The sequence below is a fragment of the Oncorhynchus mykiss genome, chromosome 3 (genome assembly GCF_013265735.2).
Source record: "Oncorhynchus mykiss isolate Arlee chromosome 3, USDA_OmykA_1.1, whole genome shotgun sequence".
NCBI lineage: Eukaryota > Metazoa > Chordata > Actinopteri > Salmoniformes > Salmonidae > Oncorhynchus > Oncorhynchus mykiss.
Genome location: NC_048567.1, coordinates 64,845,936 through 64,915,294, shown reverse-complemented (window position 1 = coordinate 64,915,294; position 69,359 = coordinate 64,845,936). Strand labels below are relative to the sequence as shown.

At 43.5% G+C, this 69,359-nt stretch overlaps 5 protein-coding genes across 13 annotated transcripts; 3 read left to right on the top strand and 2 right to left on the bottom strand.

The window, feature by feature from the left end:
* Window positions 1–898: 898 nt before the first annotated feature.
* Window positions 899–6,649, bottom strand: insig2 (insulin induced gene 2). Of its 3 annotated transcripts, none has more exons than XM_021597675.2 (7): window positions 6,467–6,649; window positions 5,341–5,606; window positions 5,136–5,229; window positions 4,091–4,215; window positions 3,316–3,482; window positions 2,635–2,734; window positions 899–2,490 (listed from the first exon to the last, which is right to left on the bottom strand). In XM_021597675.2, the coding sequence occupies exons 2-7, from the start codon at window positions 5,512–5,514 to the stop codon at window positions 2,449–2,451; spliced, it is 702 nt and encodes a 233-aa protein (XP_021453350.1). In that variant the 5' UTR covers window positions 5,515–5,606; window positions 6,467–6,649; the 3' UTR covers window positions 899–2,448. The 3 variants fall into 3 exon arrangements, with proteins under 3 accessions (XP_021453350.1, XP_036830818.1, XP_021453349.1); XM_036974923.1 differs by having other exon boundaries at window positions 899–2,399; window positions 6,491–6,649; XM_021597674.2 differs by having other exon boundaries at window positions 6,491–6,648.
* A 12,662-nt stretch (window positions 6,650–19,311) lies between these two features.
* LOC118944694 (coiled-coil domain-containing protein 93-like) lies at window positions 19,312–30,957 on the top strand. The gene is made up of 19 exons (XM_036965063.1): window positions 19,312–19,566; window positions 19,746–19,859; window positions 20,041–20,066; window positions 20,163–20,274; window positions 20,370–20,468; window positions 20,611–20,658; window positions 24,333–24,433; window positions 25,140–25,176; window positions 25,398–25,499; window positions 25,593–25,631; window positions 25,738–25,824; window positions 25,950–26,063; window positions 26,191–26,327; window positions 26,448–26,529; window positions 28,335–28,403; window positions 28,508–28,579; window positions 28,722–28,830; window positions 28,909–28,991; window positions 30,916–30,957. Exons 1-19 carry the CDS (start codon window positions 19,483–19,485, stop codon window positions 30,955–30,957), a joined length of 1,557 nt encoding a protein of 518 aa, XP_036820958.1. The 5' UTR covers window positions 19,312–19,482.
* LOC110520386 lies at window positions 24,308–53,269 on the top strand. 3 transcript variants are annotated; one of them, XM_021597666.2, is made up of 25 exons: window positions 24,308–24,433; window positions 25,398–25,641; window positions 25,738–25,824; window positions 25,950–26,063; window positions 26,191–26,327; window positions 26,448–26,529; window positions 28,329–28,403; window positions 28,508–28,579; window positions 28,722–28,807; window positions 28,909–28,991; window positions 30,916–30,953; window positions 31,067–31,148; window positions 31,298–31,402; window positions 38,295–38,440; window positions 44,335–44,416; window positions 44,630–44,765; window positions 44,894–45,096; window positions 45,216–45,352; window positions 47,463–47,604; window positions 47,736–48,017; window positions 48,201–49,475; window positions 49,649–50,424; window positions 50,584–51,000; window positions 51,234–52,201; window positions 52,539–53,269. In XM_021597666.2, exons 12-24 carry the CDS (start codon window positions 31,071–31,073, stop codon window positions 52,198–52,200), a joined length of 4,746 nt encoding a protein of 1,581 aa, XP_021453341.2. In that variant the 5' UTR covers window positions 24,308–24,433; window positions 25,398–25,641; window positions 25,738–25,824; window positions 25,950–26,063; window positions 26,191–26,327; window positions 26,448–26,529; window positions 28,329–28,403; window positions 28,508–28,579; window positions 28,722–28,807; window positions 28,909–28,991; window positions 30,916–30,953; window positions 31,067–31,070; the 3' UTR covers window position 52,201; window positions 52,539–53,269. The 3 variants fall into 3 exon arrangements, with proteins under 3 accessions (XP_021453341.2, XP_036830813.1, XP_021453342.2); XM_036974918.1 differs by having other exon boundaries at window positions 28,722–28,991; window positions 51,234–52,192; window positions 52,539–52,761; XM_021597667.2 differs by lacking the exons at window positions 24,308–24,433; window positions 25,398–25,641; window positions 25,738–25,824; ... (8 more) ...; window positions 31,067–31,148; window positions 31,298–31,402 and adding an exon at window positions 32,260–32,431.
* Window positions 53,270–53,320: 51 nt separating this feature from the next.
* On the bottom strand, window positions 53,321–60,555 carry zgc:152951 (Thioredoxin_like and DUF547 domain-containing protein). 5 transcript variants are annotated; one of them, XM_036974919.1, is made up of 11 exons: window positions 60,429–60,553; window positions 58,253–58,492; window positions 57,927–58,056; window positions 57,052–57,204; window positions 56,769–56,948; window positions 56,207–56,280; window positions 55,920–56,117; window positions 55,697–55,834; window positions 55,453–55,542; window positions 55,223–55,366; window positions 53,321–55,140 (listed from the first exon to the last, which is right to left on the bottom strand). In XM_036974919.1, exons 1-11 carry the CDS (start codon window positions 60,459–60,461, stop codon window positions 55,012–55,014), a joined length of 1,509 nt encoding a protein of 502 aa, XP_036830814.1. In that variant the 5' UTR covers window positions 60,462–60,553; the 3' UTR covers window positions 53,321–55,011. The 5 variants fall into 5 exon arrangements, with proteins under 5 accessions (XP_036830814.1, XP_021453346.2, XP_036830815.1 ...); XM_021597671.2 differs by lacking the exon at window positions 60,429–60,553 and adding an exon at window positions 60,167–60,396; XM_036974920.1 differs by lacking the exon at window positions 60,429–60,553 and adding an exon at window positions 60,047–60,065.
* Window positions 59,444–62,792, top strand: LOC110520388 (uncharacterized protein C3orf38 homolog). Its single transcript, XM_021597673.2, has 4 exons — window positions 59,444–59,693; window positions 61,102–61,277; window positions 61,377–61,615; window positions 61,766–62,792. The coding sequence occupies exons 1-4, from the start codon at window positions 59,567–59,569 to the stop codon at window positions 62,130–62,132; spliced, it is 909 nt and encodes a 302-aa protein (XP_021453348.1). The 5' UTR covers window positions 59,444–59,566; the 3' UTR covers window positions 62,133–62,792.
* Window positions 62,793–69,359: the final 6,567 nt, after the last annotated feature.

Here is a 69,359-nt window from a genome sequence, read left to right as displayed (position 1 = left end):
GTGTGTGAAAACACCTCAGTGGGCAAGGTCAAACTCCTACCATTGTTTTCATGTGATGAGCAAATGCAGTGACCACAGTTAACCACAGACTTGCTTTGAGGTGTGTTGGACACAACTGTACCTTACCGTTCAGTGCAATAGGGTACAACTGGGTTCAATACCAGCTACACTGGTGTCAGAAGTGGGGATAGCTAACACAGCTCAAGGTGGACATTTCAAAGGAACGTGTTACCCACAATCCACGACCACGCTAAGGAGCCTGCGGAATGGTTGGCTGGTTGGGAAAAGAACCCATCTCAGTTTTTCCTTGCAGTGTATCCGAGTGCTCTCAACCTTGCCTCTGGACCCTCAGTCTCTAAGAAGAGATAATTACTTGTCAGGAATAAATAGAGATTAATGAATTCATTAGCAGAAGGGAGTTTAGCTCATCACAGCACCACTTTCTGCTATGACACATCACGCCTATTGTTTTAGCTAGTTAGTTTTGAACAATAACATTCACACAGTAAATTGCCTCATACAGGACTGTAAAACCAAAGAAAAAAAAGCATCCACAAATCCTGGAATTTAGCAACCACGCAAACAAAGGAGTCAACTTCAGATTATTCATCTTAATTATGTGTCTATGGAAGCCTGTTATTGTGGGAGGCAGGTGAAGACAGGCGACATTAATCCACATTAGTAGAATACACCAGTTAGATAGGCCAAATCTGCCATAACAGGCACTGCACATTTGGACTGCAGCACTGGTATATTCATGCCAAACACATTCATTTAACCATGTAGAGTAGCTTAAGCATCATGACCAATAGGCTCTCTATATAACAACAAAATGTACAATGTCTAGAACAAAAAATCCCAAAATCTTTCAGAGCCGTGTGCGTGATCAAGGAGAAACAACATAAACCTGTCGTCAACAAAAGGCATGTTCTTTATTGAACCAAAGAGATTGCACAAGTTCCAGATTTTCTGTTTGGTGAGAGGATGAAAATGTCCCAGTTCAACCAGTTATATCCTCTACTTCCTGAAGAGATGGATGAAATAAAACTAGTTCATCTTATTTCTAGAAAAATGCACCATAGCTATCACGCTGACATGCTAGGATATCCAAGTTAGTCATTTTAATATTGATTGTTGGTTCTTAATTTTCTTTCCTCTGTAGTCATTGGCAGTTTGTTTGCCTTATCATGCACAGTGAAATTACAAACAATATTTTACAAAAACACTGTTGAGACACTAACACATTTTCAGCATCCTCTAATTCAACCATCATGGTAAATTTGTTAGTTTTTCTAAAGTAAAAAAATAACATATGAATAAAATTCCTTCACTTAGCAGTCTCACAACAACTTCTAGATATAGAAAGCCATCCCTTTTTCATGGTCTCTATTTCCAATAAGACCATCTTAACGATGAGAAGTGAGGTTCCTAAATCAAGTCCAACTGCATCTAGGAATGTAAACACTGTATTATATCTAATTTTTCTATTTAAAAAAATGCAGATCTGGCATTAGATGCCTGACCCAAGAACCCACTGATGATGTGGATACTTGTGTGCACCTGGAGGTTGGAGAATGAAATGGGAAGCCTGGTCTCTGATTGGATCTCATCAGGGTTTGGTTTAATTCAATTTTGAATTTAGGAAATTAACCAAAATTAAGTTAATGAAGTGAAATTTGCCCACAAACTTCTATGAGCGTTTTATTACAAAATGAAATGAATGAAAAGCAGGGTCTGGTAAGGCTGGATGAAATGCCAAACTGGACCCAGGATGCTGGTTGCCTTGATATAACGCTGGGATGGCACAAATAAGTGCAACACTGAACACTTCACCCCTTCATGACTGCCAGCAAACAGAGACATTACTGGCCTAAAAAAATAATTGTACATTGTAAAAGCATGGAATAAATGTCTCTACATATATGGGCTATATACACTGCAGCTTCTACCAGTAGATAAAGGATAGAAAGAATGGATGAAGAAAGAAAATAATTCAGATGGTCCTGTTTGGCACGATGGAGCCAAAGGTTTCACACCACTGGTGCCGAAAGTGCCCTGAACAACAGCAGAGCTACACTAATATTGGTGCCCGTTGAGTTGCAATCACAGATTGCGTTGTAGATGGGGCCTACCTACCACACACACACATCGGTAGTTGTTATTCCTCTCCTTAGACATCCATTGAATGCTTATAATAAAGCGAGCTGGTGTCTGTCCCCCTAGGCCCAGAAAGGGCACATAAGAACCAACCAAAACACTATTTTCCACGGTAAAGCACTCAGCAAAGCAGAAGCACATCATTTGTTGCTTGTGGATGACTGCTCCGCCTCCAAGGTTGACCAATCTCCATCAACGCTGCATACAGATGTCCTTTACCATCCCCTTTTGGCTTTTTGTTGCTACGAAAATGTAATTTTGTGCAAAAGTTTGATATAGCCAGAATTTCTCTCAGTCTTGATGAGTCTTTTCTGACATAAGTTTGCATTCGTACTGGAAAAGAAAACCCAGGAGACAAGGGATAATGTAATGTGGCAGTTGAATATTCAGTAGAAAGCTCTGGTTGGAATGCATGCATGCATGTAGGCCATTTATAAACCTAACCCTTTTTCATTCAGCATAATAAAGTTTCCTCACCAGGGCTAGCTGTCGTCCTATGTTCCCCATGGTTATCACACCAGCGAAGAAGATGCAAGGTAACCAGGAGCGAATGTACAGAAAATCTGGAGAGGTATACCTGAAACAAAACAATAGAACAGGTATTAAACGTAGGACAATCCACAAATGAGCATGAAAATCTACAGAAATCCCTCCTGTATCTTGAAAAATATTATAAACTGGGTGTTTCGAGCCCTGAATGCCGATTGGGTCAAAGCCGTTGTATATTTAAGCAATAAGGCCCGAGGGGGTGTGGTATATGGCCAATATACCACGGCTAGAGATGTTCTTAGGAATGACACAACGTAATATGAGCAGTAAAAATAAAATGTTTTGTCATACCTGTGGTATACCCAATCAGCATTCAGGGCTCGAACCACCCAGCATATAATAGAACATATACCACGGTTATGACAAAATATATTTTTACTGCTCTAATTAGGTTGGAACCAGTTTATAATAGCAATAAGGCATCTTGGGTGCTTGTGGTATATAGCCAATATACCACGGCTATGGACTGTTTCCAGGTACTCCCCGTTGCCTCGTACAGAAGAACAGCCCTTAGCCATGGTATATTGGCCATATACCACACCCCCTCGCACCTTATTGCTTAATTATTATACATGTATGTCCTGTAAACTGTATTGTATTAGTACTCACTGAAAGACTCCGTTGTAGACCAGGAGCTGAGTGGATAGAGTGGCCAGCAGGGCGATGACCACCCCCAGGCCAAAGCCGGATCGAGACCGGTCAAATGTCCACCAGAGGCCGATGGACAGGGCCGCCAGCGTCAGGGACAGCTGCACGTTGTTCGCAAAGTCCACTTTCTGAGAGGGGTTAAGGACAGCTGATTATGTAGTAGGATAGTCCACACAGGAACCATGGGCTCTACTCAGTAAAGTTCTTTCTTGTAAACGGGCTTGTTTATTCACATTTAAAAGCCCATCATTTTAGCTGGGCATTTAGTCACTGACCTTATTGTTTTACACATTACATTTGAGTCTTTCAGCAGATGCTCTTACAGCTTACAGAAGCAATTAGGGTAAAGTGCCTTGCCCATGGGCACATCGACAGATTCATTTTGTTTTATTGTAAAGTGTGTTGTGATAATAAATACAATTTAAATCTGCAAATTAGATTTGCAAATGTCAACAAGGAATGCTTTTGCCCCATGGTTTACAGGTTTTTACATATCTTTTAATTATTCACATCAAATTCAGTGAGAGACAGGCAGGTAGGTAGGAATAGAGCAGGATACTCAACTCTTACCCTACATGGTCTGGAGCCTGCTGGGTTTCTGTTCTACCTGACAATTAATTGCTTACACCTGGTGTCCCAGTCTAAATCAGTCCCTGATTATAGAGGGGAACAATGAAAAAATGCAGTGGAACTGGCTTCCAGGTCGAGAATTGAGTTTGAGGGGCATAGAGGATACAGCACTGGCATGGTTGATGCCCACGAACACGGCCACACAGCGCATCACACTGGACCACTCCCGCTTGAACTTGTGGGGCTCGCCGAGCCGACAGTCAATGCATGGATACAACAGACCGATTATTGCTGAGAGAGAGGGGTAGACGGGGATAAAGGTAAGGGATTGAGGGTGCAGAAATAGGGAGAGGGGATCAGAGATCAACAATCAGCTTTATTGCTGCAGTAGCACGGCCGGTGCCGTACATTCCTGTTAGTATGGTTGTGGAGAGAAAGGCTGCCATGCCAGCCCACCACATAGCATCAACACTATTCTGATGACACACCAAGCATTTAAAAAAACAAAAAAAACAAACACTGTTGTTGAGGTTGGCCTCCTTTTAAAGCTATTGTTTAAATATTACACAAGAACTACAATCTGCTGTGCAAATGTAGGTAACTATATACAGTAAACTGCTCAATAAAACCCGATAGCTACTGCATGATGCAAACAGCCCAGTGCGCAGTAACAGTGGAAACCGGCATCTCCCCCAGGCTGAGCAGTCGAGCGCAGCAGTCTCAGTCTCAGGGGGATACAGGCCTGCGGCTGTTGTGCTTTTCTACTGATCCACTAGGAATCAGCAGCTACATCTACTCTCTGTGCTGTAGACCCAGGGGACAACAATTCAATAATGATAGTAGTCAAGTCTGGCAGCAAAAACCTGTGTGTGTGTCCCTTCTAGCGCTGACTTTGCTGATAGCTACTTTGAGGAAAAGTGTACTTACTATGCCTGTGATGTGGTTGTCCCACCTAGCTATCTTTTTTTTTTACCTTTATTTAACTAGGCAAGTCAGTTAAGAACAACTTCTTAGGAACAGTGGGTTAACTGCCTGTTCAGGGGCAGAACGACAGATTTGTACCTTGTCAGCTCGGGGATTTGAACTTGCAACCTTTCAGTTACTAGTCCAACACTCTAACCACTAGGCTCTTAAGATGAATGCACTAGCTGTAAGTTACACTTGATAAGAGCGTCTGCTAAATGACTAAAATGTAAATGTGTGTGTTCTACCTGAGGCGGTCCCACAGCAGGGCGGCACCCACCAGGCTGATGAGAAGATGCTACTAATGACATCAGGCGGGAACAGAGTGACGTTCCTCTGTACCTGCAGTGAGAGAAAACAAATATTAGCTACTTTAGTACTCTTAGTCATATCTTCCCCTTAAAATGTTTCCCCATTCAAGATATGTATCATTAAAATACAAACATAGCTCACCTGCAGCAGGTTGAGCACCAGAGCCAGGAAAACTCCTATAGAGAACAGCATGAACCCACGGATCACCAGGGTGGTGCTTCTGTTGGTGATCACTGCAATGTATGGTCCTCTGGAAGGATCGGTTTGCCCGGACCCAGACCGCTGCTGGTCGCTGACTACTGTGGAGTCGGCCATGGCGGCTGGGGCAATCGTGGACACCAGGACAGAAGGGGAAACGCTAACTCTATCCTCCAGTGATCGCGCTGTCCACTGACATCACCAATACCCTAAAATACAGGAACATGTTTAGGTATTCAGATGTGGCTACATGATTATCCAACAAAACAACCACAGCCCAGAGGTGTGAAGTCAGTGGACAAACACAGATGTGTGTCTAGTTCAGGGATGGGCAACTCCAGTCCTGAAGGGCCTGATTGGTGTCACACTTTTGCCCCAGCTAACACACCTGACTCAAACAATCAACTAATCATGATCTTCAGCTGTGTTTGCTAGGAATGGGCAAAAAGTGACACCACTCCAGACATCCCTGGTCTAGTTAGTCAATGTTCATGTCTCAGCATACAAACACTAGTCAAATAATTAAGAGTAGCTAGCTATGCCTAATGTTGATTTCTTTGTCTCAAGAAGAGACAACTCTTCAGTCATTTCATCAAACCACGTTATGCTCAGCCTCAGCAAATGAATGCATCACATTTGCCAGATGGCTCGCTACTTTTGACCTAGTTAGCTACCTACAGTGACGTTTTATCTACTTCGAGATTGGAAGCTGATATAACAGCAACCTGTGGCAGTATTGGCACTGCCAGAGCAACGCAACGTTATCTAACTAGCTAGCGAAGGTCATTGAAACCAGCTAAATTAGCTAACGTTAGAAGATAGCCTGCTAGCATAATATCAAGCTAGCATAATAGCCAACATTAATACTTTGAATACACTGTTGGATACAAACAATAGTTACCAAACGTTAGCTAACTATATAATGTAGTATTAAATAAAACTAATTTGATAGTTTTTGTATATATGCTAGCAACCGTTGATTGCTGATGATCAGCAAACACATCTTGTTTATTAGCCTAGCTAGCTAGCACACTTCGTCAGCTGATATTTACAGTAACACGCTATTTACCTTGAATTAAATACTAAATATTACCTTCCATGTTTATAAAGTATTTTTCAAAAATGGTAAAAGACACATTTTGCTTCTTTTTTTAGGTAGTAGCAGGAGTTTGAGAACTAGCTTCGAGGGGGGAAAAAACTCGCCTTCTCGCTAATTTCGGATGAACTGTTTTGGCACTGGCTACGTGGCCAACCAATCGGCTTCTAAAACCCTGACGTAATCTCATTGCGCAAAACCAACATTTTGCCCAGGTAGAATAAATGCAAAGTTGTCTTTGATATTAAACATTAGAAAATGCACAGAAGTGGTTAAAATACATTAATTTATAAACATATTGATAAAATGGCTGAGTTGTTTGGCAATTGGTTGTCAACAGGTATAATTGGATTCTTATTTACAACGACGGCCTAGGAACAACGGGTTAACTGCCTTGTTCAGGAGTAGAACAACAGATTTTTAATTTGTCAGATCAGGAATTCAATCTTGCAACCTTTCAGTTACTAGTTCAACGCTCTAACCACTAGGCTACCTGCCACCCCGTTATATAAGAATGTCTTTAATGTGGATCACATCTGTCATTAGTGTAGGCCTATTGTAATTTTTGGTCTATCCATTGGATGAAATCCAGAGTTGCTCTAAACATAACAATAAAACCAAATAGGCTGAGAAAGTGTCAATGGTCTGTAAGACTTTGAGAAGGCAAAAGTCTGAATACTGAATACCAAATCAAGTGGGAATGGGGATTATCTGTGATCTACTCCACACTGTGACTGCCTCACCTCCATAGCATAAGCCTATTAGAGCACATGCTGGAGCAAAAGGAATGTCTTGACTGAACAGTGGTAAGAGACTTAAGGGAAGAAATTCAGCCATCATGAATGAAAGATGACAGGAGAGAGAATGGGATCACATTTTTGTTTGAATATACAGTGAGAAGCAGGACAGGGATATTGTGCAGCTGTACTTTTGAGGGACACAAAAGCCTTTTGAATTATTTGGCACAGAGATAGTTGAACTATTAAGGGATATTTCCATTTCTTCTGACATACAGTAGGATGAACTGTCACTAAACTACTTCCCAACACACCAGTGAAAACACCTTAGTCTCCATTTACACTGGATGGCTAGGACCTAAAATCACATAGCGGAGGAGAAGAAGAATAGTGGTGGTGAATTCATTTAGAACTGTTATCACCTTGGGTTTTTTGGATTCAATCAGGACACTGCAAATCCCATCTACTACAGCAGTACCAACAATCCCCGGGGAGATGTCCTTAACCCTAATAATCAGAGTGATAGAGGGAGCCTGCTAGGTACAGGCAGGATACAGAAGGGGTTTCAATTAGTTGTCAAGGGCTATTTGGAGGCCCCCTGGCGCTAAGAGAAAATGGTCAGGGACCCAATTCATCATCCTGACTGGCTCAATGTTAAGGGCCTTTTCATTACCAGCACCGTGTTTCCCAGTCAGACACAACCCTGGTATGTATGTGACTGATGGGGAAGGTGCAGGGTGAGGTGTGCTCTAGTTAAAGTCAACCCCTATTGGCCTGTTACAGGTCTCAGCTCACACATAATAGGTCCCCTGACCTTTCTGTTGTCTCTAATTAACCCCTAAACCCCTCCCCTCTCTGACTCGCCCACCAATCCCCAGACAGGGATAATAGATGCTTTTTGCTGTGCCACTGGAACTCTCCGCCTCTCAGAGGTGTTATTTAAAACTAAAAACCACTGAGGGCAACAAAGGAAAATGGCTGAGTATGTGTTTCACTGGGGCTGCCTGTACATCATGACCAATAAATACCTGTAACATTTTTTATGCCGTTGCGTGTCATTTCTGTTGGGGACAACGGTGGTAGTCTTCAATCACTTATAAAGCTGTTGTCTAAATGCCATAGAGAATTAAGAATAGTTTTCTAACATAAACTCATAATACTAATGAAATGCCTTATTTGAAATTCCACCAACGCACATCTGTTTGCACGTTCTAGTGTGCCCCCTTGTCCGCAGGGCTCACAGGGTGTATCAGCAGGGCTTGACATATTTATTGTCTCTCTCTGCGTGACTGACATGCTGTGAATCTGCATGAACATCTGTAATGTGTTGTGTTTACAGCAGCAGAGGATGGCCAAGCAGAAGATAAGCCAAGAATTAATAAAGAACCATGCAAGTACCTCCCTCAGAAAGTATATTGGCATTTAATGCAACAATAAAATACCAACCGTCATATTCATGGTATTGCTCAATGAGTGATAATGGAAAGTCAAATGGCCCATAATTGCATGATTAGACATTCCATGTAGTATTTAAGGAGCACAGCATTCAGGCACACAGGGACGCACACTTATGTCTATAATTCAAAATAAATTAGAAAGAAACACTGTATGGACAATAATATATATGCTGGAGCTTTAGAAACAGAGGGTAGTCTACTAGTTCATCATTGTCTATGAAAATTCTTCAGCGTTTGAGGTAAAATGCTAATGTAATTTAGCTGGCCACACGGAAGCACCAATACCAGCATGTGTGTGGCATCTTGAATGATAATGACAAAGCACGCCATATCCCTTGTGAGCAAGTCTGTGGAACGCTGATTACAGATTGGCCAGTGTGTCCACACCCCCAAGAGGACCAGGATTCTAATGCTAATCACTGTTGGCTCCCATTGAAATGTATTTTCCCATGTAGCTCTAAAGCAGGGAAGTAAAATGGAATACACCAGTTACACCATTGTACAGAGCGCTGCATGTTTTGCCATTTTTAGCCCAACTGCATTTTATACCCCACTTGCTCACTGTCAATCTTAACCTATTGCACCATCTACTGGCACCATCATAGAACTAGCCTGGTCAACCTATCAAGTCAAAATGACAAGCTCAGATGTGCTTTATGGAACCCATTGTTTCTAACGGGAGGAAAGAGAAGACAATATATGAGGATGTTTATTCACCCCTCCAGTATATTTATCAGTCATCATACAGGTATAATCAGTGCACTCTCAATTTGAGATAAATCCATGATTATCGAAAACTTCAACAAGCATTTCTCAACGGCTGGCCATGCCTTCCGCCTGGCTACTCCAACCTCGTCCAACAGCTCCCCCCCCCCCCCGCAGCTACTCGCCCAAGCCTCTCCAGGTTCTCCTTTACCCAAATCCAGATAGCAGATGTTCTGAAAGAGCTGCAAAACCTGGACCCGTACAAATCAGCTGGGCTTGACAATCTGGACCCTCTATTCCTGAAACTATCCGCCGCCATTGTCGCAACCCCTATTACCAGCCTGTTCAACCTCTCTTTCATATCGTCTGAGATCCCCAAGGATTGGAAAGCTGCCGCAGTCATCCCCCTCTTCAAAGGGGCGACACCCTGGACCCAAACTGTTACAGACCAATATCCATCCTGCCCTGCCTATCTAAGGTCTTCGAAAGCCAAGTCAACAAACAGATCACTGACCATCTTGAATCCCACCGTACCTTCTCCGCTGTGCAATCTGGTTTCCGAGCCGGTCACGGGTGTACCTCAGCCACGCTCAAGGTACTAAACGATATCATAACCGCCATCGATAAAAGACAGTACTGTGCAGCCGTCTTCATAGACCTTGCCAAGGCTTTCGACTCTGTCAATCACCGTATTCTTATTGGCAGACTCAGTAGCCTCGGTTTTTCGGATGACTGCCTTGCCTGGTTCACCAATTACTTTGCAGACAGAGTTCAGTGTGTCAAATCGGAGGGCATGCTGTCCGGTCCTCTGGCAGTCTCTATGGGGGTGCCACAGGGTTCAATTCTCGGGCCGACTCTTTTCTCTGTATATATCAATGATGTTTCTCATGCTACGGGCGATTCCCTGATCCACCTCTACGCAGACGACACCATTCTATATACTTCCGGCCCGTCCTTGGACACTGTGCTATCTAACCTCCAAACGAGCTTCAATGCCATACAGCACTCCTTCCGTGGCCTCCAACTGCTCTTAAACGCTAGTAAAACCAAATGCATGCTTTTCAACCGTTCGCTGCCTGCACCCGCACGCCTGACCAGCATCACCACCCTGGATGGTTCCGACCTTGAATATGTGGACATCTATAAGTACCTAGGTGTTTGGCTAGACTCTAAACTCTCATTCCAGACCCATATCAAACATCTCCAATCGAAAATCAAATCAAGAGTCGGCTTTCTATTCCGCAACAAAGCCTCCTTCACTCACGCCGCCAAACTTACCCTAGTAAAACTGACTATCCTACCGATCCTCGACTTCGGCGATGTCATCTACAAAATTGCTTCCAACACTCTACTCAGCAAACTGGATGCAGTTTATCACAGTGCCATCCGTTTTGTCACTAAAGCACCTTATACCACCCACCACTGCGACTTGTATGCTCTAGTCGGCTGGCCCTCGCTACATATTCGTCGCCAGACCCACTGGCTCCAGGTCATCTACAAGTCCATGCTAGGTAAAGCTCCGCCTTATCTCAGTTCACTGGTTACGATGGCAACACCCATCCGTAGCACGCGCTCCAGCAGGTGTATCTCACTGATCATCCCTAAAGCCAACACCTCATTTGGCCGCCTTTCGTTCCAGTTCTCTGCTGCCTGTGATTGGAACGAATTGCAAAAATCGCTGAAGTTGGAGACTTTTATCTCCCTCACCAACTTCAAACATCTGCTATCTGAGCAGCTAACCGATCGCTGCAGCTGTACATAGTCTATTGGTAAATAGCCCACCCATTTTCACCTACCTCATCCCCATACTGTTTTTATTTATTTATTTTTCTGCTCTTTTGCACACCAATATCTCTACCTTTACATAACCATCTGATCATTTATCACTCCAGTGTTAATCTGCATAATTGTAATTTATTTGCCTACCTTCTCATGCCTTTTGCACACAATGTATATATAGACTCCCCTTTTTTCTACTGTGTTATTGACTTGTTAATTGTTTACTCCATGTGTAACTCTGTGTTGTCTGTTCACACTGCTATGCCTTATCTTGGCCAGGTCGCAGTTGCAAATGAGAACTTGTTCTCAACTAGCCTACCTGGTTAAATAAAGGTGAAATAAAAAAAAAAAAAAAAAAAAAAATTCATCATCAATTACAAACCGAGAAACACTCATCAAAAAATATCAGTCAGCAGACACTTTATTTTCATTCAGGAAAGAGAAATATGTTGGAGCCGAGCCCAGTGAAACTCAGTTACGCATCCAATATAGGTGAATTGAAAGGAGGTTCAGTGCATATGTTCTCATTGGCTGCTCCTCTGTAGCAAACTGTTAGTTAATGAGCAGCCATCTCTTAAACTGCGGCCACGGCTATCAGTGAGGTGAGACCATTGCTATTCAGGACCAAACAGAAGACAAATCATTTGTGCATAATTAGTGCTCAGCAAGGTTACAACTGGCACAAATTTCCATCTTAATTAGGAGGGAAATTTGTTCCATTAATTTAATTTGGTGCGCATGAGCAGGTTAGCAACTAACTACGTTAATCTTACAACTGTCAGTGCGGGCGAGGAGAGGGCCTTGGATCACGGGCAAACAGGAAAGACTTCTATGAAACAGGCTTTATTTCATATGTAGGACACCATTGTGAATGTCTTCTGTTTTCATTACAGTTAAGGTAATAGTATACCAAACTCAGCAAAAAAAAACAAAAAAAACAAAGAAACATACCTTTTCAGGACCCTGTCTTTCAAAGATCATTTGTACAAATCCAAATAACTTCACAGATCTTAATTGTAAAGGGTTTAAACTCTGTTTCCCATGATTGTTCAATGACCCATAAAGAATGAATGAATATGCACCTGTGGAACGGTCGTTAAGACACTAACAGCTTACAGACGGAGTTATGAAAACTTATGACACTAAAGAGGCCTTTCTACTGACTCTGAAAAACGCCAAAAGAAAGAAGCCCAGGTTCCCTGCTCATCTGCGTGAACGTGCCTTAGGCATGCTGCAAGGAGGTATGAGGACTGCAGATGTGGCCAGGGAAATAAATTGCAATGTCCGTACTGTGAGATGCCTAAGACAGCACTACAGGGAGACAGGACGGACAACTGATCGTCCTCGCAGTGGCAGACCATGTGTAACATAAGCTGCACAGAAACGGTACATCCGAACATCACACCTGCTGGACAGGTACAGGATGAAAACAACTGCCCGATTTACACCAGGAACGCACAATCCCTCCATCAGTGCTCAGACTGTCCACAATAGGCTGAGAGAGTCTGGACTGAGGGCTTGTAGGCCTGTTGTAAGGCAGGTCCTCACCAGACATCACCGGCAACAACGTCGCCTATGGGCACAAACCCACCGTCGCTGGACCAGACAGGACTGGCAAAAAGTGCTCTTCACTGACAAGTTTCAGTTTTGTCTCTCCAGGGGTGATGGTCGGATTCGCATTCATCGTCGACTGAATGAGCGTTACACAGAGGCCTGTACTCTGGAGCAGGATCGATTTGGATGTGGAGGGTCCATCATGGTCTGGGGCAATGTGTCACAGCACAATCGGACTGAGCTTGTTGTTATTGCAGGCAATCTCAACACTGTGCGTTACAGGGAAGACATCCTCCTCCCTCATGTGGTACCCTTCCTGCAGGCTCATCCTGAAATGACCCTCCAGCATGACAATGCCACCAGCCATACTGCTCGTTCTGTGCACGATTTCCTGCAAGACAGGAATGTCAGTGTTCTGCCATGGCCAGCGAAGAGCCCGGATCTCAATCCCATTGAGCACGTCTGGGACCTGTTGGATCGGAGGGTGAGGGCTAGGGCCATTCCCCCCAGAAATGTCCGGGAACTTGCAGATGCCTTGGTGGAAGAGTGGGGTAACATCTCACAGCAAGAACAGGCAAATCTGGTGCAGTCCATGAGGAGGAGATGCACTGCAGTACTTAATACAGCTGGTGGCTACACCAGATACTGACTGTTACTTTGATGTTGACCCCGTTGTTCAGGGACACATTATTCCATTTCTGTTAGTCACATGTCTGTGGAACTTGTTCAGTTTATGTCTCAGTTGTTGAATCTTGTTATGTTCATGCAAAAATGTACACATGTTAAGTTTGCTGAAAATAAACGCAGTTGACAAGGAGAGGAAGTTTCTTTTTTTGCTGAGTTTATAAACATACAGTTGAAGTCGGAATTTTACATACACCTTAAACTGAGTATAAATGTATTTGTCTTTCACAATTCCTGACATTTAATCCTAGTAAATATTCCCTGTCTTAGGTTACCACTTTATTTTAAGAATGTGAATTGTCAGAATAATAGTAGAGAGAATGATTTTTTCAGCTTTTATTTCTTTCATCACATTCCCAGTGTGTCAGAAGTTTACATGCACTCAATTAGTATTTGGTAGCATCGCCTTTAAATTGCTTAACTTAGGTCAAACGTTTCAGGTAGCCTTCCACAAACTTCCCACAATAATTTGGGTGAATTATGGCCCATTCCTCCTGACAGAGCTGGTGTAACTGAGTCAGGTTTGTAGGCCTCTGTGCTCGCACACGCTTTTTTTAGTTCTGCCCACAAAATTTCTACAGGATTGAGGTCAGGGCTTTGTGATGGCCACTCCAATACCTTGACTTTGTTGTCCTTAAGCCATTTTGCCACAACTTTGGAAGTATGCTTGGGGTCATTGTTCATTTGGAAGACCCATTTGCGACCAAGCTTTAAGTTCTTAACTGATGTCTTGAGATATTGCTTCAACATATCCACAAACTTTTCCCTCCTCATGATGCCATCTATTTTGTGAAGTGAACCAGTCCCTCTTGCAGCAAAGCACCCCCACAACATGATGCTGCCACCCCCGCTTCACGTTTGGGATGGTGTTCTTCGGCTTGCAAGCCTCCCCTTTTTCCTCCAAACATAACGATGGTCATTATGGCCGAAGAGTTGTATTTTTGTTTCATCAGACCAGAGGACTTTTCTCCAAAAAGTACAATCTTTGTCCCCATGTGCAGTTGCAAACTGTAATCTGGCTTTTTTTTAATGGCGGTTTCGGAGCAGTGGCTTCTTCTTTTCCTTTCCTGAGCGACCTGTCAGGTTATGACAATATAGGACTAGTTTTACTGTGGATATAGATACATTTGTACCAGTTTCCTCCAGCATCTTCACAAGGTCCTTTGCTGTTGTTCTGGGATTGATTTGCACTTCTCGCACCAAAGTACGTTCATCTCTAGGAGACAGAAAGCGTCTTCTTCCTGAGTGGTATGACGGCTGCGTGGTCCCATGGTGTTTATACTTGGGTACTATTGTTTGTACAGATGAACGTGGTACCTTCAGGCATTTGGAAATTGCTCCCAAGGATGAACCAGACTTGTGGAGGTCTGCAATTGTTTTTCTGAGGTCTTGGCTGATTTCTTTTGATTTTCCCATGATGTCAAGCAAAGAGGCACTGAGTTTGAAGGTAGGCATTGAAATACATCCACAGATACACCTCCAATTGACTCAAATGATGTCAATTAGCCTATCAAAAGCTTCTAAAGCCATGACATAATTTTCTAGAACTTTCCAAGCTTTAAAGGCACAGTGAATGTAGTGTATGTAAACTTCTGACCCACTGGAATTGTGATACAGTGAATTATAAGTGAAATAATCTGTATGTAAGCAATTGTTGGAAAATGTACTTGTATCATGCACAAAGTAGATGTCCTAACCGACTTGCCAAAACTATAGTTTGTTAACAAGAAATTTGTGGAGTGGTTGAAAAACGAGGTTTGAAACCTCTTAGGGCTCGGCGTCCCGCTAGAGGGACAACTTCCGGTGAAACTGGAGGGAGCACAATTCAAATAAATAATTATTAAAGTTATGGATATTAAACATTTAGGTAAATGTAAGTGTCTTATATCGGTTGAAAGCTTAAATTCTTGTTCATCTAACTGCACTGTCTGATTTACAGTAGCTATTACAGTGAAAGCATGCTATTGTTTGATTGTTTGAGGACGGCGCCCCACATCCAAATATTTTTCCACCGGCACAGGTTACATATATTCACAAATAGCGATTAAATATTCACTTACTTTTTGAAATTCTTCCTCTGATTTGTCATCCAAAGGGTCCCAGCTACAAAATGTAGTGTCGTTTTGTTAGATAAAATCCTTCTTTATGTCCCAAATCGCCATCGATTTGAGTAATCCACTCGTTCAACATGCAGAGAAAGGAATCCAAAAAATCTACCCCTAAACTTTGTTATATCAAGTCAAAATGCATTTCCATATACTCCTCAGATACCCTAAAATGTAATCAAACTATAATATTTCTTACGGAAAGAAGTATGTTCAATAGGAAACCGTTCCTTCTTCATGTCGCGCCAAACACGAATTTCCAAGACTGTGTCCCTGTACTAAAATTGATATTTATTCTTTGTTTTCAAAGTTACAAGCCTGAAACCTTGAACATAGACTGCTGACACCCTGTGGAAGCCGTAGAAATTGCATCCAGGGAGCAAATTTCCTGTATGCCCTTATACTTTCCATTATAAGAGCACGGTCTCTCTCAAAAAAATAAGTCTGGTTGGTTTTTCTTTGGATTTTCTCCTACCATATCTATTGTGTTATATTCTCCTACATTATTTTAACATTTCTACAAACTTGCATGTCCTGGCTTCATGGCCTGAACAACAGGCAGTTTACTTTGGGCACGTCATTCAGGCGGAAATTGAGAAAAAAGGGGCCTAGCCCCTGACTCCAACATTAGTGTATGTAAACTTCCGACTTCAACTATATATATGCATATATGATACAATAGTGGTCACAGTAAGCTATAATATGGCAATAATAATATTGTAATCACCATAAGAAAAACCTTCAGCCTATTCTGTTATAAATAACTTGCAATATGGCTTCAATTTATAACAAAAACCTATAGCCCAAAACCCTGTTTTGAGATGGCTTCAGTCTATATACTTGTCAGGTGATGTTCTATTGTAAGCCTCTTATGCTTGAGTGAGAGCCACTGTGTAATGGTTTCAGCTGGGTGGGCATTGATAAGTCCAAGGACTAGGTCTCTTTTCATTGTTGAGGAGGCCGAGGAGTAGAGAGTTTATGAAGCTGTAGTAATTACCTGAAAGAGGCAGTTCAATACACACTCAGAGAGAGAGATAGGGGAGAAAGAGAGAGTGAGCGAGAGAGAGAATTACTGATTTAGGAACTGTGAGTCTAATGGAATCCTCCACTGCCTCCTGGGTGCTCAACCTGACTACCATTACCTGCACTGATGCATATTCCATTATGGGATCCTCCACTTTAATAGTGTCCATCAAATCAAATTTTATTGGTCACCTACACATGGTTAGCAGATGTTAATGCGAGTGTAGCGAAATGCTTGTGCTTCTAGTTCCGACCGTTCAGTAATATCTAACTTGTAATCTAACAATTTCACAACAACTACCTTATACACACAAGTGTAAAGGAATGAATAAGAATATGTACATATAAATATATGGATGAGTGATGGCTGTGCGGCATTGTCAAGATGCAGTAGATGGTATAGAGTACAGTATATACATATGAGATGAGTAATGTAGGGTATGTAAACATTATATAAAGTGGCATTGTTTAAAGTGACTAGTGACACATTTATTACATCCAATTTTTTATTATTAAAGTGGCTAGAGATTTGAGTCAGTATGTTGGCAGCAGCCACTCAATGTTAGTGATGGCTGTTTAACAGTCTGATGGCCTTGAGATAGAAGCTGTTTTTCAGTCTCTCGGTCCCAGCTGTGATGCACCTGTACTGACCTCGCCTTCTGGATGATAGCGGGGTGAACAGGCAGTGGCTCAGGTGGTTGTTGTCCTTGATGATTTTTTGGGGGCTTTCCTGTGACATCGGGTGGTGTAGGTGTCCTGGAGGGCAGGTAGTTTGCCCCTGGTGATGCGTTGTACAGACCTCACTACCCTCTGAAGAGCCTTACGGTTGTGGGCGGGGTAGTTGCCGTACCAGGCGGTGATACAGCCCGACAGGATGCTCTCGATTGTGGTTCTGTAAAAGTTTGTGAGTGTTTTCGGTGACAAGACAAATTTCTTCAGCCTCCTGAGGTTGAAGAGGCGCTGTTGCGCATTCTTCACCATGCTGTCTGTGTGGGTGGACCATTTCAGTTTGTCCGTGATGTGTATGCCGAGGAACTTCAAACTTTCCACCTTCTCCACTATTGTCCCGTTGATGTGGATAGGGGGTGGGTGCTCCCGCTGCTGTTTCCTGAAGTCCACGATCATCTCCTATGTTTTGTTGACATTGAGTGTGAGGTTATTTTCCCGACACCACACTCCGTGGCCCTCACCTCCTCCCTGTAGGCCGTCTCGTTGTTGTTGGTAATCAAGCCTACCACTGTAGTGTCGTCTGCAAACTTGATGATTGATTCGGAGGTGTGCATGGCCACGCAGTCATGGTTGAACAGGGAGAACAGGAGAGGGCTGAGAACGCACCCTTGTGGGGCCTCAGTGTTGAGGATCAGCAGGGTGGAGATGTTGTTTCCTACCCTCATCACCTGGGGGCGGCCTGTCAGAAAGTCCAGGACCCAGTTGCACAGGGCGGGGTCAAGACCCAGGGTCTCGAGCTTGGAGGGTACTATGGTGTTCAATGCTCAGCTGTAATCGATGAACAGCATTCTTTCATAGGTATTCCTCTTGTCCAGATGGGATAGGGCAGTGTGCAGTGAGCAGTGTGGTTGCGATTGCGTTGTCTGTGGACCTATTGGAGCGGTAAGCAAATTGGAGTGGGTCTAGGGTGTCAGCTGGGTGGAGGTGATATGATCCTTGACTAGTATCTCAAAGCACTAGTCAATAGTCGTTTAGCTCAGTTATCTTAGCTTTCTTCATGTGAAATACAGAGACATCAGGTGCCTGCCAAAGCACTCACACCTATGTGAAGGTCTAACCCTCTCTGTAATGGCTGTTCTTTTACACAATGGCGCAGTATTGCTTATAAATATGGTAAATCTATTTTTTGTAACAAAAAGCATACTGAAGACAAAGGCAGAAGGAATTCAAAAATACAAGTTGTTAAATGGGAGCGTTCTATTGTCTCTCTCTCTCTTTCTCGCTTTCTCTCTCTCTCACACACACACACTCCACTAGCAGGCCATCAGGTAAATAATATTTTAAATCCCCCCCCAAAAATGTATCCTAAAAAAAATGGTTAGAAAAATACATCTAGCTAGTGGTGCTAGACATTTTATAGCTAAAAAGATACCTGGCATATTGTTTTTAAATGTGTGCATGCTTTTCACCTCTGAGAAAATATATGTTTCAAAGGGTTTGTGGCAGATTTTAAAACTCTTCCATGTAGGATACACTGGAGCATCCTCTGCCAGAAGACGGCAGTCGAGGAGAGGAGCAAACTACTCTCTGTTCACCTATTAACTAATTGACGCTCTCCTACATATGGCAACCACTTATCGGTTTTTGGGGTCACGTTGGAAAGGAGGACAGATGAGTTGAGGAGAGGACGCACTTTTGCCCAATTGAGAATATCTCCCCATCACAGATGAACACTGGATCTGAGAGCAGAAAAGGGTTGATGACACACACACACACAGCAAATAGATTTTACGTTTTGTGTGACAAACTGATTTGGTTGGTGGTAATGGTTTGCATTATAGGCCTATGGCAGGATCATTGGACAGGGTGTGTACTTGATGGTCCTGCTTCCTTACATCACTTCAACAACTGAGGATCATTAATCACAACGTGCATGATTTATTTGTTTCCAGGAATACTGACAACCCTGTTCAAATGAAAGATGCAATGATGTTGGAAAGGCTTCAGACCTAGAGAGCTTCATCATGTCAGCCTTTCTATATAATCTTTAGTGGCATTAGAGCTCCATCCAGTGGTGGTATTGCTTTTGTTTTTCTAAATGTTAACTCAATACTCACTTTATCGACTCCCAAAACACTCGACAGTGGCCGTGTTGCAGTCGGCATCTAAGTGAGGTTAGCTTACTTTTTGTATAAAAATTACAGCTACATCTTGAACGCACAATTTTTCAAGAATTAAGACCAAAGTCATATGCTTTCGTCACACCACAGTCCAACATGGCGGCCACGTCTGTTTTCCACAGAGCGAGAACAGGTTCGAAAATAGGAGCTCAATATGATCAAGAGGGAAATCTTATTCAGGTAACATCATTTTTAGTCAGTCATTTTTCCTAATATAGTGCGGTTTCTGTCATAATATAACAACACAACATTGCAATGTAAACATTCCTGGGTTTGCCACTTGGCTAGATAGCTACTGGAGCTAGCGAATTCACAGTTTGCTAAATAAAGCAACTGATGTTAGCAACTGTGGCTTGCAGGCTGAAACAAGGGAGGACGAGGAGCAGAGTGTCAAGCTAGCAGAAATCCTGGAACTTCTTCTTGCTGCTGGATATTTCAGAGCCCGAATAAAAGGACTGGGACCTTTTGACAAGGTGAGAACCAACTGACATTACAAACCTAAAGATCTGCAGGCTTTTGATTCCTGGTTTACCATCTCCTTGCTACCCTTTCTAATTCCATTCACTGAACCATGTATTTGTATATGTGGTTGGAGGGATGACATGGTGCATCACAACATGTAACTTTGACATTGATGTGGATCTGCTGTTCCAGGAGAATTCAACTATTGGACAGAAAATGTAAGTAGCTAACATATAGCATCATTTTATTTACTGTTAGTGATGTTGCTGGACCAGTGTAACTGATGTTGGATGAACTTGTGTATCTCTTTGCAGCGCTCTCACAGAGAAGATTGTGTCTGTTCTGCCCAAAATGAAGTGCCCTTATTGCCAGGAGCCTCATCAGATCCAAGGGCTGGATTTCATCCATATATTTCCAGTGATACAGGTGTGTATTCCTAGACATTAGAGTTTTGTAATAGGGTACCACACTTGGTTTGTGACCTCATGTCTGATTCATTGCCGGTGTTGTATGATCTTCAGTGGCTGATGAAGAGGGCCATAGAGACGAGGGAGGAGATGGGAGACTATGTGAGAGCCTATTCTGTCTCTCAGTTCCAGAAGACACACAGCTTCCCTGAGGTGAGTGCTGTTATTGTAGGGTGGCTCCATGGCAGGGATATTCATCTCCAACTCTACTCATTACATTTCTAAGTGCAATGTTCTGAACTTTTCATTGAATAAACCCCTGTCTTATGCACCCTGTATTGTCCCTCCATTTTAGGATGAAGACTTCCTCCAGAGGAAGGAAAATGCTGTGAAAGATGTATTGGTGAGTGACTCCCTGACATGAAGCTGACATGCCATGTCTGGGTCAAATTATTCCATGAGCCTTTACAATAAAGATGCCATAAAGATGGTGCTGCAGGGGATAGCAGGCGTTTTACAGGCTTCTGATTAAATCCGCTTATACACTGCTCAAAAAAATAAAGGGAACACTTAAACACAATGTAACTCCAAGTCAATCACACTTCTGTGAAATCAAACTGTCCACTTAGGAAGCAACACTGATTGACAATAAATTTCACATGCTGTTGTGCAAATGGAATAGACAACAGGTGGAAATTATAGGCAATTAGCAAGACACCCCAATAAAGGAGTGGTTCTGCAGGTGGTGACCAGACCACTTCTCAGTTCCTATGCTTCCTGGCTGATGTTTTGGTCACTTTTGAATGCTGGCGGTGCTTTCACTCTAGTGGTAGCATGAGACGGAGTCTACAACCCACACAAGTGGCTCAGGTAGTGCAGCTCATCCAGGATGGAACATCAATGTGAGCTGTGGCAAGAAGGTTTGCTGTGTCTGTCAGCGTAGTGTCCAGAGCATGGAGGCGCTACCAGGAGACAGGCCAGTACATCAGGAGACGTGGAGGAGGCCGTAGGAGGGCAACAACCCAGCAGCAGGACCGCTACCTCCGCCTTTGTGCTAGGTGGAGCAGGAGGAGCACTGCCAGAGCCCTGCAAAATGACCTCCAGCAGACCACACATGTGCATGTGTCTGCTCAAAGGGTCAGAAACAGACTCCATGAGGGTGGTATGAGGGCCCGACGTCCACAGGTGGGGGTTGGGCTTACAGCCCAACACCGTGCAGGACGTTTGGCATTTGCCAGAGAACACCAAGATTGGCAAATTCGCCACTGGCGCCCTGTGCTCTTCACAGATGAAAGCAGGTTCACACTGAGCACATGTGACAGTCTGGAGACGCCGTGGAGAACGATCTGCTGCCTGCAACATCCTCCAGCATGACCGGTTTTGGGGGTGGGTCAGTCATGGTGTGGGGTGGCATTTCTTTGGGTGGCCGCACAGCCCTCCATGTGCTCACCAGAGGTAGCCTGACTGCCATTAGGTACCGAGATGAGATCCTCAGACCCCTTGTGAGACCATATGCTGGTGCGGTTGGCCCTGCGTTCCTCCTAATGCAAGACAATGCTAGACCTCATGTGGCTGGAGTGTGTCAGCAGTTCCTGCAAGAGGAAGGCATTGATGCTATGGATGTAATGGACTGCTATGGACCCGCCTGTTCCCCAGACCTGAATCCAATTGAGCACATCTGGGACATCATGTCTTGCTCCATCCGCCAACGCCACGTTGCACCACAGACTGTCCAGGAGTTGGCGGATGCTTTAGTCCAGGTCTGGGAGGAGATCCCTCAGGAGACCATCCGCCACCACATCAGGAGCATGCCAGGCGTTGTAGGGAGGTCATACAGGCACGTGGAGGCCACACACACTACTGAGCCTCATTTGGACTTGTTTTAAGGACATTACATCAAAGTTGGATCAGCCTGTAGTGTGGTTTTCCACTTTCATTTTGAGTGTGACTCCAAATCCAGACCTCCATGGGTTGATACATTTGATTTCCATTGATAATTTTTGTGTGATTTTGTTGTCAGCACATTCAACTATGTAAAGAAAAAAGTATTTAATAAGAATATTTCATTCATTCAGATCTAGGATGTGTTATTTTAGTGTTCCCTTTATTTTTTTGAGCAGTGTATATACATACAGTGCCTTGCGAAAGTATTCGGCCCCCTTGAACTTTGCGACCTTTTGCCACATTTCACGCTTCAAACATAAAGATATAAAACTGTATTTTTTTGTGAAGAATCAACAACAAGTGGGACACGATCATGAAGTGGAACGACATTTATTGGATATTTCAAACTTTTTTAACAAATCAAAAACTGAAAAATTGGGCGTGCAAAATTATTCAGCCCCTTTACTTTCAGTGCAGCAAACTCTCTCCAGAAGTTCAGTGAGGATCTCTGAATGATCCAATGTTGACCTAAATGACTAATGATGATAAATACAATCCACCTGTGTGTAATCAAGTCTCCGTATAAATGCACCTGCACTGTGATAGTCTCAGAGGTCCGTTAAAAGCGCAGAGAGCATCATGAAGAACAAGGAACACACCAGGCAGGTCCGAGATACTGTTGTGAAGAAGTTTAAAGCCGGATTTGGATACAAAAAGATTTCCCAAGCTTTAAACATCAAGGAGGATGTTATTAAGGAGCACTGTGCAAGCGATAATATTGAAATGGAAGGAGTATCAGACCACTGCAAATCTACCAAGACCTGGCCGTCCCTCTAAACTTTCAGCTCATACAAGGAGAAGACTGATCAGAGATGCAGCCAAGAGGCCCATGATCACTCTGGATGAACTGCAGAGATCTACAGCTGAGGTGGGAGACTCTGTCCATAGGACAAGAATCAGTCGTATATTGCACAAATCTGGCCTTTATGGAAGAGTGGCAAGAAGAAAGCCATTTCTTAAAGATATCCATAAAAAGTGTTGTTTAAAGTTTGCCACAAGCCACCTGGGAGACACACCAAACATGTGGAAGAAGGTGCTCTGGTCAGATGAAACCAAAATGGAACTTTTTGGCAACAATGCAAAACGTTATGTTTGGGGGAAAAACAACACAGCTCATCACCCTGAACACACCATCCCCACTGTCAAACATGGTGGTGGCAGCATCATGGTTTGGGCCTGCTTTTCTTCAGCAGGGACAGGGAAGATGGTTCAAATTGATGGGAAGATGGATGGAGCCAAATACAGGAAGAAAACCTGATGGAGTCTGCAAAAGACCTGAGACTGGGATGGAGATTTGTCTTCCAACAAGACAATGATCCAAAACATAAAGCAAAATCTACAATGGAATGGTTCAAAAATAAACATATCCAGGCGTTAGAATGGCCAAGTCAAAGTCCAGACCTGAATCCAATCGAGAATCTGTGGAAAGAACTGAAAACTGCAATTCACAAATGCTCTCCATCCAACCTCACTGAGCTCAAGCTGTTTTGCAAGGAGGAATGGGAAAAAAATGTCAGTCTCTCGATGTGCAAAACTGATAGAGACATACCCCAAGCGACTTACAGCTGTAATCGCAGCAAAAGGTGGCGCTACAAAGTATTAACTTAAGGGGGCTGAATAATTTTGCACGCCCAATTTTTCAGTTTTTGATTTGTTAAAAAAGTTTGAAATATCCAATAAATGTCATTCCACTTCATGATTGTGTTCCACTTGTTGTTGATTCTTCACAAAAAAATACAGTTTTATATCTTTATGTTTGAAGCCTGAAATGTGGCAAAAGGTCGCAAAGTTCAAAGGGGCCGAATACTTTCGCAAGGCACTGTATCTTCCTCAATTACCTCATCGACTCGATACGGTTTGTCTCCAGGCTGTATCACAATCGGCCGTGATTGGGAGTCCCACAGGGCGGGGCACAATTGGCCCAGCATCGTCCGGGTTTGGCCGGTGTAGGCTGTCATTGTAAATAAAAAGTTGTTCTTAACTGACTTACCTAGTTAAATAAAAATAGACTATACCTGTTGTTTACGTAGCATATGACAAATGAAATTTGATTTAATTTAAAGGCCCCCTTTGTTATAGTATAGAGACTTTAAAACCACACAGCATGTTGTTTTTCTCCTCTGGTATTGACAGGAAGTGTATAAACCTCATAGGAAATACAAGAGACAGGTTGAAGCAGGATCCCTGTTGGACGAGGAGTACAGGGTTCACTCCACTCTATTGGAGTACGGAAGGTAGGCTGCCTGTCTCTCTCGCTCTCTCCATCTCTCCATATTCAGTCCTCCATATCCAACTTTCTCCACAGTTCTTGTTACATGTTCACATTAAAAAAATATATGTTTTTACCTTTATTTAACTAGGTGGGTCAGTTAAGAATAAATTCTTATTTACAATGACGGCCTAGGAACTGCCTTGTTCGGGCAGAACGACAGATTTTTACCTTGTCATTGAGAATCAGAACCAATGTGATCTCATCCCATTTGACAATTGTGTTCCTTTCATTTTCCTATTATTTTCCTGTGTCTCATCCATCCTTATATTAGAATGTCAGATTACCTTCTGTAAGTATATAATGGACTCGTTCACTGCAAGGAGTGTTTCACATGAATGCTTGTTGTGTGTGTGTTTCGATACAGAAGATAGTACTAATTTAAAACAAGCATGGAGTGGGTGTGTGTGCATACGTGTGTTATGTGCTCCTTTCATGTACCAGTATCCTAACAGCAGTGGAGGCTGTTGAGGGGAGGACGGCTCATAATAATGGCTGAAACGGAGCAAATGGGATGGCATCAAACACATGGAAGCCATGTGTTTGATGTTGTTGATACCTTTCCACTATTACGCTCCAGCCATTTTCACGTGCCTGTCTTCCCCAATTAAGGTGCCACCAACCTCCTGTGCCTAACAGTGATTTAAGTACTTATTAGACCTGTGTTTTAGACAGTATGGATTCAGCAAGCAGACAAAACAGGACCAGGTGAGATTTATTGAAATTACTGTCATATTTGTAAAGTTAATTGTAGCATTATATAAATTCAAAGCCTATAACTACAGAATGATGAAGACAGGGACAGGAGGTCGATCATTACAAACAATATTACAGGGATGGAGACTTGTGGATCATAGGTATTCTGTGAACTGTAGCTTTAGTAGAAAGTGAAACCACGATGAAAGATGGTATCCCCCTGTTCCCTACAGGCAGAGGACCGGAAAGCCTTGTTGATGCCAGGCTCTCAGGCCACACCCCCAGGGATTACAGAGGGGTCGCAGGAGGAGGAGGAGTACCTGCAGGCAGCGGAGGTCTAAAACCAACCGCAGCCCCATGTCCAATACTACAGAAATGCATCCCTCTTTGTGATGATGTCCCTGACTCCCTGTGATATATCCTCTCAGCTGCGCATCAAAACACTGATGCCCAGCATGGCTGCCATGGTGACAGGAGGTAGGCATGGCTTTAGTTCTTCTCTTTGCCAGCGCCTTTACTGTGTGGTTGATTACTGTGTAAAGTTGTTTTATTTAATATGTAACATCAATACAGGGGAGGCTAACGGCTAGCACAGTGGGACAGATAGTTGGGCTGCAGTCTGAGGAGATGAAACAGATAGCATCTGAGTATGCTGAGAAGGTGAGCGACTCCCACAGCAGGGTTAAATGGTTAACTGCAATCATAAAATATTTGTCATGTTTTAAAGAATAAGTCAATGCCACAGTGTGTAGTTAAAAGTGTTTCCACATACACATTTCCATCAGTTGGAGAGGTCTGCAGAGGACCGTCCAGAGTGGTACGGGCCAATCCAGCAGCACCGTAGGATAGTGACCTCTCTGAACAAACAGATCCAACAGAAGACCAAGCAGTTGGAGGAGGTGACGACTGGACTTTATGAATTTCACAGAACGTTGTGTAAAATAGCCATGCATTTCTTAAATGGAAGGATACAATGCACTTCCTGTCAGAAGTAACTAAAAGTATGTGTATTTGGTGTGTTTTCAGCTACAAGCCAAACACTTGGGTGTAAAATCAGGGTGTGTGGAAGCTAAGAGCAAACTGTTGGAGGCCACAGAGCAGACCGAGAGACTGGAGAAAGAGCTGAGTGCCCTTGAAGAGGCTGAGGGCCAGGCTGATACTGGGTGAATGTGGCACATACAGACCAAACCATTAAGGCATTAATTCAGTGGTTGTTAGTATATAAACCCCTAAAATTATACAGGTGTTTTGGACTTTTCTCATCCTCCCTGTGTGTGCCACAGACTGTTGGAGAAGCTGAGGGCTCTGGTAGGCATGAATGAGAACCCGAAGCACCAAGAGCAGGAGTTCCAGACACATTGTAGAGTGAGTCTGCATATTTTCAAATCAAATGTTATTTGTCACATGCATAATGCATGCACATACAACAGGTGTAGACCTTACAGTGAAACGCTTAGTAACAAGCCCTTAGACTTCTTGAAGCATTGTTGGTTAAGAAAAATAAATGTTAAGTAAAAAAAAAAAGAAGATAAAAATAACAAATAATAAAACAGCAGCAGTAAAATAACAATAGCGAGGTTATATACAGGGGGTACTGGTACAGAGTCAATGTACAAGGGCACCGGTTAGTCAAGTTAATAGAGGTAATATGTACATGTAGGTAGAGTTAAAGTGACTATACTTAGATAACCAGAGAGCAGCAGCAGTGTAAAACAGGGGTCTCGGTAGCCCTTTGATTAGCTGTTTAGGAGTCTTATGGCTTGGGGGTAGAAGCTGTTAAAAAGCCTTTTGGACCTAGACTTGGTGCTCCAGTACCGTGCGGTAGCAGAGAGAACAGTCTATGACTAGGGTGGCTGGAGTCTTTTACAATTTTTAGGGCCTTCCTCTGACACCACCTGGTATAGAGATCCTGGATGGCAGGAACCTTGGCCCCGGTGATGTACTTGGCCGTACGCACTACCCTCTGTAGTGCCTTGTGTGCGGAGGCCGAGCAGTTGCCATACCAGGCAGTGATGCAACCAGTCAGGATGCTCTTGATGGTGTAGCTGTAGAACCTTTTGAGGATCTGAGGACCCATGCCAAATCTTTTCAGTCTCCTGAGGGGGAATAGTTTTTTTCATGCCCTCTTCACAACTGTCTAAGTGTGTTTGGACCATGATAGTTTGTTGGTGATGTGGACACCAAGGAACTTGGAACTCATCACCTGCTCCACTACAGCCCTGGCGATGAGAATGGGGGCGTGCTCGGTCCTCCTTTTCCTGTAGTCCACAATCATCTGATGACCTCCCCATAGGCTGTCTTGTTGTCAGTAATCAGGCTTACCACTGTTGTGTCATCAGCAAACTTGATGATGGTGTTGGAGTTGTACCTGGCCATGCAGTCATGAGTGAACAGGGAGTACAGGAGGTAACTGAGCACGCACCCCTGAGGGGCCCCCGTGTTGAGGATCAGCGTGGTGGATGTGTTGTTACCTACCCTTACCACCTGGGGGTGGCCCGTCAGGAAGTCCAGGATCCAGTTGCAGAGGGAGATGTTTAGTCCCAGGGTCCTGAGCTTAGTGATAAGTGGGAAAGGGCAGTATTGTGTGCAATACAGATTGCATCATCTGTGGATCTGTTGGGGCGGTATGCAAATTGGAGTGGAGCTAGGGTTTCTGGGGTAATGGTGTTGTGAGCCATGACCAGCCTTTCAAATCACTTCATGGCTACATGCGTGAGTGCTACAGGTCGGTAGTCATTTAGGCAGATTACCTTAGTGTTCTTGGGCACATTGACTATGGTGGTCTGCTTGAAACATGTTGGTTTTACAGACTCACTCAGGGACAGGTTAAAAATGTCAGTGAAGACACTTGCCAGTTGGTCAGCACATTACGTCCTGGTAATGCGTCTGGCCCTGCGGCCTTGACCTGTTTTTAAGGTCTTACTCACATCAGCTACGTAATCACACAGTCGTCCGGAACAGCTGATGCTCTCATGCATGTTTCAGTGTTACTTGCCTCGAAGCGAGCATAGAAGTAATTTAGCTCGTCTGTCATAGTCCATCCACATATGACTTGTTAGATTTAAGTTTGAAATGGACCTACTTCACAGGTGTATTTGTGATGTAATTCCCTTATTTCCTGGTAATAGCAAAACAACTAACATGGAGTGCAATTTTTTTTCCAGGAGTAGATGGTTCGCCTGCAGCAGAACATTGAGGACCTGAAGATGGAGTCAGGAGATGATACAGAGGATGAGAAGGTAACACACTCCCAAGACCAGCTAACACTTTTTTTTGTCTATGTTTAATAAATGTTACACTGTGACTGACTTTCTTTCCCCCTCTTTCTCACTCTCGCCCTAAGGAGAGGAGTCAGCTAATCGACAAGCAGTACAACACAGACAGAGATAAGCTACAGAAGATCAGACTGATGATGGTAAAATGCACAATGCTGTAGCAGGATTCATTCCTGCATAATCAATTTGAATTCACTTAGGCATTCTGTTTGGAGCATGCAAATAGTGGTCATCTTACCAAGTCCTTTATTTGCTCATGACCTGAGGGCTACTCTCTGATAGGCTTGGAGGAACCGTGAGATCGCCATCCTGCAGAGGAAGATAGACGAGGTGCCGAGCAGGGCAGAACTGAACCAGTATCAGAAGAGGTTCATTGAGCTCTATGGCCAAGGTCTTAGCCTCAACCACTTATTGATTTGTTAACTAATTCTTACATCAAAGAACCATTACTTTTGTGTGTGTCCCCTAGTTTCAGCAACACATAAGGAGACCAAGCAGTTCTTCACCTTGTATTACACATTAGATGACAAGAAGGTGTACCTGGAGAAGGAGGTAAGAGGAGAGGGCATCAATTTCATAGAGTCATTACAGCTGAAATCAGCTTGTTTACTCATGGTAATCATCTTCTGTGTTTAAATTTTTTTTAACTAGGCAAGTCAGTTATTAAGAACAAATTCTTATTTAAAATGATGGCCTAGGAACAGTGGGTTAACTGCCTTGTTCAAGGGCAGAACGACAGATGTTTACCAAGTCAGCTTGGGGATTCGATCTACAGTGCCTTGCGAAAGTATTCGGCCCCCTTGAACTTTGCGACCTTTTGCCACATTTCAGGCTTCAAACAAAGATATAAAACTGTATTTTTTTGTGAAGAATCAACAACAAGTGGGACACAATCATGAAGTGGAACGACATTTATTGGATATTTCAAACTTTTTTAACAAATCAAAAACTGAAAAATTGGGCGTGCAAAATTATTCAGCCCCCTTAAGTTGATACTTTGTAGCGCCACCTTTTGCTGCGATTACAGCTGTAAGTCGCTTAGGGTATGTCTCTATCAGTTTTGCACATAGAGAGACTGACATTTTTTCCCATTCCTCCTTGCAAAACAGCTCGAGCTCAGTGAGGTTGGATGGAGAGCATTTGTGAACAGCAGTTTTCAGTTCTTTCCACAGATTCTCGATTGGATTCAGGTCTGGACTTTGACTTGGCCATTCTAACACCTGGATATGTTTATTTTTGAACCATTCCATTGTAGATTTTGCTTTATGTTTTGGATCATTGTCTTGTTGGAAGACAAATCTCCGTCCCAGTCTCAGGTCTTTTGCAGACTCCATCAGGTTTTCTTCCAGAATGGTCCTGTATTTGGCTCCATCCATCTTCCCATCAATTTGAACCATCTTCCCTGTCCCTGCTGAAGAAAAGCAGGCCCAAACCATGATCCTGCCACCACCATGTTTGACAGTGGGGATGGTGTGTTCAGGGTGATGAGCTGTGTTGCTTTTACGCCAAACATAACGTTTTGCATTGTTGCCAAAAAGTTCAATTTTGGTTTCATCTGACCAGAGCACCTTCTTCCACATGTTTGGTGTGTCTCCCAGGTTGCTTGTGGCAAACTTTAAACAACACTTTTTATGGATATCTTTAAGAAATGGCTTTCTTCTTGCCACTCTTCCATAAAGGCCAGATTTGTGCAATATACGACTGATTGTTGTCCTATGGACAGAGTCTCCCACCTCAGCTGTAGATCTCTGCAGTTCATCCAGAGTGATCATGGGCCTCTTGGCTGCATCTCTGATCAGTCTTCTCCTTGTATGAGCTGAAAGTTTAGAGGGACGGCCAGGTCTTGGTAGATTTGCAGTGGTCTGATACTCCTTCCATTTCAATATTATCGCTTGCACAGTGCTCCTTGGGATGTTTAAAGCTTGGGAAATATTTTTGTATCCAAATCCGACTTTAAACTTCTTCACAACAGTATCTCGGACCTGCCTGGTGTGTTCCTTGTTCTTCATGATGCTCTCTGCGCTTTTGACGGACCTCTGAGACTATCACAGTGCAGGTGCATTTATACGGAGACCTGATTACACACAGGTGGATTGTATTTATCATCATTAGTCATTTAGGTCAACATTGGATCATTCAGAGATCCTCACTGAACTTCTGGAGAGAGTTTGCTGCACTGAAAGTAAAGGGGCTGAATAATTTTGCACGCCCAATTTTTCAGTTTTTGATTTGTTAAAAAAGTTTGAAATATCCAATAAATGTCGTTCCACTTCATGATTGTGTCCCACTTGTTGTTGATTCTTCACAAAAAAATACAGTTTTATATCTTTATGTTTGAAGCCTGAAATGTGGCAAAAGGTCGCAAAGTTCAAGGGGGCCGAATGCTTTCGCAAGGCACTGTAGCAACCTTTCGGTTACTGGCTCATTGCTCTAACCACTAGGCTATCTGCCACCCCGTGTTGATCTGTTTCTGTAGGTGAACTTGCTGAATTCCATCCATGACAACTTCCAACAGTGAGTATTTTCACAATTTACCCTTTATAAACCTATCCTGCTTTTCGTATTATGGGTAATGGAGTCCAGCAGGTTTACATTCTGTCTACGCCGTGGTCTTCTGTCTTGCTCAGGGCGATGGCGTCTTTGGGGGCCAAGGGGCAGTTGAGACAGATGGAGCAGATAGTGGTGGGAATCAAACAAAGCCGCATTAAGGTGAGTACGGTAACTAACCATCTCTCTTATCTTCACTGTACGCTGCCTAATGACAGCTTGAGCTGAAGACTCCAGGTGCTTTCCTCGTGGCCCTAGTGAAAAACACTTAAATATGAGTGTTGTGTGATGCATATTGGTGATGTCTACAGATGGAGAAGAAGAAGCAGGAGAATAAGATGAGGAGAGACCAGCTGAATGATGAGCTGCTGGACAAACAGAGGCTCTACTTCAAAACTGTCAAGGACTTCAAAGAGGTGAGGCCTGAGAGAGAACCGCATTCTGGTTATGTATGGTAAAACATGACGGAACTAGTTAACTGTTTTATGAATGTGTTCTACCGTAGTCTCCCAGAGCTGATTTTTAAAAATGTATTTATTTGTATTTTTTTGCATTTTCCCTTCTAAACTGATAAAGTGAATCACTGACGTTGTTTTACTAATTCAATACTCTTTCTTACAGGAGTGTCATAAGAATGAAATTCTGCTATCCAAGCTGAGAGACAAGGGTGCTTTGTAACCCAAATCACTGTCTCCAAAATAAGTTCTCACTGTTATATAAAAAATAATCTCATCAATCAACGACTGTATGTCTTGCTGTCTGGCAATACTTGCATTGTATTGCCTTATTCTGCCTATTGTATTGTGCTTTGACATTCCACATTGCTTTGCAGTATGTGGATAGTGATGCCACTACTGGCAGGGCAGAGATTCTTGAGGGACATCAATTGCCCTTTGCACGGTGACATGAGGAATGTTCTCTACGTACCATTTATATTTAGGTGCAGGAACTCTATACTTTGGAGCTAATATTCTAGGAGATGCAGGAACTCCAGCAGAAAAGAACATTTGAGGTGCTGGTACTCAGTTTTAGTGAGCTCCTGCCCAAGTCAAGCACTGGCTTTACCCATGTGTATTGATCTCTGTTGTCTACCCATTCCAGCAGTTTATCATCACTTTGGCACTTGCACAGTCTGTAAGATTTCCTGCTGTTTAATGCCTGGTCATAAAAATGTTACAAAGCATTACGAGCAACTGCCTTGCTTTCTCATAACCCTTCATATTGATGTAGTTGTTATTCAATCTAGATCCAGGATATGAGTTGTTGTAGTTTGTCAACCTATCCGCTAGAAGTCCCTTTATGTGCAAGGTAAACGAGCCAGTATGGCGGAGGGGGAAAGTGATTTGGAAACAGACAGGCTAGAATTGGAACTGGAGACTTTATACATATACTCTAACGACAACTGTTCAGTACAAAGCAAAGAATATTGCTCCGAGTTTTGTAAGGTAAGCTAAATCACGTTGGGAGAGAGGCGAGTTCTTACGCCAAGCTTGCTAGCTACGAAGTAGCCAGTTGCTTGCAGTACGAAGCAAGGCTGTTCAGATGGCTAGTAAAGTAATTTATTTGCTAACGTTACGTAGCATCGCATTAATTAGCTAGCTAGCAAGCATTCATCGCAAATTCAGTCAACCCATACTGGCCTAGTTAGCTATAACGTTACCCCACAGAGCTTTTATTTCTCTTTGACTTGGCTAGCTAGCCAACTTTAGCTACCACTATGTGACGTTACACGCTAACTATGGGTGCGTTCGTAAATTCACTCTAGCCATCTACTGCGAATTCATAGCACTCTCGAAGAATAAGGAATTTACGAACGCGCAACATCCGTTGAATATGACCGGTGTCAGTACTGTAAACGTCATGCTAGCAGCACAGTCACCACCGCTCTAAACAATATGAAAACAGCCTAACCAGTTTTGCTGGGGGTGATTAAAATTGCTAGAGAGGTGTTCTCTCACTTGTGTCTGGAAGTAGCTTGGGTGCTTGACTGTTGTGAGGCCAGAACGCTCTGATCAACCCTACTCCTCAGCATCCAGTGTACGCTCCGGAGAGCGCAACCAAAGATAGACCTGTCGTTTCCAATGGGAGCAAATAAATCCTAGTGGGCAGAACAAGCAAGGAGATGGCAAAGCCAAGAACGAGCTAGCGGGATCCAATTGGCGCGTTCTAGCATTTATTTATTTCCGTTAGGGAACGCTTACGCTGATGTGCGTATTAACTCGATTCGCCCTTGTACTCCTAAACACCATTTAGAATTTTATATATATATATTGCAAATGGTAAAGTCTACAAAACGCAGTCCACTGTTTGTTACAGATTACATTTCTGAACTGTATGGATGAGAAAATGTGCAGAATGTCAGCCAAAAAACATCTTCTCCCACTGCCTGCTACTGGGTTTCGTCTCGGCAGGATATTTGGTAGTGTGCGGAAACACCAACATTTATACATCCGGTAAAATATCTGTCTCATTGTTCTATCTGTGGCGAAACGTTCTGAACGGCATATCTGACAACGCTCTGAATTTACGAACACTACCTAGGATTGCTATTGCTTCACACCGTCCCCTCGCCCATACCCGGGCGCGAACCAGGGGCCCTCTGCACACATCAACAACAGTCACCCACGAAGCATCGTTACCCATCGCTCCACAAAAGCCGTGGCCCTTTCAGAGCACCACTACTTCAAGGTCTCAGAGCAGGTGACGTCACCGATTGAAACGCTATAACTATCACTGTGAAGAAGCCTAACGTTACTGATTGTGTCCACAAGTTTAGCTAAAATGACAATAAGCTGACATGTAAGCTAGCTGTGCTGTAATATGTTAGTGTTTACATTTAGCCAGTTGGCTAATGATACGCTAGCTAAAGCTGTCACATAGCTATGTCTCTTGGCAAAAAGCTAGGGTGACCACATTTTAAAATACCCATATGGGGGGACAACAGGATGATTGTGGGACAGTGTAGCCTGCATAATAAAATATAAAAAAACGGCAGCGCCCTCTATTTTTAATACCCCCAAACACCAAGTAAGGCATACCTAGTTTCAAAATGGGCCATCACTGTTAATCATGAATGACAATTCTTCACGTGAAACGTCCAAATTGCATCTGCATGTCAATCACTTGATCTCAAATCAGTTTAATGGGAATATGCATTTAGATCTTCATTTTTTTGTGAACAAATTACAGCAGATTGTGTTAATTAGGATAATAAGGCCCGAGGGGTGTGGTATATGGCCAATATACCAGAGCTAAGGGCTGTTCTTAAGCGTACTGCAACACGGAGTGCCTGGATACAACCCTTAGCCGTGGTATATTGGCCATATACCACCAACAAACCCCAGATGTGCCTTATTGCTATTATAAACTAGTTATCAATGTAATTAGAGCAGTACAAATACATGTTTTGTCATTGATTCAGCAGCTTTGATCTGACTTTAAATGAGCACCATTGTGAGAAGCGCTCCACTACTGTCTTGCTCCCGCGGCACTGAACGAGCTAATAGGTTAGCGTAGCCTACTTTTTTGCCTGACGCAAAATTTGGTGATGCAGAAACGAGTCCACATGTGTGGCTGTTTTATAAAAATCTGGGAATATTTGGCCAATAAATAATTTCTGGTTGGTCTCAGGGAATGGAAAATAGATAAGGGAGTCTTTTAAAACGGGACTGATTGAAGTAGTAGCAAATATGTTGAATTATGAAATTACCTTAAATGTTAAGGTACCTTACTTCGTCAGAAGCACGCATTTTGTAAGTAGTTAGGCCACCCTCCCCCGGGCACATCTTCACACTTGAATGTGATAAATAAAAGTATTATCTGAGGTTTTTTAATCCCGACTCCCGAAGTCCTCCTTGCTAGTTAGCGGGATTGAAACTGGTAGACAGTGGCCTTGTCTTCTGCCTGCGGAACAGAAATGCTGGAAAACAGTGCCCAACAGGCAGTGGCGAAGGACAGTCTACCGGTCGCTCCCGCAAGAACGTCAGGTTGGAGCGATAGTATGTGTTAGTTAGCGACACCGTGTTCTAGATTGCCCTCATCGTATTTAACAGAACTTTGGGGAAACAGTGCCTGATAGGCGGGGACGAAGGACACTGTTTACCGGTAGCACCCGCCTCCCACTAGAATAGCAGGCTGTGCTAGCTAACTAGGTACCACTGCTGCCTTGTTTCTGACGCTAAGCAGGGTTGGTCCTGGTCAGTTCCTGGATGGGAGACCAGTTGGAGGGCCAGTAGGAGGCACTCTTTCCTCTGGTCTAAAAGAATATGTGTAGGGTGCAGTCTTTCGGATGGGACGTTAAACGGGTGTCCCGACTCTCAGGTTATTAATGATCCCATGGCACTTATCGTAAGAGTAGGGGTGTTAACCCCGGTGTCCTGGCTAAATTCCCAATCTGGCCCTCAAACCATCACGGACACCTAATAATCCCCAGTTTACAATTGGCTCATTCACCCCCCCCCCTCCCCTGTAACTATTCCCCAGGTCGTTGCTGGGGAATACTTACCTGGTAAAATAACGGATAAATAAATAAAATAAAGTAGCGACACCATGTGTTTGTTAGCTAGCGCACATAGCTAGTTAGCACACGGTGTAGCCCCCGCCTGCTGTGTACCGGACTAGCTGGATAAACTAGCAGTGTCCTTTGTTCCAGCCTGCCGATCACCTGCTGTCGTTAACAGAACTGCGGCAAAACACTGCCGATCACCTGCTGTCGTTAACAGAACTGCGGGAAAGCAGTGCCCGACAGGCGGGGTGAAGGACACTGCCTATTGGTGTATGGCTAGCTACTGTTGTCGGGCCCTCTCCTTTTTCAGTGGAGTTTATCTGCGGCTGATATCCAACATTGTGCATTAACACCACGTACTGCACTGGAGCGCTCCCGCCTGTCCTATCTTAATAAACATGTACCAATATAAGTATAGAGGGGTTCCTGCAGATGCAGGGTCGCTCTGAACTGCAGGCTGCACTTGCACCCTTCTCCCAAGTTTTGCTGGAATTTAGCCCCAAAGTATTTGAGAAATGTAGTTGATTGATGATATGCATGTCTCATCTTGCGCTGCGCAGAATCAGATCTCAACGACTGGAAACGCGTAGTTGAGATCAGTCCCAATTTCAGCCCCTCGAAGAAAAATAAAATAATGCATTAAGGTGAGAAGTTGTGGGTGGGGGGAATTGCTCATAAATATTCGTTTAGGGGTGGGTAATTGTACCTGATCCCAACACTTTCTCAGTAAAGCATACTTACCATAAGTCCACTGGCACACTCATAATAAAATAATGGCCATCGCTTACAATGTGGTTCTGGACAGTTAGCTCACAGTGGTAAGGCGCTGAGTTCCTGAAATCTATTGCCACTTGCTGTGTAACATGCTGACCACAACGCCTGCAAAATAAATGTACACATGCATGTTATTCAATAATTTCATCCAAATTGCTCGTGTGTGTCAACAAGCATTTACATAACCAGGCGTTAAAATAGAATTTGGTTCTATTTTAGACGCACTTAGAATACGTGGACAACTACAAATACTTAGGTGTCTGGTTAGACTGTAAACTCTCCTTCCAGACCCATATCAAACATCTCCAATCCAAAGTTAAATCTAGAATTGGCTTCCTATTTCGCAACAAAGCATCCTTCACTCATGCTGCCAAACATACCCTTGTAGAACTGACCATCCTACCGATCCTCGACTTTGGCGATGTCATTTACAAAATAGCCTCCAATACCCTACTCAACAAATTGGATGCAGTCTATCACAGTGCAATCCGTTTTGTCACCAAAGCCCCATATACTACCCACCATTGCGACCTGTACGCTCTCGTTGGCTGGCCCTCGCTTCATACTCGTCGCCAAACCCACTGGCTCCATGTCATCTACAAGACCCTGCTAGGTAAAGTCCCCCCTTATCTCAGCTCGCTGGTCACCATTGCATCTCCCACCTGTAGCACACGCTCCAGCAGGTATATCTCTCTAGTCACCCCCAAAACCAATTCTTTCTTTGGCCGCCTCTCCTTCCAGTTCTCTGCTGCCAATGACTGGAACAAACTACAAAAATCTCTGAAACTGGAAACACTTATCTCCCTCACTAGCTTTAAGCACCAACTGTCAGAGCAGCTCACAGATTACTGCACCTGTACATAGCCCACCTATAATTTAGCCCAAACAACTACCTCTTTCCCTACTGTATTTAATTAATTTATTTATTTTGCTCCTTTGCACCCCCATTATTTGTATTTCTACTTTGCACATTCTCCCATTGCAAATCTACCATTCCAGTGTTTTACTTGCTATATTGTATCTACTTTGCCACCATGGCCTTTTTGCCTTTACCTCCCTTATCTCACCTCATTTGCTCACATCGTATATAGACTTGTTTATACTGTATTATTGACTGTATGTTTGTTTTACTCCATGTGTAACTCTGTGTCGTTGTATGTGTCGAACTGCTTTGCTTTATCTTGGCCAGGTCGCAATTGTTAATGAGAACTTGTTCTCAACTTGCCTACCTGGTTAAATAAAGGTGAAATAAAATAAATAAATGTTGCGCTGCAAGTCCCGCCTCTCCCATCTCAGTTGTTTTTAGGAGGATACACCCACGTGGGTGAATGACAGACGAATGAGGTCCACACTCCAGTCCAGTTGGTTGATGCAACTTAAAGTTGCTTGCCAAATGCCATATAAAATCCAAAGAAGACTGAACTAGGAGAGATTACTAGAAACTAACTAGAGCTGTGTTCGAATACTCATACTAACCCGCACTGATTATATAGTATGCTTATTGGTCATAGTATGGATGTAGTGAGTATGCCAAAAGTTCCCGCATACTAAATTTGCCAAAATATGAAGTATACACACATTCTTCAGGAAATGGACATGGCGTCACAACGTCAGTAGTCTAGTCAAAGAGAGGATCATGCAAAAAATATATTGGCTCACTCCACTTGCCAAAAACATTGACAAATAAGTTGCACTGTCACTTGATTTTATAGTAAGTATTGAGGTGGTACTACCCAGCACATCTAACGAGCAATGAAACCCAATTTGAGCTAGCTACTGTAAAACATTTCAGATGAGCAGCACTCTTCTCTGAAGCATTCCCTTGCCACATGGTCTAAAATCTAGATTGCTAGCCAGCTACACAAGTTTCGACTGCAGAGATGCTGAGATCTCTACAATACCTCACCTGAAAAAAGGTTTTAATATTTCAGAATTCAGAAACCACAACAACGCATGACATACGGATCCAATAATCTGCACTGGCCTGTGTATCTCAATCACAGCCCCTGTTTCTCTGTCTCCCTGTAAAGCTGGTAGAGGTGCACACAGGGAGATGGCAGGTGCCGCTGCCCCAGCTGAAGGTGCTGCGGACGGCTCTGACCTGCTTCACCAGAGCCACTGTTGCCTACCCCGATGACTGTCAGCACGTCAATTATGCTCTCAGCAGCTTGGCTTTGTAAGTACTTGTTTGGTTTTCATCATGTAATGCTGACCCACACTGTAGAAAGCTGACTTGAATATTCTTTCTACAATGCGCTATCCAGCACGACTGTTCTCTGAAAGTGTATATAATATACTCTAGGCAACCATAGACTTACCTAGAGTACCACTCTAACCACAATCCCATAATTACAAACAACCCCAGACAAAACAAACCACATAAATCCCCATGTCACACCCTGGCCTCACCAAAATACTAACGAAAACACAAAATACTAAGGCCAGGGCGTGACAGTACCCCCCCCAAAGGAGCGGACTCCCGGCCGCCACCTAAATCCATAGGGGAGGGTCTGGGTGGGCGTCTGTCCACGGTGGCGGCTCTGGCGCTGGACGTGGAGCCCATTCCAACATAGTCTCTGTCCACCTCCTTCGCGTCCCTTGATTGGCGACCCTCGCCGCCAACCCAGGCCTACTAACCCCAACAAAGGGCCCACCTGGACTGAGGGGTGCCTCACTACTGAGGAAGCTCAGGACTGAGGGGAAGCTCAGGACTGAGAGGAAGCTCAAGCAGGTTGATGGATCTGGCAGATCCTGGCTGGCTGGTGGTTCTGGCAGATACTGGCTGACTGGTGGTTCTGGCAGATCCTGGCTGACTGGTGGTTCTGGCAGATCCTGGCTGACTGGCGGTTCCGGCAGATCCTGGCTGACTGGCGGTTCCGGCGGATCCTGGCTGAATGGCGGATCCTGGCTGAATGGCGGCTCCTGGCTGACTGGCGGCTCCTGGCTGACTGGCGGCTCTGGCGGATCCTGGCAGACTGGCGGCTGACTGGCTGACTGGCTGGCTGACTGGCGGCTCCTGGCTGACTGGCGGCTCCTGGCTGACTGGCGGCTCCTGGCTGACTGGCGGCACTGGCGGCTCCTGGCTGACTGGCGGCACTGGCGGCACCTGGCTGACTGGCGGCACTGGCGGCACCTGGCTGACTGGCGGCTCCTGGCTGACTGGCGGCTCCTGGCTGACTGGCGGCTCCTGGCTGACTGGCGGCCCCTTGCAGACGGGCGGCGCTGGGCAGACGGGTGGCGCTGGGCGGCGCTGGGCAGACGGGTGGCACTGGCGGCGCTGGGCAGACGGGCGGCTCCGGCAACGCTGGAGAGGAGGTAGGCTCTGGCAGCGCTGGGCAGACGGACCGCTCAGGCGGCGCCTCTGGAATGAGGGGCTCTGGCGCCTCTGGACTGAGTGGCGCTGGTGCCTCTGGACTGGGGGGCGGAAACTCTGGTAGCGTCGGACAGGCGGGAGCACCTGTGTTGATGGGACGGAGAGACAGCCTGGTGCGGGGTGCCGGCACTGGTGGTACCGGGCTGAGGACACGCACCTCAGGGCGAATGCCTTGCCTACTATGCCAAACCAACAGCCTTCTCTCTACTCTGTCCAATATATCCTCAACACTCTCAGACTCAGCACTCAGCTTCGCCGACAGCTCCAAATCCATCCATGGCTCCTTACAGTAAACAGGGGGAGTTGGCTCAGGTCTGACTCTGCCACACTCTCCCTGTGCCCGCCACTCGGGCTTCCAGCCGCTCTGCCATGCTAGCTCCTCATGCTGCTGCTTTTGCTGCTGCTGCTGTTGCTCCTGCTGCACCTGTCGCTTCTCCTGCTGCCTCTGTTTACCACGCCGCTTGGTCCTTGGTTGGTGGGTGATTCTGTAACGGTTTTCTTCTGGTGAAAGAGAGGCGGACCAAAATGCAGCGTGGTTAGTTTTGTACATCTTTAATAAAGATGAAAGTACAACAATCTACAAAACAAGAAACGTGAAAAAAACGAAACAGTCCTATCTGGTGCCACAAAGACAGGAACAATCACCCACAAGAGACCTAAAGAATATGGCTGCCTAAATATGGTTCCCAATCAGAGACAACGATAAACACCTGCCTCTGATTGAGAACCACTCTAGGCAACCATAGACTTACCTAGAGTACTACTCTAACCACAATCCCATAATTACAAACAACCCCAGACAAAACAAACCACATAAATCCCCATGTCACACCCTGGCCTCAAAAAAATACTAACGAAAACACAGAATATATATATATGTATGTATGTATGTATATATGTATGTGTGTGTATATATACACCGTTTTTTTACAGACATATTATTTCACTTATAATTCACTGTATCACAATTCCAGTGGGTCAGAAGTTTACATTCACTAAGTTGACTGTGCATTTAAACAACTTGGAAAATTCCAGAAAATGGTGTCATGGCTTTAGAAGCTTCTGATAGGCTTATTGACATCATTAGAGTCAATTGGAGGTGTACGTGTGGATGTATTTCAAGGCCTACCTTCAAACTCAGTGCCTCTTTGTTTGACATCATGGGAAAGTAAAAAGAAATCATCCAAGACCTCAGAAAAACGCCTGAAGGTACCACGTTCATCTGTACAAACAATAGTACGTAAGTATAAACACCATGGGACCTCGCAGCCGTCATACTGCTCAGGAAGGAGACATGTTCTGTCTCCTAGAGATTAATGCACTTTGGTGCAGAAAGTGGAAATCAATCCCAGAACAACAGCAAAGGACCCTGTGTAGATGCTAGAGGAAACCGGTACAAAAGTATCTATATCCACAGTAAAACGAGTCCTATATCGACATAACCTGAAAGGCCGCTCAGCAAGGAAGAAGCCACTGCTCCAAAACCACCATAAAAAAGCCTGACTACAGTTTGCAACTGCACATGGGGACAAAGATTGCACTTTTTGGAGAAATGTCTTCTGGTCTGATGAAACAAAAATAGAACTGTTTGGCCATAATAACCATCGTTATGTTTGGAGGAAAAGGGGGAGGCTTGCAAGCCGAAGAACACCATCCCAAACGTGAAGCATGGGGGTGGCAGCATCATGTTCTGGTGGTGCTTTGCTTCAGGAGGGACTGGTGCACTTCACAAAATAGATGGCATCATGAGGTAGGAGAATTATGTGGATATATTGAAGCAACATCTCAAGACATCAGTCAGGAAGTTAAAGCTTAAAGATCCTTACATGGAACCCAAACCGGCTGCGCGCATACATTTATTTTGTCCCCCCACACCAAACGCGATCACGACACTCAGGTTAAAATATCAAAAGAAACTCTGAACCAATTACATTAATATGGAGACAAGTCGAAAAGCATTCAACCTTTATGGTAATTTAGCTAGCTAGCTTGCACTTGCTAGCTAAGTTATCCTATTTAGCTAGCTTGCTGTTGCTAGCTAATTTGTCCTGGGATATAAACATTGAGTTGTTATTTTACCTGAAATGCACAAGGTCCTCTACTCCGGCAATTAATCCACACATAAAACAGTCAACCAAATTGTCTCTAGTCATCTCTCTTCCTTCCAGGCTTTTTCTTCTCTTGACTTTATATTGCAATTGGCAACTTTCATAAATTAGGTGCATTACCGCCACTGACCTTGTTTGTCTTTCAGTCACCCACGTGGGTATAACCAATGAGGAGATGGCACGTGGGTACCTGCTTCTATAAACCAATGAGGAGATGGGAGAGGCAGGACTTGCAGCGCAATCTGCGTCAGAAATGAACTGATTTCTATTTTAGCCCTTGGCAACGCAGACACTCGTTGGCGCGCACAATAATTGAATAACATAGATTTCTACATTTATTTTGCAATGCTTGCGCACACGACACGAGCGGTGTGGTCAGCCTGTAACTGACCTAAGACAGTGATTTTTTTACTGGGATTAAATGTCAGGAATTGTGAACAACTGAGTTTAAATGTATTTGGCTAAGGTGTATGTAAACTTCCAACTTCAACTGTGTGTATATATAGATAGTACCAGTCAAAAGTTTGGACACACCTACTCATTCAAGGGTTTTTCTTTATTTGGACTATTTTCTACATTGTAGAATAACAGTGAAGGCATCAAAACTATGAAATAACACATATGGAATCATGTAGTAACCAAAAAAAGTGTTAAACAAATCAAAATATATTTTGTATTTGCGATTCTTCAAAGTAGCCACCATTCTCCTTGATGACAGCTTTGCACATCCTTGGCATTCTCTCAAGCAGCTTCACCTGTATTGCTTTTCCAACAGTCTTGAAGAGTTCCCACATATGCTGAGCACTTGTTGGCTGCTTTTCCTTCTCTCTGCGGTCCAACTCATTCCAAACCATCTCAATTGGGTTGAGGTCGGGTGATTGTGGAGGCCAGGTCATCTGATGCAGCACCATCACTCTCCTTCTTGGTCAAATAGCCCTTACGCAGCTTGGAGGTGTGTTTTGGGTAATTGTCCTGTTGAAATACAAATGATTGTCCCAGTAAGCACAAATCAGATGGGATGGCGTATCGCTGTGGTAGCCATGCAGATTAAGTGTGCCTTGTATTCTAAATATATCACTGACAGTGTCACCAGCAAAGCAACCCCACACCATCACACCACCTCCTCCATGCTTCATGGTGGAAACCACACATGCGGAGATCATCTGTTCACCTATTCTGGTGCTCACAAAGACACGGCGGTTGGAACCCAAAATCTCAAATTTGGGCTCATGAGACCAAAGTACAGATTTCCACCGGTCTAATTGTCCATTGCTCGTGTTTCTTGGCCCAAGGAAGTCTCTTCTTCTTATTGGTGTCCTTTAGTAGTGGTTTCTTTGCAGCAATTTGACCATGAAGCACTGATTCACGCAGTCCCCTCTGAACAGTTGATGTTGAGATGTGTCTGTTACTTAAACTCTGTGAAGCATTTATTTGGGCTGCAATTTCTGGGGCTGGTTACTCTAATGAACTTATCCTCTGCAGCAGAGGTAACTCTGGGTCTTCCTTTCCTGTGGCGGTCCTCATGAGAGCCAGTTTTGTCATAGCGCTTGATGGTTTTTGCGACTGCACTTGAAGAAACTTTAAAAGTTCTTGATATTTTCCAGATTGACTGATCTTCATGTCTTAATGTAATAATGGACTGTTGTTTCTCTTTGCTTATTTGAGTTGTTCTTGACAATATGGACTTGGTCTTTTACCAAATAGGGCTATCTTCTCTATACCACCCATCCCATGTCACAACACAACTGATTGGCTCAAACGCATTAAGAAGGAAAGAAATTCCACAAATGAACTTTTAACAAGGCACACCTGTTAATTAAAATGCATTCCAGGTGACTACCTCATGAAGCTGGTTGAGAGAATGCCAAGAGTGTGCAAAGCTGTCATCAAGGCAAAGGGTGACTTTTTGAAGAATCGCAAATATAAAAATATTTTGATTTGTTAAAGACAATTTTGTTTTGTTTATGACATGATTCCATATGTGTTATTTCATAGTTTTGATGTCTTCACTATTATTCTACATTGTAGAAAAAAGTTAAAATATAGAAAACCCAGGAATGAGTAGGTGTGTCTAAACTTTTGACTGATACTGTGTGTGTATATATAGTTCCAGAAGCACAACCATCTCTGCAGCACTCCACCAATCAGGCATTTATGGTAGAGTTGCCAGACGTAAGCCACTCCTCAGTAAAAAGCACATGACAGCCCACTTGGAGGCACGTAAAGGACTCTCAGACTACAGGAAACAAGATTCTCTGGTCTAATGAAACCAATATTGAACACTTTGGCCTAAATGCCAAGCGTCACGTCTGGAGGAAACCTCTCATAGCAAAGGGTTTGAATACTTATGTAAATAAAGTATCTGTTTTTAAATGCAATTCATTTGGAAAAATGTCTAAAAACCTGTTTTCGCTTTGTCATTATGGGGTATTGTGTGTAGATTGAGTAAAAAAATGTATTTAATCAAATTTAGATTAATGCTGTAACTTAACAAAATGTGGAAAAAGGGAAGGGATCTGAATACTTTCCAAATGCACTATGTGTGTGTGTGTGTGTGTGTGTGTGTGTGTGTGTAAATGTAATTTTCAGGAGCTTCTTTGAGCTGATGTTGTTCTTCGGGAAAGAGGAGTTCCTAGAAGCCCCCCTGAGGGACATATTAGCCTCTTTTCAGGTGAGGCAAAAAAAGTGTTATGTTTTTATTCTCACTGAGTGCAATCATCATGATGATCCATGTAAACAGTGTTAATGTGAGTCCCATTTCCTCCTCTTTGACCCTGAAGAAGGCACAGTGATGCCGAAACGTTGGTGATTTGCCCAATAAATTACTGTGAGTTTTTATATAGAGTGTGTGACTATCTTTAATTGTTTTATTACTCCTCTGTAGGCCTGTCATCGCCGCCTGCTGAGACACAGGAACGTGTACCTGCTGCAGGTGAGGCAGATCATCAAAGATGGCGGTCCCTGGGAGAGACCCGCTCTGCAATCCATCCTGAAAGACACAGCCCTCACACAGACAGAAGGTACATATACATTCTCTCTTTGTTTTTTTGTTTGTGAGGTTCCTATGTATTTCTTATTGTCTTTTATCTCCTCTCCCCCTTTTCCTTTTTTCCTCTATTCCTTCTCCCACTCTCTCTCCCTGTTAAAGTGGAGAAGTATTTGAGCTCAGAGAAGCCAATGTTCTTTGAGCTGCGTGTGCGGTACCTGCAGGCCTGTGAGCGCGTGCAGGAGGCCATGGCCCTGGCTAAGTGCTGCCTGGAGCACCCAGAGGTGTGGAGGCACCTGTTCTTCCACCAGGCCTACCTCACATGCCTGTACAAGGCTTCACTACATCAACACCTGCACGAAGAGGTACAGCAACCATCTATAACTACCTTTCACTCTATCTTTAGACAGTCTCTCTAATCAGAGTAGGTTGATGGACAATGAGCATCATCAGCATGGACTCATGGTTTTGTTTCCTCCCTCAGATGGCTGAGATAGATGGCAGAGATGCAGTAGAGATAATCTGTAATGCAGAGAGCCAGGAGAAAGATGAGCTGCTGCTGTCTCTGTGCAAAGCCTTCCTCAGCCAACGGCTACACAACGGAGACATGTACTACATCTGGTCAGTAACACTGTGATATATAGACTTCATGTACTACATATGGTCAGTAACACTGTGATATATATACTTCATGTACTCCATCTAGTCAGTAACACTGTGATATATATACTTCATGTACTACATATGGTCAGTAACACTGTGATATATATACTTCATGTACTACATCTGGTCAGTAACACTGTGATGTATACTTCATGTACTCCATCTAGTCAGTAACACTGTGATATATATATACTTCATGTACTACATATGGTCAGTAACACTGTGATATATATACTTCATGTACTCCATCTAGTCAGTAACACTGTGATATATATACTTCATGTACTACATATGGTCAGTAACACTGTGATATATATACTTCATGTACTACATCTGGTCAGTAACACTGTGATGTATACTTCATGTACTCCATCTAGTCAGTAACACTGTGATATATATACTTCATGTACTACATATGGTCAGTAACACTGTGATATATATACTTCATGTACTCCATCTAGTCAGTAACACTGTGATGTATACTTCATGTACAGTCGTGGCCAAAAGTTTTGAGAATTACACAAATATTAATTTCCATAAAGTTTGCTGCTTCAGTGTCTTTAGATATTTTTGTCAGATGTTACTATGGAATACTGAAGTATAATTACAAGCATTTCATAAGCTGTTATTGACAATTACATTAAGTTTATGCAAAGAGTCAATATATGCAGTGTTGACCCTTCTTTTTCAAGACCTCTGCAATCCGCCCTGGCATGCTGTCAATTATCTTCTGTGCCACATCCTGACTGATGGCAGCCCATTCTTGCATAATCAATGCTTGGAGTTTGTCAGAATTTGTGGGCTTTTGTTTGTCCACCCGTCTCTTGAGGATTGACCACAAGTTCTCAATGGGATTCAGGTCTGGGGAGTTTCCTGACCATGGACCCAAAATATTGATGTTTTGTTCCCCGAGCCACGTAGTTATCACTTTTGCCTTATGGCAAGGTGCTCCATCATGCTGGAAAAGGCATTGTTTGTCACCAAACTGTTCCTGGATAGTTGGGAGAAGTTGCTCCCGGAGGATGTGTTGGTACCATTCTTTATTCATGGCTGTGTTCTGAGAAGCAACCCCACACATGAATGGTCTCAGGATGCTTTACTGTTGGCACACAGGACTGATGGTAGCGCTCACCTTGTCTTCTCCGGACAAGCGTTTTTCCGGATGCCCCAAACAATCAGTAAGGGGATTTATCAGAGAAAATGACTTTTCCCCAGTCCTCAGCAGTCCAATCCCTGTAACTTTTGCAGAATATCAGTCTGTCCCTGATGTTTTTTTCTGTAGAGAAGTGACTTCTTTGCTGCCCTTCTTGACACCAGGCCATCCTCCAAAAGTCTTCGCCTCACTGTGTGTGCACTCACACCTGCCTGCTGCCATTCCTGAGCAAGCTCTGTACTGGTGGTGCCCCAATCCCGCAGCTGAATCAACTTTAGGAGAGCGTCCTGGTGCTTGCTGGACCTTCTTGGGCGCCCTGAAGCCTTCTTCACAACAATTGAACCGCTCTCCTTGAAGTTCTTGATGTTTCGATAAATGGTTGATTTTAGGTGCAATCTTACTGGCAGCACTATCCTTGCCTGTGAAGCCCTTTTTGTGCAAAGCAATGAGAACGGCACGTGTTTCCTTGCAGGTAACCATGTTTGACAGAGGAAGAACAATGATTCCAAGCACCACCCTCCTTTTGAAGCTTCCAGTCTGTTATTTGAACTCAATCAGCATGACAGAGTGATCTCCAGCCTTGCCCTCGTCAACACTCACACCTGTGTTATTGAGAGAATCACTGACATGATGTCAGCTGGTCCTTTTGTGGCAGGGCTGAAATGCAGTGGAAATGTTTTTGGGGGATTCAGTTCATTTGCATGGCAAAGAGGGACTTTGCAATTAATTGCAATTCATCTGATCACTCTTCATAACATTCTGGAGTATATGCAAATTGCCATCATACAAACTGAGGTCGCAGACTTTGTGAAAATTAATATTTGTTTCATTCTCAAAACTTTTGGCCACGACTGTACTAAATCTGGTCAGTAATAATACAGTACTGTAACATAATAGAATGTTGCGTTCATACAGGGATCTGGTGTTCTTGTGGAGCAGACTGTACCTCAGGGCCCATCCCTCTAAGCAGGGATTCCTGTCTGAGTGTCGCCAGCTGATGCTCTCCGCCATCAACGCCAGCGCCATCTTCCCCTTCATCAAAGTCATCACAGCAGAGGTGGGTGTACAGCCAAACACCAACAAATCTGACACTCTTGTTTGCTTAGTTTACCCTGACTTAGAAATCAACTTTGTTGTTCTGCTATTTACATAATTAAATGTAAAACTTTGTTCCTATTTCTTTGCCAGATGGGTAGTGAGGGAGTGCCCTTGTGTGTGGAGCTTTGTGCTACAGCGTTACAGACAGACCTCCAGTCTGACCCTGTAACACGCTGTCTACTGTGTAAGACCATCGCCTTCCTGCTCCCCAGGGACCTGGAGGTATGTCGCCTCTGTGCCCTGCTGGCGTTCTGTCTGGAACGTAGCATGGAGGCCTACAAGACCATGTATCTGCTCTACACATACCCCGATGAGGAGCCACACCCCCAGCACACCCATGTCAGAACCAACATCCGCTTCTATATCCTACAGGTCAGAGACGGGCACCGGGGAGTACGTTTGTCAAAAGTGTATTTCATTGTACAGTATGGCATTTGAAAGCCCATTGGGCTATGTATTTTTTTTCTATGTAAGAAAATGTTGGATTTCCTCATTGAGGATACATGTTGTAATAATAATGTAATACTTAGAATTGAAAACTCTGTCCTGGTCCAGGTGCTGAAGGAAGGTCTGTTCTTTGACCCAGAGTTCTGGAATCTGCTGACCCTGAGAACCCACTGTCTGGAGCTGATGACTGACAAGGCCATGAGGGATGCTCTAAACGAGCTGAAGGAGGAAGAGGAGTTGGAGCAGGTGGAGGAGGAGTGGATACCAAGCTACTGGATGGAGGAGGAGACATGCAGAATACACACAGATGCCTCCCACCTCCACCCACACACTAACACAGCACTGGAGAGCTCTGACACTGTAGGTCAGGAACCCGAAGAGGTATTGAATGGGGATGCTTCTGAGTCACAGACAGAGGACTTCCCTGTGAGGAGGAGGAGGAGGAGGAAGAGGAGGTGGAGGAGAAGAAAGTGTAGGTCAGATATTGAGTATGCTGACGACCCAGACATTAAGTACTCCCTCATTCACAATCTCAGTTCTGAAAGCTCCACCAAGCTACCGGCCAATCGGCAGAGAGAATACCTGGCCAGACATGTGAAGAACAAGATCCTGAAGAGACGCAACAGGAAACCAAGATGGCTGCTCCTGGAGATGACCAGACAGACGGAGAACATATCCCCAGGGGGAATGAGGGAGAAGCGACGGGAGGGAATGAGAGGAGAGGATAAGAGACAGGGAGGGGAGGGGAAAGAGAGGGGGCATGAAAAGGAAAATAAGAGAGAGATGAGGCAGGGAAGGGAGAGTAAGAGACCTTACCGTCGGACTATATCTGGCATGGAGCTGTCCTTCCCTGAAAATGAAGTGCCTGTTGACCGGGAAGTGGTAGAGAGTCATCTAGAACCCAGTGTTCGTATTAAACAACAGCACAGTGAGTCTGAGAAATATGTTAACATGGGACTGCCTAATGGTGTATATGGTGAGAGACCGTTTAAGTATAAACCAGAGTCAGACGTGGAGACTTTGGCGGTGGAGACTTCGGCGGTGGAGACTTTGGAGGTGGAACCTTTAAAAGTGGAGCCTTCAGAGGTAGACCCTTCAGATGCAAAGCCTTTAGACTCCAAACGTTCAGTAGTAGAGCCTTCTGACATAGAGCCTTCTGACATAGAGCCTTTAGAAGTAGAGCCTTTAGACGTGAAGGTTTTAGAAGGTCCCAGTGAGCAAACTGACCCAGAGTTGGATGGTCCAGCCTTGGAGATGGAGGAGTGTCCACTGAAACTGTTCCACATCTACGCCAAACTTTCCAAAGGGACAGCTGCTAAGGAACTACTTTCTAGAGAAAGTGAATTCACAGTGACAGAGGCGGGACCAGACTCAAACACTCAGGTTAGTGTTATCTGGAGAGAAAAAAATCTAGTGATTCATTCATCTATGATGTTAATCTATAATGTATTTTTAACCTTCCTCCAGAGTTATTTTAGTGTTTATCTAGTACACCCGGTACTGTGAATATCACCTCTCCACTTTGACAGCATAACAGCTTGTTTCTGCACCTGCAGGGTGAACAGACCAAGCCAGGCAAGGCTCCAGTACGCTCCAAACACCTGCGCTTCCACTGCAGCCACTGCCAGAAACTCTTCAAGGGAGGCAACGTGGTGAGACACACCCTGGCCCACCTGAAGCTGAGAAAGACCAGGCTCAGCTGTGTCTTTTGCGGCAAACACTTCCAAAGGTACAACCGCGCCAGAGAACACGTTCTAGAGCACATAGAGGAACTGAGAACTTCCACAGCCAACATTAAGGTCAAACCCACTGTCAATGGGGAGACATATCCCTCAAAGAATATTAATCAAGCTTCAGAGAACGAAGCAAAACCTGTTGAGAACGTGACTGAGCCCTCGACTTCGACGGACCAGCCTCCTAAACCCAAACGTGTTAAAGCCAAGCCGGTGGTGAGCAAGCAGAGTAGAATCATCCAGAACCTGAGAAACCTGATCAGAAAGACCCAGAACCAGAAGTGTAAAATGGACATGGACAACCTGAAGTCTATGGAAGTGACTGATGAACAGGTGACTGTGAAAGACAAAGTGGTGATCGTGAGAGAGGTGGTGCCTGGGAAGGAGACAGAGGGAGGAGAGGACAAGGAGAGCGAGGGAGGAGAGGAGGAGGGGAAGCAGAAGCAGTACCACCTGTGTCCTTCAGAGGGCTGTGACAGCATCTTTATGAAGATCGGCCCATCGCTGCTGAGACACGCTGTCACCTACCACATGGAGGACGCAGCCGTCCTGGACAAGACCTTCCAGTGGGGGAAGGGGAAGTGCCAGATCTGCCAGAGGTAAGAAGGGTCTTTCCCCACAGATTATTTCCCAGGTCAGATGCAAAGGCACAGAAAAATATGTAGGCTCCAACTAGACCAAAATGTATCTAGGTGGGGCGGGGGTTCCAACTTTACTATGGTGTCACTTATGTCTCCATCTTTTTTGTTGTGCCCCAGGCTCTTGTTGGTGATTGAGCACTACAGAGACCACATGAAGCTCCACGATGCTCCTCTAAAACATGCGTGTCTCCACACGAATTGTGACCAACGCTTCAAGACTGCCCAGGAGCTCAAAGACCACATAGACACCCACCGCCCTCTCCAGGCCCCCTGTGGGTACTCCGGCTGTAGGGAGATCTTCTTTACCCTCCCCTCTCTCCACGACCACGAGTGGAGGCACTATACCCAGCCCCAGTCTAAAGACGAGCTGGAGCAGGGCGCTACCACAGAGCTGAGCCCTGAGGGCGAGGCCCCCTGGAAACAGAGGGCGAAGAGCCAGGATGTGACAGTGCACGGGTGGAGGGGGCAGAGGGAAACGCCTACTCCCAAAAGCAGGCGCTCTGATCCTCATGAGAAGTGCCTTCACTGTAACAGGTGAAAAGAGGGACACACTGCTGTCAAATGATTTCTATCAAAACAATATTTCAACCTTGAAATGTTCTTCAGGCCAGGCCTGAGACACAACTTGCAGAAGCCAGTGAGAACACCAAATCTACTGCTCTCCATGATTAGGCTGGGGAACCAGCCCATAGATGGTTGAGCCGGTAAAACAGGCCGTAGCTTGTTGAAAATGGTGTTGCTTATGTCTCTATTCTTTTCTGTTCCAGGTACCTGTGGAACCACCAGCACTTCCTAGAACACATGAAGATCCATGATGCTCCTCTGAAACAGGTGTGTCTCCACCTGAACTGTGGCCAGCGCTTCTACAGAAGCCACTTACTCTGGGAGCACATGGATACGCACCTGCCTCTCCAGGCCCCCTGTGGGTACTCTGGCTGTGGGCTGATCTTCTCCCGTCTCCCCTCTCTCCACGACCATGAGTGGAGGCATTACATCCAGGGCCAGGCTAATGACGAGCCGACAGAGGAGCAGAGCGCATCCAAAGAGGAGGGGCAGACTCCGGAGTCAGACACCAACGGTAACGACTATGATGGCCCAATGGAGACTCCAGGCACTGTTCATGGTGCTGTCACCACACCTCCTAATCATTGCACACTGAAACTCATCAACGGCCATGATGAAAAGGATAAGAAAGACAAAGGCCCCGAGACAGCCGTCCCTGCCACCACTACCACCTCTCCCACACCCCCATCCCAAACCACCACATCCACACACCCCCATCCCAGAATCCTCCAAAACATCACTGAGCCAATGACCATGAGGGACGTGGACAATATCGTCAGTTTGGCTCAGGTGGTGCCTGGCGGAGAGGAACCGGTTATCGCGGAACACAAGACCTTAAAACAAGAGGATCCTTCCTACCTACCACTGGCCAAAGCTCCCCTCATCCGCCCGCCCCCCTCTACATACCTGACCGAGGCAGCCCTCAGCATGCGCAAGCGCAGGAAGCCCAGCGAGGTCACTTCCTGCGGGCCTGGCAAAAAGAGTAAGGCTGCTGTAAAGAGGAGTGTGGTGGGGAAGAAGGAGGTGGTGGCTGAGAAGGAGGCCCCTCAAAGACAGCGCTGCTCCAAGTGTTTCTCCTCCTTCACTAGCACCGAAGAACTGGAGAAACACCTCTCCCAAAATACCTGCTCCTCCCTCTTCAGCTTCGACTCCGATGACGACAGTGAGTAGCGTACGTGGGAGTTTCTGTTCATTGAATTTGTCAAACGGGGAGCTAGGGCTGTGACCATTATTACATTTGGGGTAACGATTAATTGTCATGCAAATATCCATTTATCATAATTGTAATTTGTTGAAACAAGTTTTGAGCTTGTTATCATAATGCATGTTTGAAAATGAGCTACGGTACACCTAATGAATAGAGCACAGCTTTATATCAAAAGGGAGAGAATGTTTTGAAACATGAACTTGGTCAACAGTTTCTCTATCATATACAAAAAGCATTTGCATAGTAATGTGACAACTCTGTTTTGTAAAGCAAATATACATTTCGTTCTATTCCTTCCCAGGTTAGTGGTGAAGGGGAGTGAAATGCTCTTCATGTTCAAGCACTACAGAGACCATATGAAGCGCCACAATGCTCCTATCAGACAGGTGTCTCCACTTCTGTGTTATATCTGTACTCTCTGAACTGGGCCTAATACAGGCACTACTAGCAGACAGTCGGCTCTGAGAGCTGTAGGGCCAGACTCGTGGCCTGAAGTTTGCCGGGCACTAAAAATACAACACACACAACCATCTGGAATCAGTGTTACTGCTACACTTCCCTGTACATACATGTGGACCGAACAGTACTGCCTTTGTCATTACACTTCTTTGTTCAATTCTTATTTGCTTTAAAATCAATATGAAGAATCACACAGTAGGTATGGTGCTTCAAAAGTCATTCTAATTGTATTCTTAGGCATAAGTTTTAGTTGGCACATAAAATCTATATTTTAGTTCAGTATTTTAACTGATTTTGTTCTGACAAATTAAACTGTTTCACAATGTATTAGAAATGGATCATCTATGCATTTAATTTAAATATTTTGTAAAAGTGATTCCAAAATTCATTTGAGAATAAAAATCACTGTTGAAGAGCCCATAATGGGATGAATATGGTGATGTGCACTTACCTGCATTGGTTGTTTATATGTACAAATGTTATAAGTTTGTACTCAATGAAAATATACTCAATTCAACTCTATTTTTCTTAAAGAAAAGTCACTTGTTTTCAATAAACAATTTCCAGTATGAACCAAAGTAGTGCTTTACTGCAACGGGTCAAGAAGGGAGAGCACAATCAGTGAACTATAAGATATTTATTTCAGATGACAAATTGCATCATTTCCATCATAAAAAGTATTGCTTCAGAGTTAGGTCATAGTTGGATCCAGGCAAAAGCCACGACAGTGTTGTTCTCTACAGGTTTGCATCACATTTTTACCCCTGACAAATACAAAGAGAGATGAGGTAAGTTTAGGGAAGTACAGTAGTCGTCAGAGCAGACTGAGCTCCAACTTTTAGGGTATCATTCAGAGTACAAGCCCCTACTGTTGCAGATGCATGAAACCTTACTAAAGCAGTGTTCATTACTGGTCCCGGAGCTAATCAAGGTCTGAAACAAGTATGTTAGGGCAGGGCTGGAACAAAAGCTTGCACATACTGTGGCTATCCAGGACCAGGAGTAAAGAACACTGACCAACTGGAATCTCCCGGCAACATGTCTACCAGTGTAGTAGTTATAACTCTGTTAATATGGAGTACTGGTGCCTGTTGTTGGCAGTAGGGGTTAGGAGCAGTTGTAATAGGAGTACTAGCTATAGATGTGGCCAGGGTCTGAGGTACTCTCTCTCTCATGCAGGGTTAGAAGGCACTGGCTAGAGAACAGGGTCATATATTCTAACTACAGGCTTCAGGATGAGAGGATTCAGCATCCCAAGCATACAGTAGTACATGCATCAAACAAACTAATGCATTCCAGTCATTGTAACATGCATTTCAGTGAGTGAATGAGACAGTAAAAATAGTAATGCCTAGTAATACTTCTAAACAGTATCTAAGGTCGGCTTTGCCTTCAGAGCAGGAGAGTTATTCCTCTCACTGGAGAATCTGCTTCACTAGAGGTACAGCAAGCCTCACAGAAACCCAACAAACAAAGCCAAACATCAGAGTGGGAGACAGAGCAAATGGTTAAGCTACATCAGGATTTGACAGAAATAGTGCAGTACACTGCAAGTATATGAATGATACAGATATTACATGTTATAGTGATATGACAACAGTTTTCCAGATTTTGTTCATACAAGAAGTCCTACCATTGCATCATGGGGCAGCTGACCTGAGATAAACACACAAGTGATTTGTGGGTAAAGAGGGAGACATACCCCTCCATTGTCATACCGTGGGAGAGTTCTAAAAACAGATGGGCTAGAACAGACTCAGTGTGCTACACAATACAAAGCTCTTTCTGGAGAACAAGGTACTGGTACCTGGCTATACGGAAACCAGCACAATGTGGTGTGCATAAAGCAGATGAACAAACCATTTGGGATAAGATAAGTTTTACTAAACAGTTTTAGATCTTTTTTTAAATTTATAAATAGTTAACTTTTTATTTTGTTAGAAAAAGTACAAATGTGTCCTTTAAATGTTGAATTGGATCATAAACATGCATGGAATTAATCAAGCCTTCCTAACATATACAGTATCAATAAATATATTTATAATCAATGATAAAACAAATGTATAATAAGTAGATGCGTGCTAAAATGCAGCATTAGCACTTCCAAGACTGAAAATGGAAGACCCAGTAAGAAGAGGAAGTAAAACCAGTTTAAACTATAGGTTCACATGCTGTGGGAGGGTAGGGAAGCAGATTGAAAGAAAGGGTTAGACACACAGACCTCTTTACTGAGGATAGACATGTCTGCAGGCTGAGCTGTGTGTTTCTCTGTGTTGTAGACAGAACAGTGTGTTCCTATGGCTTGTTACTCTGCCTCAGTGAGAGCTGTTGGTGCTCCAGTCGTAGGGCAGGTAGCTGACTTTGATTTTCCCAGAGGAGAGGACACTCTGCAGGCTGGACCTCTTGGGAGAGTCCCCCATGTGCTCCAGGATCCAGTTCAACAGCTGAAGGAGAGACCGGGCAAGGCTGTGTTAGGACAGGAGACCGTACTCTTCAGTTAAAGGTAAAAGGTCAGTTTTGAGGTACCTTCTCATCTGTGCCTCCGAAGTCTGCCTTGTACCACTTAAATATTTGGCTGAGACGGACCTCGCCCTTCTCAGAATCCACCACACAGCCATCATCGTTCTCCAGGAAGGACTCGGCCGCCGTGCGCAGCTGACTATCGATGTCCTGATTGGTCAGAGAGGACAAATCACGTGACTCCAGATTCATAAAATACTGTGTAGTATTTTCAGGGTAAAAACCCAGTGTGTTACCTGTGGAGTGTATGTTTTGATGGGTGGACAGCCCATAGCTCCACAGTTCAGCGCAAAATGGATGAGAGGCTCAGCGTCTGGGAGAGCCACCTGGTGGACAAACAGAGAACATCCACTATCACCACTACCACAGATTGTTTTTATCTGAAATGTTGCACATACATTTTCACCAGTAAATCAGAGATGTGAATAAAAAAAATGATAATAAGTTGAATAGTTTTCCCGGTCCAGCGGAGTAGTGTACCTGTAGACGAGGGTCAGTCTTAGAGAAGGGCTTGAGAAGCTGTGCGACGCCCTTTCTGTTCCCTCTCAGAACTCCGTTCTCTATGTCCTGCAGAGTGAACACCTCTCCTCCAATCAGGTAGCTCACGTAGTTAAAGAACTGCAAACACAAAGGAACAAAGTTATATCACTGCTAAACAGACTATTACTTGTTGTCTTTCCACAATCCTAGATGGTGCTCTTACCTTGTATCTCTGCCACGTGTTGGTTGGGGCTCCCATCCGGACGTTTCCGTGAATGACCAGAGCGTTGTAGATGTTGATGAAGAAGGCTAGTTTCTCCTCTCTGGTCAGCGACAGCAGCTCCACTCTTTGTAGCTGAACAGCCAGCTCACAGTAGCGCTCAAACACTGGGCTCAGGGACATGGCCTTGTAGTCCACACACTGTAAGGAAACACACATATTGTAGTACAACTCTCATGTCATAATATATCTACTGTAGTGGAGGGTGCAGTAAGTTCAGTGTGACTTACCTTTCCATCAGAAGAGAGGTACTCAGAGAACAACTTCAGGATCATATTCCTTAGAATGGCAGACAACTCAGCAGCTGAGAGAGAGGGAGAAAGAGAGAGAATATAGACACATTATATCATTAATAATCTATTTTTAACAGATAATGAGCAGATGTCCTAACTAGGAAAGACATTCTGATTAAGGTTACTTCTTATGCAAGACAACAAGAGGCATGCAGAAAAGCTAAACTTATGCAATGACATAAGACTCACACACACATGTTTGCACGAACACAGACAGATCAGCTGCTTTTAAGGACACCTACTGCAATCCCAGTTAATCGTATCAGGGAATTAATGTAATAGCCCACACCAGGTGTGGATTGCCTCTTACACTTATGTGTTTAACTAGCAGAAAGAGAAGCTCCATGCAGGAAAGCCCACACCTACACAGTGTGATTTATCTGAAAGTGCCTAAACCACCCAAAGAGCTAGCAGAGGCGACAGTGGCAAGGAAAGGCTCACTAGCAAGAAGAAACTTTGAGAAGAACCAGACTCAGAAAAGAGAGTCCTCCCTACCTACCCTGTAAAGGAGAGCATGCAGCAGTCTGTCCTGCGTTCAGGGCCGAGTGAGGGTTGCGTTCCATCAGCCTGTACAGCCTGTCACTCACTCCAAACCCCTCCCCCTTCCCTGCCCCAGCCACGCCCACCATGTACTTCCTGTCCAGTAACATCTGCCCAGTCTCACATGCCTTAGTCATCTCTGCCAGAATCCGAGAATTAGAATCAGTTAGAATCATAGAATAGAACAATAGAATTAGAATTTGTACGTAGAATTTAGGAATATCTGTTTACTCATTCCTTACCCATGCCCCTCTCTTTCTGCAGCCAGCCAACCAGCTGTGCTCCTGTGAAGCTGTTTCTGCACATGCTCAGTCCCCTCCACTGAAATCCAATCACATCGCTCTGCTTGAGATCCTCTACCACGTCCGCTAACGCATGCCTCTCACACTTAAACTCTGCAGAGAATGCACACAGGGCTTGAAAATCATCTAATGTGTGAATGGATGCCACTCACCAGACATCAACACTATAGGAATGTGTAAGAGAACATGGTTGGAGCAATTGACAATATTTATTTCTTACTGTAGTCTGTATGAATGTATTTTATGGACCTGAGTGGTAGCAGAGGAGACTAGAACTCAGACACATACTGTGGCTGGGCAGAGAGGCCAGGTGCTGGCTATCAGGTAACACTGATCCATTGTCTCTGCGTCTGCTGTGGTGACAGGAGATGGGCGCACACACACACACTCACACACAGAGAGCTGTGGCTGCTGAAACAAAACCACAAAACCAGCCTGTCTCTCATGCAGCAGACGCCAACATTCCACACTGACAAGACAGACACTTCTTCCCCAGGTCTTATGATACTGATATTATAGCTGGTATTCAAACAGTAGCATGTCCGGTAATATCAGTATCATATCCAAATAACCCTGTCGAATCAGAGCTCATGTTTATAACTAGAGGAAGACTAGATTAGTCTCGCCGCAGGAGGTCTGTCTTTTAACTGCAATAGGCAAAAATGGTTAATAAACACATTTGACTGAATGTGTCTTTGCAGCCATTCCAGTCTACCCATTCCAGTTCTAAGGTGCAAACATTTCTATAGAGCAGGGCCCAACTCTAAATCGACCGTAATCTAATCAGGCACAGGGCTTCTTGTGTGTCCACTGACCTCCATCAGCCTCCTCAGCTGTGTCTGGGCCATCTGATTGGTTCTCCTCGGCCAGGGGCAGGGGCAGGGCTTCTGACAAGACAGGCTCCTCCCTCACCAAACGCACTAGACGCTCCAACTCCTCTGGAAGCTTCAGAGAGTAGTGTTTATTTAAACTTTATTTAGCCAGGTAAGGCATTCAGAAGCAAGCCTCTACTAACTACAATAGCAAACCCACCTTTTGTACATTTTTTGGTAAAGTACCTAACGTTCACTTAACTGAATGACTGAATATAGAGCAGTCAAAGAGACAATGTATCCATCCATCTGAGAGACAGTGTTCTCACCAGTTCCTGCAGGTCATCATTCCCCCCGATGTGGACACTGTTGAAGAAGATCTGAGGAACTGTGCTCCGTCCGGTCAGCTCCTTCACACTGTCCCGGAGCTCTGGGTGCTTTCCCATGTCTACATCACACACAGGCAGACCCAGACGGCCAAGGCTTGTCTTAGCCTGCACACAGTGGGGACAGCCCAGCACAGAGTACACCGTCACCCTGCCCAGCACCCTGCCCTCAGATTCCCCCATCTAAACAGCCACCGGAGAGGATAAACAGAGAAGAGACAGAGGTTTAGTAAGCAGCATTGTTGGGTGGTAGTGGTGAAATTAAGTGTTTTGACAACACTTCCTTGAGGATGTGTAGCAATAATTATGTACCAAGTTCCTTGTGGGGAAATGACAGTGATTTGCAATATAGGTTCATTGGGTTGATGAAATCATGGTACGCTATCAACTTCCTCCTCAAAACATGCTTACCTGCAGAGTTCATCAATACTGGAAAAAGTATATTTTTACCTCCATGATGACATTTAACACACTGTTGAAGGACTCGGTGGTTTAAACATTGCCTACAACTTCCTGTTAATACATCTGACAAGATTTAAAAAACGTGGCTACTGATGACATCCACTTTGTCCAATCTTCTGCAAAGAGGTTCATCGTCTCTGGTAATAGGATTAGTTTAGGGTTGAGGTTGTTTGGGTTACTAGGGTTATTAACGTACCGTTAGCTAGGAACACCCTTAGCTAATTAACGTCATCATACTGTGCTGGCAAGACCCGTATAGCTAGCTACTGAATCGCTAAATGATTGCGAAGCCCAGCAGTACAGTAGTGTATTATCAACTGGCCAACATTAAACTATCATACAAAATGCAGATGCTTGACATAGCTAGGTAATGATACTCACCATAGCATAGTCTAGGTAACCTTAGCTAGCTAGTTATCATCATTGCCTACCTTGTTTTGGGACGGCGTCGGACACCCTAACGTTACTTGCAATACGCCACAACCGTTATCGACAAATCTCAGAGATGCACGGAATAAATTATGTTCTTCTGTCGCGATAATAATGCCTTAGTATGCATTATTAAGAAAAAAAAATTGTACCTAGTACATGCTGAAAATGAGTAGTTAACTCACTGTAGATGGCACTGTCACTTCTGCTTACAGGCAGTGTGCAAATACTTGCGGAACCTTTGAGGGATGCCGTGTTTCCTCCCGGACGTTCCCTTTGGTACCCTCGAGTGGTGGATGAAGGAAGTACAACCACAGCCATTGCAGGTGTTTACTGGGTTAAAAGTTGTATACTATCGTTTTAAATATGCCTGTATTGTCCGATACGGAGCGTAAGGGCTGTAAAAATATGTTGGGTATCATGTCAAGGGGCGACATACTTTCGCTTAGCGATACAGTCACCAACAAAATGATTGCAGTGGAAAACATTACAGGTGAGAACTTAGCGGCTAATGTTAACTAGGCTAGCCCAATAATAATGGACTAAAGGAGCCGAACGTTGCTGCTTTTCAGTCCAAAGACCACATGTTCTGTTTAAATGCGAATTGGCTTTGGATACAAAAACAGACAAATACTCAATCTAAACGTGAATCGATTGTCAATTGCGGTTCGGCTGTAGAATCCTAAATCCCTTTACTTTCATATCACAATTTGTATTTTTGTAAATAAATGTAACCTTTATTTATCTAGGCAAGTCAGTTAATTAAGAACAAATTCTTATTTTCAATGACGGCCTAGGAACAGTGGGTTAACTGCCATGTCCAGGGGCAGAACGACAGATTTGTACCTTGTCAGCTCGGGGATTCGATCTTGCAACCTTTCGGTTACTAGTCCAACGCTCTAACCACTATGCGACCTGCCGCCCCCCACTTCGAAAAAATGTCTCAAATGCAAAATACACACTTACTGTACATTGTTTTAATACAGTCGCAGCCGGGAGTATTGTTCAGTGTCAACGTGTTTTTGGCGTCCGTCTACGGTTTGGTTACACACAGGTGTTCGGAGACGCAGATAGCTAATTAGCACATGTAACTAGTCTAACCACTGTCTAACGTATTTTTCCGCTAACAAGCGCTGTAACAGGGACATATGTGTGGGAACCCGAAACCTATAAATATGTGTATCAATATAACCTCTTATGATTTCTCCCAGATATGAAAGATAAGAACCTTTCTTGCATCCGAAACCATACCCCAAGCCATGATGTTAACGTTCAGACCGAAAGTCGGGGCTCTTAACAAAACACCCCAATACAGAAGACGCCTTCATCCAATGATCAAGGGGTAGCTAAACCCACTCATAACTACCTCTAGCGCCTATTGATGATAGTGTCTTCTGGCCAGGGCATTTTGTTAAGAGCCCCGACGCTTGTTATGAACGTTAAAACGCATCGCTTGTGGAATGATTTTAGAAACAAAGATTGAACATCTTTCATATAATCGAGAAATATTTTTTTTAAACAAAAGGTTAAATTATTACACACCTTAAGGTTCCCACAAGGCAATATTTCCAAGTTACAGCACTGTTGGCTGCAACTTTGTTAAAACAGTGTACAGTGTATATTTTTCATTTGTGAAATTATTTTGTGATATGAAAGTAAAGGGCTTTTTGATTCTAGTACTATACCTCAATTGAGAATTGATTCACATTTAGATGGAGTATTTGGCTGACAGCTAATTCGCCTCTAAACAGAACATGTAAGGTCCTTGGACTATAAGGAGTAACATTAGGCTCCTTTAGTCCATTATTGGGCTAGCTAACTAGCTAGCTGCCAACCATTGCAAGTTTTGATCTGTAAATGGTATACCATAGTCAAATCTTGGGGTCGTCTGTCTGTTACAGAAGCAGTTGAGGCCATTCTTTCATACACCAAGGATACGGAGGAGCTGCTAAAACGAAAAAAGGTCCACCGTGACGTTATATTCAAGTACCTGGCAAAGGAGGGGGTGGTGATGCCCCCCAACAGTGAGAAACACCAGCTAGTGAAGCGGACTCTAGAGTTTTGGTCTACTGGGAAGGTATAGACACATTTGTGTTTCTGTGTTTCATAGAGGCTGAATTTGGCAAGAACATTTTAACATGCTTTTGTCACTTAATGTCTGTGGTCTTGTTTGTAGGCATTGGACTATCAAACCCCAGCAGTTGAGACCAGCCTAAGTCTGAGACCAGCTGAGAGTGTCTCTGTTTCCTCTGAGGCAGGGTACAGTCCTGGTTTTGACCACCTGGCCTTGGCCAGACAGTTCTGTCAGTGGTTCTTCCAGCTTCTCAACAGTCAGAACCCCTCCCTGCGCCAGCCTCCTAAGGACTGGGGACCACAACACTTCTGGGAGGACGTCCGTCTGCGCCTCTTCTCCAGGTAAAAATCTGGACACAAATTCTATAGTTTTTAGTCTCTTAGGGACTAAGCATTGATTTTGACTAACTTACCATTTTCTTTTGTATTGACCATACAGTATTAAATACCATATTAATTCATAGGACCTCTCTCTCTCACTCTCTGTCTCAGTGCTGTTGGCCAACAAATGGAAGAATTCCATGGCTCTGAGCTGACTAGCCTGCGTCTCCTGGCCCTGGCGAGGGACGAGAGGCTCCTGTTGAGCCCCAACCTTGACCCTCCTGGCCTGAAGGTCCTGTCCTCCCCCCACGGCCTGGTGTTGGTGGCTGTGGCAGGGACCATTCACAGAGATGATGTCTGCCTAGGAGTATATGAACAGGTGTTTGGCCTCATCCGCTCACCGCTGGAACAGAACAGCTGGAAGATCAAGTTTGTCAACCTGAAGATCAAGGGGCAGGACGCCCTGGGAGGAGCAGAGGAGCTGGCCTCTCCTGCACTGACCTGCAGCTCCTCTGAACTACAGCTGCTCTGCAGATGAGGGAACTGAGGTTCATCCCAATAGTCTAAAGGGGCTTCCTCTCCTTACTTCCTTTCCTTTATCTGCACTTGTGAAAAACATGGACAGGTGAAAGTAAATTGCCAATGTCACCATCCACCATTTTGTTTTCACCTATCTTGGGTTCTCAGGTCAGTGCAGATAAAGGAGAGAAGAAGAGAGAGACACACTTCAGATTATTGAAATTATTGAAATTCACACTTGGTGTCACTAAGAGAAGAGGACTGCTCTGTAGACCATAAGGGAGCAGTGGTTAGAGATGTGCCTGTGAGAATGAAAGACAAACATACATTTCATGGTCTGTTTTCCTCAATACTATATAGTTAGCTATTATTTACTGCTGTATCAAGAAGAAACATGTAACATTTTTGCTATTAATACTATATTCCAGGATATGTTTAGGTTTACTCTCCATGTAATGGGAAAAGTTCTTGGTTGGTGTAGGACTGGGTGGTTTTCACGATTCTTCTGTTCTCTCATTTGAGGCATTTTCCCTTAAATGACCTGTGATCTGTGCCTTATGTAGAATAGTCTATAAGCAGAAGCATGCCTCTATCATCGGTAACGGTATATGGCTAAAACTTTAAGTATATTATATTGTAAATATGTATCATACCAGTACTAAAAATAATTTAAACCTTTGCCTGTGTACTGTTTGCTTCGCTCTGTGTCATCCTGTCTCGGAGCTCTATGGACAATTCCTTCGATCTCGTGGCTTGGTTTTTGCTCTGACAAGCACTTCCAACTGTGGGACCTTATATAGACAGGTGTGTGCCTTTCCAAATCATGTCCAATCAATTGAATTTACAGCAGTCCAGTCAAGTTCTAAATACATCTCTAGGATGATCAGTGGAAACAGGATGCACCTGAGCTCATTTTTGAGTCTCATAACAAAGGGTCTGAATACTTAAGGTAAGGTATTGCTGTTTAGTTTTTCATAAATGTGCGAAAATGTCTAAAATCCTGTTTTCACTTTGTCATTATAATATATTGTGTGTAGATTGATGAGGGAAAAAATAAATGTAATCAATTTTAGAAAAAGGCTGTAACATATCAAAATGTGGAAAAAGTCAGGGGGTCTGAAAACTTTCCGAATGCACTGCATTTACCTAGTCCAACAGTTCTCTTTCGACCTGTGCTTTATGCATTCTTATAATTCACTGAATTTGCATTACTTTTCAATGTTTTGCACAATCATTTTGCAATAGACCATCAATACATTGGTTAATGAACCAAATGTTTAGCAGTTAATTAGATTTTTTATTGAGGTTACAAAGGTTTCTATTTTGCGTAATTGAAATCAAAAGCTCCCAGATATGCTCTGCTGAAATGGAACTGGTTAAATTGGCATATATTGCTGGCATGATCTGACATCAAGTTACTATGAAAAGTTTCAGCACACGTTTCTGATTTTAAATGAGCTCTTTGTAGTTTTTAAAATGTCAGGATTTAATTACAACGAGCGTTATGGTTGCAGAGAGTTGGAGAAGATGGACTACATCCTCACTTCGATTTACTGTCACTAACAAAAAGACGTCTCTTTTCAAATCAAATACACATTTTTCGATACATGCTTCGTAAACGCGTGTGGACTAACAGTCAAATGCTTACTTACGGGCCCTTCCCAACAATGCAGAGAGAAAGAAAATATAGAAATAATAGAAAATTAAGACATGTAATAATAAATACACAATGAGTCATGATAACTATATGCACAGGCTACCAGTACCGAGTCGATGTGCAAGGTAGTCAAGGTAGATACTATATGTACATGTAGGAATAAAGTGAAAGATAATAAATAGTAGCAGCAGTGCATGTGATGAGTCAAAGTTAGGGTCAATGTAGATAGTCCAGGTAGCTACAGTGCCTTCAGAAAGTACTCACATTGTGTTGTGTTACAGCCTGAATTTGAAATTGATTGAATTGAGATTGTTTTGTCACCGCTATAGACACAATACCTCATAATGTCAAAGTGGGATTATGATTTTCAACATTTAATCATTAATAAAAAAACAAAATGTGAAATTTCTTGAGTCAATAAGCATTCAATTCCTTTGTTATGGCAAGTCTAAATAAGTTCAGGAGTAAAAAAGTATTTAACAAGTCACATAAATTACACTCTGTGTGCAATAATAGTCTTTAAAATGTTTTTTGAATGACTGTATCTCACCTCTGTACCACACAGATACAATTATCTGCAAGGTCCCTCAGTCAAGCAATGAATTTCTAACAAAGACCTGGCAGGTTTTCTATTGCCTCACAAAGAAGGGAACCTGTTGGTAGAAAATAAGCAGGCAATGAATATTCCTTAGAGTATAGTGAAGTTATTACTTATACTTTGGATGGTAAAATCCCTGGGGAAGCCAATGCTCAACCCCCCCTGAAGCAATTCCATAAGTGGAAAACAGGAGCTGCCTCCACCATTTCAACTTCAACATTTCAACATCATCAAATCACTTCTGCTTGGTCTAATACAGTGACACCTTAAAGACCGGAGTGATGGCCAAATCCAAACTGGCTTCCGTTGACACTTTTTTTTGGTGTGACAGGACCATTCACACTTGAGCTTGCTAGGTTTAGCACAACGCTGATTGGCAAATTATACTCTTTTTGTCAAGGAAGGCCAGATGCTCGATGGCTTCCCTTGCCTTCAATGCCAAGGGTGGCAACAGTATACTCGTTTAGACGAGACAGACTAGACAGCAACTAGACAGACAGAGGGGTGTTGGTTTGCTCGCTCGGATGCTTTCTCCTGTGAGATACATTCAGCTTCTTGCGAATTGTAGTAAAATTATGAAACACAGAGATATCCATGAATACACGCCACTGTGGATCAACAGCACTGTTTTTACTCCACAATACTAACCTTAATTACATAATGAAAAGAAGGAAGCGTGTACAGCTAACAAACATTCCAAAACATGCATACTGTTTACAATAAGGCACTAAATAATACTGCAAAAAGCAAGACTCTCACAGTCTCACGTCAGAATTAGATGTTCATCCATGTTTCTCAAATGTCAAATTTCAAAGTTTTTGGTTACTTCTCTTTATCCTTCCAATGTTAAGTTTAGTTTCCAAATTCTTAAGGTTTGGCATTAACTCCAAATGGTTAATGTAAAGGTTAAGGTTTGGCATTAACTCCAAATTCTTAAGGTTTGGCATTAACTCCAAATGGTTAATGTAAAGGTTAAGGTTTGGTATTAACTCTGAATGGTTAATGTAAAGGTTAAGGTTTGGTATTAACTCTGAATGGTTAATGTAAAGGTTAAGGTTTGGGATTAACTCTGAATGGTTAATGTAAAGGTTAAGGTTTGGGATTAACTCTGAATAGTTAATGTAAAGGTTAAGGTTTGGTATTAACTCTGAATAGTTAATGTAAAGGTTAAGGTTAGGGATTAACTCTGAATAGTTAATGTAAAGGTTAAGGTTTGGTATTAACTCTGAATAGTTAGAGTAAAGGTTAAGGTTAGGGATAGGTTTAAAACCAAAATATCAAAAACAACTTTATATCACTGGATTCCTACATGCAACCAGAGGCAGACGCTTACACCCATCCACCACCACTTTCCACAACACCTTAACATAACCAAAACCTACTTGAAGGTAACAGTGCTCACTGTTGCCCCTAGTGACTGGTTTCCACGTCATCTCCCGACGTTCTCAGACATGAGTGTTGAATGCTCCTGAGTGGCCTAGTTACAGCTTTGACTAAAACTTCAAAATGGCTGCCTAGCAATGACCAACAACCAATTTGACAGAACTTGCAGAATTTGAAAAAAATAATGGGCAAATAATTGTACAATCCCAGGTTTGCAAAGCTCTTACTTTCAGTTGAATGCATTCAGTTATACAACTGACTAGGTATCCCCTTTTCTTAGAGACTTACCCAGAAAGACTTACAGATGTCATTGCTGCCAACGGTGATTCTAACATGTATTGACTTGGGGCACTAATAAAGATATATTCATGTTTATTTTATATTCATAAAAATATAATACAAATATTCCACTACGGCAGAGTATTTTGTGTAGATGACAATTAAATATATTTTAATCCCAATGTGTAACACAACAAAATATGGAAAAAGTCAAGAGGTGTGAATACTTTCTGAAGGCACTGTATGTACTTTCACAAAGACAATTTCATGACAGAAATGATATGTGTCCACTCCCTTTTTCACTGGTTTTCTCTCACCCTCAATCTCTCTCTCTGTCACTCTCTCCTCTCTCACTCTGTGTGAATGTAGCCTATAGGCCTGGCTCTGTGTGGTGGGGTAGAGAATGCAGCAGTGACTCTGTGGTTTTGGTGGGAAATGTTACATGTGGGAAATTATTCTTGGCATTCGCTTCAAAGGAACTGAGCTAGTTAATATCTGTCTCTGTCGGCTGGGGCTCTGTACTTTACTGGGCCATAGTTGTGGCAGAGGAAACCACCACGGCCATTGATCTCTGGCTGTTCACCTCACAGAAAGAATAATAACAAGTTGCCAGCCTCCTGCCTTTATGGCACTTGGCTTTCCTCTGTTTAATAAGTGGTTTGGCCCATGGCACGGCTCTGACGCACAGCTTCAAAAATACGACTCACTGGCGTCTGAGCGTGTGTGTGTATGTTTGGCGTCTCCTGATCCCGGTGACTGGAGTTTTTCTTTAATGAAGAAGTGTGTTTCTCATAATGGAAATGTTCAACTCTAAACTCTGGATCCCTGGAGCTTTGAAATAGCTTTCGGGTGGTGAACCATGGAAACAGCTTTAATTGCCAAGTAGTTTTGTTTTTGCACTTCAGTTTGATTTGACGGTTCTAATTACGTTACACAGTTGCTTTTGTATAGAGATGAATGAGCATATTAATGAGAGAATAATTTGGTGAAAGTCTGTATGGTGGAACCATCATCCCTTCTCAGACACTCTCTGACAAAAATGATGGCTTTACTGGTGCATTGTAAACCCAGATTTTCCCCTTAGATGGAGTTAAATGTATCCTGTCTGTTTTTGAACTGGGTTACTGTTTCATGATGGTATAATATATGAAATAATAAAACGTTATATACCGGATAATTATGCCCTATTTTTTAAAATAATCTCATACTGAAAGAATGATACTGATCTTTTTCCACCATTTCAAGTTTTGATGACTTTCAAAGTGACATTGTCCCATCATTCCACAAGGGGGCAGGCATGCTACATCAGGGAGCAGTGATATTTTGATCCTTGGCCAAAATAAAAGCTTTTAAAGCAATTATGTGAGGAAAGTTGTCAATTCCTAAGCACAGCCTGGGCTACTTTATGTAAGCTGGCAGTTTCTTGAAGCCTAGGTCATGAACGAAACAGTAAATTTTTTAGTTTACTGTGAATTGTCTGCCATTAAATTAATAGGGTTCTAAAAGAGTGGCACATTAAACTATTCCCTTTCAAAGGTATGAAAACACATATTTCACTAGTTATGCAAGTGGCAGTAATTTATGGATGCACATGAAGGCGACAGAGACAGCTTTGGCTGCTACAGAAGAAAGACAATAAAAACTGGATTTATGTTTGGCAGCTATAATCAATCAATAGGCAATAATATTTCTCCTCAAAATTGACTGACAAATCACATTAAGAGGTAAATTCAATCAATGTGATTGGAATCTCAGAAGTGCTATTCAGTCAGAGAATTTCTAATACATACAAATGGTTACAAACTTTAGTTGAGTAGACTTATCTAAAATAATATATAGAAAAAGTTATGTAAGAAAATTGAGGGTGATGGTAAACTAGATTCTGGACAAGGTCTCTATCGATTGACAAATGATGTCACCTTCTCTCTTACTTCCTTCCCTTTACGTCAGCTAAATGCATCTATTTGCAGGTGACATCATTGTTCCATTTCAGGCTAAATTGATGTGGACTGGAGAGGCAGGATGGAGAGGTTCTGACAGTGCTCTGTGCTCCGGCCTGGTGTAGTTTTACACTCACATAATTACCTCATATAAACATTGGAAACGTTATACCACAGGGGAATACCCAGGATCCCAGGAAACAAACAGGCAGAGCGTGAGAGGATCCTGTGGCTGTGACAGTCTAGTTTAACATCAATTAACCCAAACAACAACCAGAACACTTTCTGTATTTATACAAGGGAAAACACAGGGATAAGAACACCTAAATACATGAAGCCAACTAGGATGTTTCAATCAGAAGAGCTTAAAATAAACCAGGAAACAATCACTGCTCTCCATCATCCTATACAGTAGTTGACATGGGGTGGAAGGGGCTGGTACACTGACCCAGTAACTCAGATTTTCTATTGCTTGAATGCCAGCTCAAAACGGGTTCATCCACAATACATATCATGGGAGTATTAAAGATAGAGTGAGCAACTTGATTTTTCAAACACACATAAACACACAGCCCTTTAGAACATCTGTAGAGTTCTATAAACACACAGCCCTTTAGAACATCTGTGGAGTTCTATAAACACACAGCCCTTTAGAACATCTGTAGAGTTCTATAAACACACAGCCCTTTAGAACATCTGTAGAGTTCTATAAACACACAGCCCTTTAGAACATCTGTAGAGTTCTATAAACACACAGCCCTTTAGAACATCTGTAGAGTTCTATAAGCACACAGCCCTTTAGAACATCTGTGGAGTTCTATAAACACACAGCCCTTTAGAACATCTGTAGAGTTCTATAAACACACAGCCCTTTAGAACATCTGTATAGTTCTGTAAATACACAGCCCTTTAGAACATCTGTAGAGTTCTATAAACACACAACCCTTTAGAACATCTGTAGAGTTCTGTAAATACACAGCCAATGTTCCCTATAATGTTTTTCGGCACTGAGCAAATTTTAGGTCTGCTGAGCGCAAACTTGAACTTTGTGAAAATTCTGTGCAACTTCTTACTTTGAACACTGAGGCTGTACCAACTTTAACTTACAGTTTAAAGAGTGGCCATGTAGGCTACTGTGGCGATTTGATCATAATGTGCAGTACATGTGGAAAGTATTCAGACCCCACATTTTGTTACATTACAGCCTTGTTCTAAAATTGAAAAAATAGTTTCCCCCCTTATCAATCTACACACAATACCCCATAATGGCAGTGTGAAAACAGGTTTTTAGAATTGTTTTACTAATTAATAAAAATAAAAGAACGAGCAATACCTTATTTACAGAAGCATTCAGACCCTTTGCTATGAGACTCAAAATTGAGCTCAGGT

What these genes read in the sequence shown, in the direction of transcription:
- insig2 (XM_021597675.2), bottom strand. Translation starts at nt 5,514, where the DNA reads ATGGCCGACTCCACAGTAGTCAGCGACCAGCAGCGGTCTGGGTCCGGG. An exon ending in TGGTGCTCAACCTGCTGCAG is followed by an intron (nt 5,230 to 5,340) that starts GTGAGCTATGTT and finishes CTCTCACTGCAG; the next exon opens with GTACAGAGGAACGTCACTCT. An exon ending in GTCTACAACGGAGTCTTTCA is followed by an intron (nt 2,735 to 3,315) that starts GTGAGTACTAAT and finishes GTTTTGTTTCAG; the next exon opens with GTATACCTCTCCAGATTTTC.
- LOC118944694 (XM_036965063.1), top strand. Translation starts at nt 19,483, where the DNA reads ATGGCGGCCACGTCTGTTTTCCACAGAGCGAGAACAGGTTCGAAAATA. An exon ending in AGCAGACAAAACAGGACCAG is followed by an intron (nt 25,177 to 25,397) that starts GTGAGATTTATT and finishes TGTTCCCTACAG; the next exon opens with GCAGAGGACCGGAAAGCCTT. An exon ending in GAGGGCCAGGCTGATACTGG is followed by an intron (nt 26,328 to 26,447) that starts GTGAATGTGGCA and finishes TGTGTGCCACAG; the next exon opens with ACTGTTGGAGAAGCTGAGGG.
- LOC110520386 (XM_021597666.2), top strand. Translation starts at nt 31,071, where the DNA reads ATGGCGTCTTTGGGGGCCAAGGGGCAGTTGAGACAGATGGAGCAGATA. An exon ending in ATCAACACCTGCACGAAGAG is followed by an intron (nt 45,097 to 45,215) that starts GTACAGCAACCA and finishes TTCCTCCCTCAG; the next exon opens with ATGGCTGAGATAGATGGCAG. An exon ending in GACCAGACTCAAACACTCAG is followed by an intron (nt 49,476 to 49,648) that starts GTTAGTGTTATC and finishes CTGCACCTGCAG; the next exon opens with GGTGAACAGACCAAGCCAGG.
- LOC110520388 (XM_021597673.2), top strand. Translation starts at nt 59,567, where the DNA reads ATGCCTGTATTGTCCGATACGGAGCGTAAGGGCTGTAAAAATATGTTG. An exon ending in TGCAGTGGAAAACATTACAG is followed by an intron (nt 59,694 to 61,101) that starts GTGAGAACTTAG and finishes TGTCTGTTACAG; the next exon opens with AAGCAGTTGAGGCCATTCTT. An exon ending in AGTTTTGGTCTACTGGGAAG is followed by an intron (nt 61,278 to 61,376) that starts GTATAGACACAT and finishes TCTTGTTTGTAG; the next exon opens with GCATTGGACTATCAAACCCC.
- zgc:152951 (XM_036974919.1), bottom strand. Translation starts at nt 60,461, where the DNA reads ATGGCTTGGGGTATGGTTTCGGATGCAAGAAAG. An exon ending in TGCATGCTCTCCTTTACAGG is followed by an intron (nt 56,281 to 56,768) that starts GTAGGTAGGGAG and finishes CCTCTCTCTCAG; the next exon opens with CTGCTGAGTTGTCTGCCATT. An exon ending in ACCTCTCTTCTGATGGAAAG is followed by an intron (nt 56,118 to 56,206) that starts GTAAGTCACACT and finishes GTTTCCTTACAG; the next exon opens with TGTGTGGACTACAAGGCCAT.